Source organism: Gigantopelta aegis, chromosome 13, assembly GCF_016097555.1.
Source record: "Gigantopelta aegis isolate Gae_Host chromosome 13, Gae_host_genome, whole genome shotgun sequence".
NCBI lineage: Eukaryota > Metazoa > Mollusca > Gastropoda > Neomphalida > Peltospiridae > Gigantopelta > Gigantopelta aegis.
In genome coordinates, this window is record NC_054711.1 from 2,066,758 (window position 1) to 2,138,846 (window position 72,089).

The following is a 72,089-nucleotide window of genomic DNA, read 5'->3' on the forward strand; positions in this document are numbered from 1 at the left end:
AAGCTCTCTTAGGCTCTGTTAGACCACAAAGTATCCTCCTTGCAAGTCTTTTAGCACTGCACCGCGAGATCACAAAGTTGCGAGAGTTTAGTGAATTAGGCCCCTGTATTACAAGCACCAAGGAAATCAAAAACAGTAGATTTATCTAGAACTGATCAAATAAGAAAGATTTTAAAACAATGTGTAATTTCATTATTTAAAATAAGCTTAAATAGTTGGAACTATTTTACAGTTCCTAATAATGAGAGATGATGCCTTTAAAGGATAAATAACCCAGCAAGTCTAGGACACAAGGTCACAAAACTATTAGCACAGGTATGAACATTAACAAATAACCCAGCAAGTCTAGGACACAAGGTCACAAAACTATTAGCACAGGTATGAACATTAACAAATAACCCAGCAAGTCTAGGACACAAGGTCACAAAACTATTAGCACAGGTATGAGCATTAACAAATAACCCAGCAAGTCTAGGACACAAGGTCACAAAACTATTAGCACAGGTATGAGCATTAACAAATAACCCAGCAAGTCTAGGACACAAGGTCACAAAACTATTAGCACAGGTATGAGCATTAACAAATAACCCAGCAAGTCTAGGACACAAGGTCACAAAACTATTAGCACAGGTATGAGCATTAACAAATAACCCAGCAAGTCTAGGACACAAGGTCACAAAACTATTAGCACAGGTATGAGCATTAACAAATAACCCAGCAAGTCTAGGACACAAGGTCACAAAACTATTAGCACAGGTATGAGCATTAACAAATAACCCAGCAAGTCTAGGACACAAGGTCACAAAACTATTAGCACAGGTATGAGCATTAACAAATAACCCAGCAAGTCTAGGACACAAGGTCACAAAACTATTAGCACAGGTATGAGCATTAACAAATAACCCAGCAAGTCTAGGACACAAGGTCACAAAACTATTAGCACAGGTATGAGCATTAACAAATAACCCAGCAAGTCTAGGACACAAGGTCACAAAACTATTAGCACAGGTATGAGCATTAACAAATATACCGAACCATATTAGAGGTGTCTTCCCTTGTTTTTTGTTGCACGAGTTTATAGTGTGCAAGACTATACCACATGACCATGTAGCAATCGAGGAGTATATATCTTGCGCACTAGAAAGAGTGTAATAAATATCAAGCAAAAAACAACTAGCACACACGGTTCTGTGTTTGTTACATACCACCTTATTACATTATGATTGTAAAAGATTCATTAAATAACACGACTTTCTTCGTCTAGAACTGAAAGTTAGTTGAATTTTGTGGAACTGACTGATCGGTGATACTCCTGGCTAGTAACATGACATCATTCGGGTGAACATGTACTACACATGCAAGATTCTGTATTACACATATGTTCCATAAAATATTTGTTTATTGCACGTTCAGAATGGTATTTATTATCATAGTAAGATTAAATGGGTATGTAATAAAATCTATTTTACAGCTGACAAGATGAATGACTAGAGAGTTATTGCAACCAGCGCTATTAACGTTACAAGGAAACACATTAGTAAATCACTACTGACCCCTCCAATACTAAATACATTGTTTTTACAGGAGGGGTATTTTGTAAAATGTACGATATTCATTCATTTAAAGTGATTTTCGTGCTTATATCCAGATACGGTTCAAGCACGCTGTCCTCGGCACACCTCAGCTATCGGGGCTGTCTATCCAGAACAATGGACTAGTGGTTAATTGTTAGTTGTTAGATAGAGAGAAGTCAATGAGTTGTTAAAGGTCACTATGGGTGGGAGCCGGTATCAGGAAGCGAACCCAGTGCCTACACCACCGAAACCAGTCAAAGGTATACAATATGGAAACCCATTTAGTGAAGCTATATATAGATATTGTCATCAAGGGAAGATACAGAGATATGCACCCCACCCCCTTGTTTGGAAGGAAGGAAGGAAATGTTTTATTTAATGATGCACTCAACACATTTTATTCATGGATATATGGCATTGGACATATGGTTAAGGACCACACAGATATTGGGCTAATGGGCTACTCTTTTCGATTAGCAGCAAGGTATCTTTTATATGCACCATCTCACAGACAGAGTAGTACATACCACGGCCTTTGATATACCAGTCCTGGTGCACTGGCTGGAACCCCTTGTTTGGAGATACTGTTCATCAGACTCCTGTTCTCTTATATATGACCAAAATGTTAAATCAATGTGCGTTCTGTGCCCAGCTATTTGCATATTAAAATACTCCTGAATCAAATACCAGTGTCCGCCTTCAACCCATCTTCTCAAGCCACGGATCCTAGACCGCTGAGTGTTACTACTTAACTCTTGGCACCCCCAGTCAACGTTTCTGATATCTTATATGCATGCCCACAATTTTATTGAATGCAGTAACACTTGGTTGTACAAAATAGCTGTCGCCAAATGCTCTCATTCAAATTCCTGTACTTTCCACTAACCCATCTTTAACAGGCCAGGGAGCCTAATCCATGATGTTACTCCATAAGAACTCCTGGCAACCACAACCAGCTGCAAAATGCTCTGATTTTAATGGCTACATCTCAGTGGCGGATCTAGAAAATATTACGGGGGGGTGGCTGGATTGGGATGGAGTGAACCGGTGGAGGCTTACGGCAAAGATAACATTAAACGTCACAGATACAAATGTAATATTTTGTCTGTGACGTCATGTTTAATGTATTTTGTCTGTGATGTCATGTTTAATGTATTTTGTCTGTGATGTCATGTTTAATGTATTTTGCTAAAAAATGGCAAATGTCGATCAGTACAGCGACTGCGACTAGTTCGTAAAATTCATTAAATATGTTTGGAATGAACATAAAAAAAAAATTGCCCAGGAAGGAAAGGGGATGGCTAGCCACCCTATTCACCCCCCTGGATCCGCCACTGCATTTTCCCACTGGTGTGTTGGACCTGCCACGGGAATATGAAACCAGAAACTACCCTGGATGCAACAAGACTTGGATGGACAAAACTGCTGTTGCAAAATTCTCTAATTTTAATGGCTATATCTTCCCACTGATCTGTTGGACCTACCACTGGGATACGAACCCAGAAACTACCAGGGTTAAGGACAATGGCTTAACGACTATATCAAACATCTATACACAGAGTACAGTATATTCCATAGGTTTACATCACTGATGGCACAAAGAGGCGAGACGTAGCCCAGTGGTAAAGCGCTTGCTTGATGCGCTGTCGGTTTGGGATCGATCCCTGTCAGTGGGCCCATTGGGCTATTTTTTGCTCCAGCCAGTGCACCATGACTGGTACATTAAAGGCTGTGGTATGTGCTATCTGTCTATGGGATGGTGCATATAACAGATCCCTTGTTACTAATTGAAAAGAGTAGCCCATGAAGTGGCTACAGCGGGTTTCCTCTCTCAATATCTGAGTGGTCCTTAACAATATGTTCTACACCATATAACCCTACAATAAAATGTGTTGACTGCGTCGTTAAATAAAACATTTCCTTTCTTGCTGATGGAACGAGGTCCTAAAGGTGAAGGTGAGGGATTTGAAGGTAAATGGAGGAGACAAAAGATCGGACAGAATTAAATAAGACACAGACATTGGCAGTAACAGTTAAAGAACACGTAAATGATGTCATGCGATGATAAAAAATGCACCATTCTAATGAATATTTAACCTAGAATTACCATTGTATCTGTAATTCTCAGAGTTGCTTAATGATTAACACCAAATGTCAATGAATATTCATTATTTAACCTAGAATTACCATTGTATCTGTAATTCTCAGAGTTGCTTAATGATTAACACCAAATGTCAATGAATATTCATTATTTAACCTAGAATTACCATTGTATCTGTAATTCTCAGAGTTGCCTAATGATTAACACCAAATGTCAATGAATATTCATTATTTAACCTAGAATTACCATTGTATCTGTAATTCTCAGAGTTGCTTAATGATTAACACCAAATGTCAATGAATATTCATTATTTAACCTAGAATTACCATTGTATCTGTAATTCTCAGAGTTGCTTAATGATTAACACCAAATGTCAATGAATATTCATTATTTAACCTAGAATTACCATTGTATCTGTAATTCTCAGAGTTGCTTAATGATTAACACCAAATGTCAATGAATATTCATTATTTAACCTAGAATTACCATTGTATCTGTAATTCTCAGAGTTGCTTAATGATTAACACCAAATGTCAATGAATATTCATACAAAAGTATGACTGATAGCAGTCTAGCAAAAAGTAATAATAATAATAATAACAACAAATAATATACTAAAATCACTATCAGTGCTCTACGAAGCAAGTTCAAATTTACTCTTCCCTGGCCAGTAAAGTATATTTTAGTCGCCAGCCACTTATATTTAGTATCCAGCTAATATATAAACCACGTGCTTTTAGTGCCATTTTACGGCACATTACTAATGTTGTAATTGTTATTAGGACCGCATTCGAACGAATTCGTGAAGGGGTAATTCTTAGTTGTTAAATAGTAATTACAATTGTTTGTGTCCAGTTCCACTAAAACAGTGAACGACTATTAACTATCATTAGCAAATTCCAATCCCAATAATTTTCTTAAACGAAATTAAGTGAATTAATATTTTAATAGCACTGCTAAGATATGCATTTAAATTGCAGTACTCATTAAAAGTTAAATAAAAGCATTGTGATGATATCTACCAGGTTTCAACGTGTTACTACTAGTTATCAATCGGCTACCTTACTTTTGGTTTAAATATTTATTTTCGTCAAATACTGCCTTGTATGAGTAAATACGGTTTTGTAAATAATTTGAGTCAAGTCATGAAACATGTTTTCATCCCCCACTGGTGGACATGACTTCCAACATGATTAAAACAATCTTCACGAGTGGAGGAGTCGTTATCGTGGAGGACCCGTTATAACAATAAGCACGAGACGACTGGAGCACAGCAAAACACATATACAAGTCGAACATTTAAAATAATTAACGTTTGAGTTTCAAACAGACAAGTAAAGATGCACAGTGACTCAACAATCTCATTTTAATACATAAATAAAATTGGGCTCTAAATGGGACAGGATAGACTTGGTCCAAAACTGAACTGCGACCAAATTATTTCCAGATGCTTGAAATCAAGTTAAGGGAGATAACATCATAACGAAGTAGTACCTCCCATAATGGGACATGCCCTAGTTTTAAAACACTAAGGCATATTTTTGACTATTAGAGCTGTTTTTGGTAACTGAAATCATACTTTACTTATATTTTATTGTTTAAATTATCCATTTCTGTACATTCAAAGTGTTCTTGGTCATCCTGGTGTTTTTAATACCACAAAATGCATTTATCATATTTTTAAAAACACACGTGCGTCTGAGAGATAAGAGTTATGGAGTCGAGTTTTAGTCTATTTTAGAGGGTATTTCACCATTTCAACGTCACAGACTCATGTTTCACTCAGTTGTATCTTTATTCAAATGTGTTACAGGTTTGTAGATTAACTAAACTTAGTGTTAATTTTCATGGGCTGAAACTAGGGTTTAACGTGTTTATGCTTGAATACTGGAAAGTTGTTGGTCATAGTCCGATGTAACTTGTCTCAAACTTTTATTTTTCAAACAAATTACCGATAGAAAACATGTTTTATAAATTGCTACTGGTCCACTGTGTTTTCCGATGTCCAGTTTTGTTTACAGATGGCGAATGTGATTTTATTTTTTAGACACCAGAGAATTTGTTTAGTCGTCATGGCAAGTATTTTACTCGCTTTGTAGAGCACTGACTATGAAAATGCCCTAATGAATATTCATTATTCGACCTACAGTTCCCTTACCAGTAATTCTCAGACTTGCTTAATGCATAATACAAAACAGCAACAGGAGCAGATACAGTGTGCACTAACATGGGATGATGAAATGCCCCCACCTCCCCCCCCCCCCCCCCGTCTTTATGTACTTTTGAATACTATGGGTACCAAGTTTAAATGTTACACCCCTCCATGTACTTTTGAATACTATGGGAGTTATGTTTAAACGTTACACCCCTCCATGTACTTTTGAATACTATGGGTACCAAGTTTAAATGTTACACCCCTCCATGTACTTTTGAATACTATGGGAGTTATGTTTAAACGTTACACCCCTCCATGTACTTTTGAATACTATGGGTGCCAAGTTTAAATGTTACACCCCTCCATGTACTTTTGAATACTATGGGTGCCAAGTTTAAATGTTACACCCCTCCATGTACTTTTGAATACTATGGGTACCAAGTTTAAATGTTACACCCCTCCATGTACTTTTGAATACTATGGGAGTTATGTTTAAATGTTACACCCCTTCATGTACTTTTGAATACTATGGGTGCCAAGTTTAAATGTTACACCCCTTCATGTACTTTTGAATACTATGGGTGCCAATTTTAAATGTTACACCCCTCCATGTACTTTTGAATACTATGGGTACCAAGTTTAAATGTTACACCCCTCCATGTACTTTTGAATACTATGGGTGCCAAGTTTAAATGTTACACCCCTCCATGTACTTTTGAATACTATGGGAGTTATGTTTAAATGTTACACCCCTTCATGTACTTTTGAATACTATGGGAGTTATGTTTAAATGTTACACCCCTCCATGTACTTTTGAATACTATGGGTGCCAAGTTTAAATGTTACACCCCTCCATGTACTTTTGAATACTATGGGAGTTATGTTTAAACAATGCACATTTTCCTTAAATACTGTAGGCACCCTTTCTGAAATATTGCACACCCTCCCTAGAAAAATCGGGCATTCAACATTGAAGCACTGATGAATATTCATGATAAAAGCAACATTGATAGCAGGTCATAGTAACAAAAGAAAAAAATATTCATAGACATCGGACGATTCCAGCCAATGTGGAGAGTCCACCTGCTATATATATATATATATATATATATATATATATATATATATATATATATATATATATATATATATATATATATATATATATATAATATATATATATATATATATATATATATATATATATATATATATATCACCTTCTGATGTCTATGTTATTCCACCAATAAAAAAGCACTGTTCTTATGAATATTCATTTCACAAAATAACCATACTAACAATTGTTCCAATATTCAGCTTTTTTAAATGTATTACACCAAATTTCATTGAAAACGTCACACAAAATCAGACCTTATTACAACAATGCATCATTAAAAAAAAGGTACAACGAAAAAAAACACTTTACTGTGACGAAGAAAACAAACAGATTTTTAATCTGATAAAATAGTGGTTCGCACAATTTATCGTAAAGTCACATAAAAACTTAATTTATTACAACAGAGTGCATCAAAAAAAAAGGTAGAAAATAAGATGTAGTAAAAAAAATCTACTTTGAAGAACAAAAACAGATTTTCAATCTGATCAAGTACACTATAATGGTTCATGCAATTTCTCATAAAGTCAAATTTATACTGACTACAATAGAATACACACACCCCCACACACCAAAACAAAAAGCAGAAGAAAAACAAGAGTTGGAAATTTTTTTTTTTTTACTTTTAACGAAAAACAGAAACAGATTTTCAAATTCATCTAGCGGTTCGCACAATTTCTCATAAAGTCACGTGTATAAACTGACTTTATTTCAACAGAATGCGTAAAAAAAACAGACGAGGAAAATAAAGGAGAAAAAAAATATCTCTAATTTAATAAACGACATGACATGAGATTTTCAATTCAATCAAATAGTTGTTTACACAATTTCTCGTAAAGTCTCATACATGCTTAAGCTGACATTTAAGAGAATGAGTCAGGAAAAAAAAACAGTAGGTGAAAAACACTTTTTATTTTATTTATATAAACTGACTTTATTACAACAGATTGCATTAAAAAAAAAGCATAAGTAAAAAAGATGGTGGGGGAGGCATTACTGTGCTTTAACAAAGGAAAGAAAGAAATGTTCAACCTCATCAAATAGTTGATAGTACAATTTCTCGTAAAGTCACAGACATGTATAAGATGACTTTATAATAACAGAATGCATCAGGAATAAAAACAACTGTCTGCAGAAATTGAAAAAAAAGAAGAAGACAGGTTTTGAAAAAAATCACTCTACTTTAACAAAGGAAAGAAAGATTTTCAATCTCGTCACGTAGTGGTTTGCACAAGTTCTCGTAAAGTCACATATAAACTGACTTTATTGCAACAAAATGCTTCTTCTTTTTTTTAAAAGAGGGAAAAAAAGCAGAAGGTGAAAAAAAATCACTCTACTTTGACGAAGGACAGAAAGAGATTTTGAATCTCATCCAGTAGAGGTTCGCACAATTTCTCGTAGCCGTGGTCGGTGAAATGGAGAAAGTCGTACATGTCACGCACGGAGATTGTCTCATCTTTAGCACTAATGAATATCGCTGGGTCCACGTGGACGTACGTCACGTTAGGCAGGTCGGTAAACAATTCACGCAGGCGGTTGTTGGTTTCTTTTATCTTTTCACGTAGCTTGTTGGGATTCTGGCCTCTTGGTGGTATGCCCTGGAAAAAAAAATATAATAAAAATAAATAAATTCATATTTATTATAATGCAAATGGATTCCATAAAAGATACAACTTTATTGTAATTTTGAAATATTAGACAGTAGATTTCTCAGTCAGAGAGAATGAGGTTGATTAAAATGATATAAAAAGAAATTTTAGTACATTTTATTAACATAATTGTACGTGAAAGCTTTTTTTCCCTTAAGAAAATCACTTCTTTATTATTATAATTAAGGATTGTCGGGGGTTTTTTTTACGTTCATTAGGGTATGAAAAAAAATATATCCACAAACTGTGTGAATGAGCAAAGCCATTATAACGTAGAAACTGTGTGAATGAGCAAAGCCATTATAACGTAGAAACTGTGTGAATGAGCAAAGCCACTATAACGTAGAAACTGTGTGAATGAGCAAAGCCACTATAACGTAGCAAAGCCCACTATAACGTAGAAACTGTGTGAATGAGCAAAGCCACTATAACGTAGAAACTGTGTGAATGAGCAAAGCCACTATAACGTAGAAACTGTGTGAATGAGCAAAGCCACTATAACGTAGAAACTGTGTGAATGAGCAAAGCCACTATAACGTACAAACTGTGTGAATGAGCAAAGCCACTATAACGTAGAAACTGTGTGAATGAGCAAAGCCATATATAACTGTGTGAATGAGCAAAGCCACTATAACGTAGAAACTGTGTGAATGAGCAAAGCCATTATAACGTAGAAACTGTGTGAATGAGCAAAGCCATTATAACGTAGAAACTGCTTAAAGGGACAGACCCTAGTTTCAACCCGTGAAAATTAACACTAAGTTTAGTTAATCTACAAACCTGTAAGACATTTGGATAAAGTCACAATTGAGTGAAACATGAATCTGTGATTTTGAAATGGTGAAATACCCTCTAAAAATAGACTAAAACTTGAATCCATAACTGTTACTTCTCAGACACATGTGCATTTTTAAAAATATAAGAAATGCATTTTGTGATATTAAAGACACCAGGATGACCCAAAACACTTCAAATGTACGGAAATGTATAATCTAAACAATAAAATGTAAGTAAAGTATGATTTCAGTCATCAAAAACGGCTCTAATAATAAAAAATATGCCTTAGTGTTTAAAAACTAGGGTATGTCCCTTTAAAGTGAAAAGAGATATTTTGTTGTTATTGTTACCATGACAATAAGCTGTGTCTGTGGTTGTTTTTCAATGATGACATCAGCTATTTTCTTAATCGCCATGGAAATCTGCTCGGCTGAATGCTCATAGTTGTTGGTCCCGACTTGCAACACAATAACCTTGAAACACAGTAAGAATCACAATTTAAAAATAATAAACTGAGGGGTTGAAAATGTACCCCGTTACATTGCCTGATCTAAAGATACCGAACACATTAATTTAATATAATAACAAAAACGCATAGCTTAATCAATTTCAAAAGATCAAAACTTTTTTTTATCATTTACCAAAACTAACGTAATGCAATTATTTTCGTCCTTATATCTAATTAAGGTTCAAGCATGCTGTCCTGGGCACACACCTCAGCTATCTGGGCTGTCTGTCCAAGACAGTGGGTTAGTTGTTAGTGAGAGAGAAGAGGGTGTAGCAGTGTTTCCCCCAGGAATTTTGTTCAGAGGGTTGGCAAAATAGTCTGACGTTAACTGAGCCCCCAAAGGGTACGAAAATGCTAGGGGAGTTCGGGGGCATCCCCAGTAATGTTTTTTTAAATTTCCAGTTGATTTAGATACCTTGTGGAATACATGAGGGTGTCATGTACACTTATAGAAGGAGATATTTTAAGATATATTTTAATAATAATGTTTATTATTATTAAATGTTTGCATAATGTCAAAACAATAATTTGAAAAAGAAGTATAAAAGTATTAGACTAAGCACAAACAGATAATACATATTACTGAATTACTGATTGTAATATGTATTTTCGGTTATCTATCTATTTATCTAAAAGTAAAACCCAGGACTTCTAGAATTAAAAAAAAATACACTAACCATGGGATTGGTGATTTTAAAAATTAATTATCCATGATTGAATATTCATTAGCCCTACTTCTGTATGTAGATCAGGGGTTCTAGAATTTAAAAAAAAATGACTTCCCATACTGACCAGTGGATAACAAATTTACTGGACATGATAAAAAAATTCACCTACTAACTTGTAATCACTCAGTGACTGATAAAACAAATAAAAGAAAGTAAATATATTGTTTAATATATGCAGGTACATTTTTAAATTTGTCTTAATTCATCATATAATGCACTTAAAAATAATTTCTTTCAAACCTTGCAAATTTAATTATAATTTAATTTAAAAAACAACAACAACAACACAAAAAAAACCCAGACCAAACAAAAAAAAACATTTGGAAGTTTGTAAAACAATATGGCTATATGCAACTTTAAAAAAAAAACCCTGATCTGACGAGACTCGTCACCGTTTATTTTGTTACACCTGCACTGTGTTAGAGTAACAACTGTTTGGGTACCAGTCACTTAGTAGACTGTAGTTAAAGGAAAATTGCACCAAAATGACTGCAACATTTTGTTAACTTGGACTTTAATAAAATTACATCTGTAAGTATATTCATTTCAGGGATGGGGCATAGATTACCATTGACCATATATTTATTAGTGAACTGTTGCATGTGAAAGGAAATCAAAAGTATTGACTTGTAGATCAGTTTTCCTTTTTACCTATGATCGATGTTGGTTGATTTTTTTTTTTAATTTTCATTTGATCATCATCATGATGGTTTATTTGTTTTCCCCTCACTGGCCACCGGGCTCTAACAATGTACATATTTGTGGAATACTCGTATATTTAATAATATCGGCGAATTAATCACAGAAGTGAACTCATCCCTTTTTTTAATGGTTACAATGTTTACGGTCCCGTTAAAGAAATTCACGGTGTCTGTGCAGCCCCTAGGGGAAACACTGGCACTGTGTAGTGGCCTTACACCTACCCACTGAAAGAAAGAAAGAAATATTTTATTTAACGACGCACTCAACACATTTTATTTACGGTTATATGGCGTCAGACATATGGTTAAGGACCACACAGATTTTGAGAGGAAACCCGCTGTCGCCACTACATGGGCTACTCTTCCGATTAGCAGCAAGGGATCTTTTATTTGCGCTTCCCACAGGCAGGATAGCACAAACCATGGCCTTTGTTGAACCAGTTATGGATCACTGGTCGGTGCAAGTGGTTTACACCTACCCATTGAGCCTTGCGTAGCACTCACTCAGGGTTTGGAGTCGGTGTCTGGATTAAAAATCCCATGCCTCGACTGGGATCCGAACCCAGTACCTACCAGTCTGTAGACCGATGGCCTACCACGACGCCACAGTGGCCAGTACCTACCCACTAAGCCATTAAGAACTCGCTCTGGGTTGGGGCTGGTACCGGGCTGCGAACCCTGTACCTATCAGCCTGTAGTCCGATGGCTCAACCATTGTGCCACCAAGGCCAGTTAATGCAATTAAATTCTAATACCAATATTAGAGTTATCCCCCTTACTTCAATTCATTCATCTAGGGAGTTTTCTATGATTATGATCTACATAAAACAGATGTCCAAGTTAGCTCCCTTTACACCTTGGATATTGCTATCATTATGGTCTATATGAAACATATCAGAGTTACCTCCTGTACTTCAATTTATTCATCTTGGATATTGCTATCATTATGGTCTATATGAAACATATCAGAGTTACCTCCTGTACTTCAATTTATTCATCTTGGGTTTTTCTATCATTATGATCGACACATTTAGAACAATTGTGATTAATATTTATTTAAAACTGACCATGACAAAGTTTTACTATTATGAGTGTATGAACCACAGATTTTCTTTATAAATGGTGTAGCACAGTTCGATGCCGATCCTATCATGGTTTTTGTACCCTAAAATCTTGAAAAATAAGGGAAATATGTTTTAAATTTTAAGATAAATGAAAGTAAGAGAACTGCTGTTTAAAATCTGTCAAATCACATGAAATGCAGCGTCCAATTTTAAAACATTTGAAACTCATAACCCTTGTTTTGGCTTCGTACACGATAAATATATCATATGTTACCGTAATTTCACTGGAAATCCATATTTCGTAAAAGGTACAATTTTTTAATCACAAGATTTTCTTTAAACGCATTCAGGTGCATCAGTAATGTTCATCTGACCAAAGGGGAGTGGGGGGGGGGGGGGGCTTACATTATGTTGAACATTTTCAAGCTCTCCGTTGTTCAATTTTTATAATTTCAAGTATAACAATTTCATCAATATAAAATACTAGGAAATAACAACATGATCTTTACCTTGGGCTGAACATTTCGAGCTCTCTGTTGTTCAATTTTTATAATTTCAAGTATAACAATTTCATCAATATAAAATACTAGGAAATAACAACATGATCTTTACCTTGGGCTGAATGTTTTCGAGCTCTCCATTGAGAACTCGCCACAGAACATGTTGAGTCTGGTCGCCCCCGATACTGAGATTCAAGCAGTGGAGAGGTTCAAACATCTTACCCCAGATCTGCAAAGGAAAGGAAGGTTAGCTTAGTAGCACCCCAGCACACTGTTTAATTCTGTACGTGTGTATGGTTCAAGTTTGCCTCCAAGTTTACAGATGCAATATGGTGCATGATCATTGTGTCTGGGACCCAAGACCTCAGCTCCGTGTATTAAAAAGTTTGTTTTGTTTAACGACACCACTAGAACACATTGATTTATTAATCATCGGCTATTGGATGTCAACATTTTGTACAGTTTAAGAGAGGAAACCTGAGCAAGCACTACATTTTCTCATATGCATCATCCCACAGAGAGGATAGCACATACCACAGCCTTTGATATACCAGTCGTGGTGCACTGGCTGGAACGAGAAATAGTCCAATAGGCCCACCGACAAGGATCGATCCCAAACAGACTGCGCATTCAGCAAGTGCTGTACCACTGGGCTACATCCCACCCAGGGCTAGTCCTGGGTTGCTATTTTTGTTCGCCAAAAAATTCGCCAATCTTCAATTTCATTCACCAATCTAAATATATATTCACCAGTAACATATTGGCATTTCAGTCAAAAGATTTTATTTTTAATCTCGTTCTTTATGATAATATAGTATATGCTAAAATGTACTTATTATTCAGTTTACGTCTTGTAATCTAATAATGAAATGTTGCTGATGTCTAGGGCCCTTTTGTTTTTATTACAATTTTGTTTAAATATGATGTGACATCAAATTTTTTTTAAATGACAAAAGGAGTTTATAAATGTCAAATTATGGAGACATTCAACAATTACATAATGTAATATCAAACTCTTATTTTTTGTAACCCTACCTCCATTATGTTTTGTAATTATGAGACTCACCCCTAAATAGTATTATTTATCAATTGTCTCCTAACCACTTCCTTCTTTTCCTGTCACTGACATTAACTTTACCAACATTATAAATGTATAAAGATTAGATTTTCTGTTCTTATTTTGGTCATCATTATCTTTTGTGCTTTATATATAAAAGATAAAACTCCAGTCCCACCAGAGACTGTGCTACCACTCCAGATATTGTTCCAATCCAATAAATAGATGTATTATTGTATATATAATAGAAAAATCATATTTTTAAGAAACATTTTTAGAATGTCCAGACTGGCTGTTTTATTTTATGAAGAATTGTTTTTTTTGTTTTTTATTATTATTATGTTTTTTTTTAAGTGCGCAACTCTTGATCATACCCTACCCCAAGACCTTGTTTTGTAATTACTCTCCTAACTTACCTGTAATAATACACGAGCGTAGGAAGGTGCCAAAAAGTGTGTGTGTGGGGGGGGGGGGGGGACACACTTTTATATTTACACACTTTTACACTATTATAAAGCAAAATATCTGAAAAGTGCCCCCTGTGTTTCCTACGCCAGTGCGTATGATTTATAAGTGAATACTGTTCATAATTATTATGGTGTCCAACTCAAAATTACAGCCAGTCAACCAAAATAAAGACAAAGGAAATGTCTATGTTATTGCTATCAAAACACTGGCAGGCGACAGTCTTTCATAAGTGGAAAAAAAAGCTCTTTCCTTTTCACGCCGGTTTCAAGTTTTTTTTATTTCTGTGCAAGGGGCGGAGGGATGTATCAAGTCGGCGCTAGTATTATATCAGTAGATGTAGCACAAATGAATTATAATTTTGTCATTTAATATGTTTGAAATATAATCTGTAAACATAGAAACTTTTAACTAATAATGATTGTATATAACTGAGAAACAATATGTAATAATAATGTATTCCTCATCAATGCATCCACTTCGTAGAAATGAACTCAACCATGTGACCCAGATTTACAATATTAACCGGTGCGACAAAACATGACTAATAAAAAGTAAAACTTGTTGTCGCCAGTAATGAAACATTTAATATAAAAAAATGCAACATGTCTTAAAAAGTATTTCATTTTATTTAATCGCGTTTTCTCGCTTCACGACAAGCAGCTGACAGTACACTACTGAATAGTAGACTGGCCACGTGGACATGCAAATAGCACTTATTCACACCGTGAGGTGGATCAACTGAAGAAAACTGGTTGAAAATGTTTGGTTCTAAAAAGCGAGTCGGGGAAAAAAAAAATATCCTTTGCCAATTTTTTCGCCAAACAGAAAATTCTTTCGCAATTTTCTTTTTTCTCTCCACAATTGGCAACTTTGGCGAACGACAGCGCGAGCCCTGATACTGCCCTTAAGGTCTGTTACATGCCTACTATTAACACTCTGCATGACTTCATTCTCGGTGCCTGACGCAATGTCACATAGATCTGTACTATATTCATCAGATGTGGTCAGACATACATTACTTGGTTTGAACATCAAAGTACATGTAAACAGGGCTTCTAGAATGGTTTATAAAATCCACTAGCCATGGGATCAGTGATTTTAAAATTTTACTAGCCACAATAAAATTCACTAGCCCTACTTTACTTTGAAGTTAATACAATGTTACTAAATTTAATAGTAATACTAATAATCAGATATGTCACCTAAAGAGGGAGATAGAGCTTAAAACACTAACATTGGGGTTGGGGTAAGGTCAGAATATTTATATTTACAAAATAACACTTAGCTGCAGCATTTGACTTTTTTTCACTAGCCATTGGGCATGGCAATAGTAGTTATTTACTAGCCCAACACTGAATATCACTAATCATGGGAGTGAAGCTACCATAATCTAGAATCCCTGCATGTAAATTACTGTAAGTGTAGCCAGTGATGAATCACGTACCATTCTGTGACTGAGGTGAAGAAGAAGAGAGTCGCCAATCAAAATCACCTCCGGTTCCTTTTCTCGAACTTCGCTCAGAAAATGCTCATGCTGAAATAACAATATTTAAAAAATAAACAAGAATTCAAGAAAATTAAATGTTTTTGATGCCTCAGTACCTGTACCTGTGATGAACATCCATAGGTGCAACTATACACCAAGTTTCAGCTCACTGTGATGAACATCCATAGGTGCAACTATACACCAAGTTTCATTGACCTAGGGCATATAAGTTTGTCGGCAACTGATATAAATTTTAATGTTAAATTTTCAACGCAAAAGTTAATAGACATTGCTGCCGCAGTCGGAAAAATACATGTATCAAACAATGTTACTGAATGTACCAAAAAATATTGAATGCCTGACATCATGCCCTTCCCCCTGCCTGTTCACCCCCACATTTCTTTGTCCCATACCAGTTTGACCCCAAAAGGTATGTCACTTCACCCCCATTGTAGTACCAGTTCACCCCAACACAAAATCCACCATTAAGAAAAACCCCACCAAAAATGAAACAGACACCGTTTGATTTTTGGACAGCCATATTCAATATTGTAATATCTATATCTCGCATTTTTATTTTGTAACGGCGAGACAAAAATTGCTGAACGTCTGTCTGCCGAATATGATTCTGTAAAGCTTGCAAAATGTGGTATTTCCCTTCAAATATAATTTATAACATTTTTAATCATCATTAAATGATTAATTTAATGGTGCCCTTTTTGTAAACCTTGTCTTTTTGCATTACCACCCCATTTATTTTACTTTTTAGGCTGTGCACGGCCAGACATTCAACACTGACACCGGGAAACGACCTTCAACAATTTAACACCATGCACATTAATTTGATTAAAACATCGTCACTTTCAGTTCGAGACATCAACACTGTCGCCGCACATTTTACAAAATTAACTCCAAAGAAAAGATTTCTGCATCAAATCGACCTCGTTTTACCTGGCTCATCCACCGTCCGTCGCCATGGACATCTTCCATGGGTTTGGGATCGGCAGCGGGGTTCATGTTGTTCGGTTTCTGCACAATTATCAATTAATAATTCACAAATCTACTGCAATAGAAATCCAACTAGTGACACCATTTTCCCGGAAGTGATGCTCGCAAAGGTCAGAGGTCGAAAGGTTATAGACACAGCCACCGTGTAAAATAGTTTCTATTGACATTTGGCTATGTAAACGGCACAATATGGTGTTTATCGGCACTAGTGCTGATATAAAATTTAAAATATATTACTATCGTCCACGAATGAATCCGAACAATTTGTAATACCTATATATCAGCCTAATTTACATTATCTAATTTAGATAACAAGGGACTGTCGTTGACCTTAATGTAACATGGGCGGATCCAGGACATATTTTTAGGGGGGGACCAAAAAAGAAGGGCACATTGACTCGTCAAAAGGGCACCTTACTACAAGTTTTGATATTTACAATTAATATGAATTCCTACAGTTCTACGTCATAATATACTAGCAGTAATGAAGTAAATTGGCGTCACTCGCGTTAGAACCTCAATGGGGCCCCATTGAGACTCAATAACACAGACACATATCTGCAAGCTTGCGCATGTACACAAAAATCTTGATTTCATTTATCTACAATATAATTATTGTTTACTTAAAAAAAAAAAAATTCTACAAACAAAAAGGGCACTTGGACATTTTGAGGGCACTTGAACAATTTTTTGGGGGGACGCGTCCCCCTGGTCCCCCCCCCCCCCCCCCTTGGATCCGCCCATGTGTAAAACCAGTGATCTGAGAAGACCCAACAAAAAATCAAGTCCATATATAATAATATTATTTATTAATAATAATTTATAATTAATAATAAGTTATAATTAATAATAATTTATAGTATTATTAATTAATAATAATTTATAAACACGTTATGTTATATAATTATGCATAACAGAGACATATAGTTAAAGTTTGTTTTCTTTAACCAGTTATGGATCACTGGTCGGTGCAAGTGGTTTTCACCTACCCATTGAGCCTCATTCAGGGTTTGGAGTCGGTATCTGGATTAAAAATCCCATGCCTCGACTGGGATCCGAACCCAGTACCTACCAGCCTGTAGACCGATGGCATAACCACGACGCCACCGAGGCCGGTTTTACTTGCAGCATGTAGGAAATTGCATTTCAGGACATCTAGTTTTCAAAATATTACGGGGGAGCATACCCCGTACCCTTTAGAAACTTTGCTTAGCGTCCTCGGTCTCAGTCACCCCTCCCCCCATGTCAATTTGCTTCCGCCGTGCCTGTTAACGACATCACTAGAGCACATTAATTTGTCAGTCATCGGCTAAATTGGGTGTCAAACATTCGGTAATTCTGACATAGTCTTAGAAAGGAAACCCGCTACATTTTTCCATTAGTAGCATGGGATTTTTTATATGCACCATCCGACAGATACAACACGGCCTTTGGTATACCAGTTGTGGTGCACTGGCTGGAGCGAGAAATAGCCCAATGGGTCCACATATGGAGATCAATCCCAGACAGACTGCGCATCAAGCGAGCGCCTTACCACGTCCCACCCTGAGAGTTACGTAGCCTACCACGACAAAACCGTAACACGTGGTCAGGGCCGTGTCTCCGCACAATGAATCAACATCCAGTGCGTCGTGTATAAGAGGACAGCCACTCCCGAAGAGAATCTTTACTGGAGATTTCATCCCTCTTGCACTTCAGAAAGAGGACTGTCACTCACAGACAAGTTTGCCCATTAGTATAGATCGAGTCACCTCTAGCCCTCCCCTTCAGTGGCGTAGCGTGGGTTGCCAGCGCACGGGGCAAGGCGTCCAGGGCAAGGCAAGTATTGCGCCCCCTAACCAGTGGACCGTTAACACTCTCCCGAGTCCCTTTCACCAGTCCAGAATTTTGAACCCGGGGCAACGGCCCCAGTGGCCCCACCCACGTTACGCCACTGCTCCCCGTATTGATATGTTGTAGGGGAGAGCTAGAGGTGACTGTGTGTAATACTTCGGCAATCGTCGACGACCATATGGTAGCCAGCTACTGTGTCTGAAATGATGCCACTATGTACAACAAATCAATAAGGGAAGGCTTGAGGTAATTCCAGCTAGATACAGTTGTGTACAGCTGTGATGGCATGCACTCATGATGAATCACTGTCATAACAGTGATGAAGAGTGGGTTTCAAAAGTGTGTGGCTCTACAGATTTACTGAACACGTTTATCATTGGCAAAATAACCTTTTTGTTGTTTGTAGGTCTGCTTATTTTCGTGCGTATGTCCAATTAAGGTTCAAGCACCTCAGCAATCTGGGCTGTCTTTTCAGGACAGTGTTAGTGGTTAGTTTTTAACAGGTTACCCCTAAATTCACTCAGGGTGAGAGCCGGTACCGGGATGCGAACTCAGTACCTACCAGCCTTAAACCCGATGGTTTAACATCTACACCGCCGTGGTACAATTTTAATTAATACCGCACAAATATAGTATCTAGTGACGTCATTATGCAAATCGTTTCAGTGTGACGTCACCTGGTATTTTGTACGATGGTTAACAACTCCAAATATTTTTTTTTATGCAAACCGTGAAATTAATATTTGTACATGTGTTCATGTGCCTGATTCAGTGCTTAAAAGGTGAGAATTTGACATCAATATACGATCATACACACACACACACACACACACGCGCGCGCGTGCGCGCACACACACATACACACACACACACACACAGCGAGACACACACACACACACATACACACACACACACAGACGAAATACCCTATACCAAATAGGGAGAGCGATAGGCAGATTGACAGACAAATGATGAGACAGAGAGAGTTAGGGGGCAGAATGACAGAGAGAAAGAGTGACAGAGAAGTAGACAGACGGGGGGGGGGGGGGTAGAATGAGATACAGACGGAGACGGACGAAATAGAACTATAACAGAGGAAGTTAAAGTTGACAGAATAAAGACAGAAAGAGGGGTAGACGTACAGAGTGAGAGAGAGAGAGAGAGAGAGAGAGAGAGAGAGAGAGAGAGAGAGAGAGAGAGAGAGAGAGAGAGAGAGAGAGAGAGATAGATACACACAGACAGACAGACAGAGACAGACAGACAGAGAGACAGACAGAGAAAGAGGGGAGAGAGAATCAGCCAGAGACAGATATATAGAGAGACAGACAGAGAGAGACGGACTGATGGAAATAGCACTATAGGGTGTATACTACCAAATCAAATCCCATAGACGACAATAGTAACGTATGTGGTTAAAACTCCTACCTGCAGCGTATCAATCGACATAAACGCCACGGATATAAATACTACCACCCCTCACACGTAAAGTAAATTAGAAAAAATTGGGGGTCAAGCTGCTCGTTTCTGAGATAACGGGTAGCGTCTATGACTACCCTAGTTCCGCACAAAATTCGAGTACTTTCTTTTACAGGTACCCCATACATGTTTCAAGCACATTGGTACTAGATGAAATAAAATTGCATATCTTTTTTACCCAGATGAAACTATTATTTTTTACAACCAACACACTCACATTTATAACCAATCACAGGACTTGTGGTGTTCACTTCTCTATCAAAAGTTGGTGCACCTCGAACTTTGACCCAGCCGGAAGTTATTTGGTTTAGTACTACCTATAGCATACAGAAAGACAGACAGACAGACAGAAGGAGGGAGATTGAGGGATTAGATTGACAGAGAAAGAAAGAAAGAGAACGAGATGGACGAAATACTATTATAGCAAAATATATTTAATAATATATACATGTATAATTAGAAATATTATAATTTTTAGTTTTTTATTATGATTACTGGACTGCCATATTATCCCATATGAATACTAAAAATAAACAAGAAGTTATAAATTTATCTCGTAGTTATGTTATATGTGTTGACTGCGCCATTAAATAAAACCTTTCTTCTCTACATTTCCAGTCATCTACAATCACGCTCTGATGTCTTTTTTGCGCACATTCCACGGACGCGGACGGCGAGCCCGATTCGAGGCTGGTGACCCCCCAGCGTTTTCAACGACAACAGACGATTGCATTGGAAATCCGAAAGGATTCGACAATCGTCACGTTGGCGGTCGTCGTCACCCTCGCAAATACTGGAGGCAGGGACTCGGACTATCGTCTGCTCAGGACGAGGAACCGCGACAATACGTTGAGCCGGACCATCAAAAGTCGAGGAATCAGACGTGTGCTGAACAGATTGTTACGTCTGCTGAACACACTGTGTCGTCTGCTGAACGGAAATGTAAATCTGCTGAACAGAATGTGTCGTCTGCTGAACGAAAATTGACGTCTGTGGAATGGAAATTGACGTCTGTTGAACCGAATGTGTCGTCTGCTATCCGAAATGTGTCGTCTCCTGAACGGAAATTGACGCCTGCTGAACAGAAATTGACGTCTGCTGAATGGAATTTGACGTCTACTAAACATGTGTCGTCTGCTGAACGGAATTATGGCCTCAACGAAAATATGATGCCTGCTGAATATAACTGTGATAACTCGGCGAAACCGGTGCCTACAGGGAAGAATGGCTTTAATCAAAGGAATCAAATACATCCTAGAAGCTGTTATCATAACTTGAAGAATAGGATATATTCTAGACAAAATTATTACCACACAGATAATAATGCCTTATCTTATATACATGATGATTACAAACCTGAGATCATGATATTCACTGGCAACCAAATTAATACAATACATCCTAAACATAACTGTCATGATTCAGAGAACATTATGCTTTCCAGACCACATCTGGATCAGCCAAATTCCACAAAAGCTGTTAAACAGATTAGCCAACACATAGGGAATCTAATGTCTCTTATACAGGAGTATGATGACTCGAGAAATATTTTACCAAAAGAATGGAAATATGATCGCTCGGAGAACATGACTGTTACTGATACTGGAGGCAGTATTGTCGAGAATGAACAGCTGGGTGGGACTGCCACTGTTGGTGGACCTGCCCATCAGTTCATGGCCACAGTGGCAACAGAAGACCAGAAAGGTTGCAGACGACGAGTAATGCTGGTGCCAAGGAGGCCACGAAGTGCAATGAATTCGAGTTCGGCGTCGGCTGACAACCAGGGCAAGCGAGTCAACCAGAACAACCAGGAAGAGGAAAACCAGGACAACCAGAAAGAAACCGAACACAACCAGGGTCAGCAGCTACAGTACAACCAGGAACAAAACGAACAGTACAACCTGGAACAACAGGAACAGCAAAACCAGGAACAAAACGAAAAGAGCCAGGTGCAAATCGAACAGTACAACCAGGAACAAAACGAAGAGCACAACCAGGAAAGAAACGGAAATAACCAGGAACAAAACGAAGAACAGAACCAGGAACAAAACGTAGAGCACAACCAGGAAAAAAACGAAGAGCACAACCAGGAACAAAACGACAACAACCAGGAACAAAATGAAGAGCACAACCAGGAACAAAACGACAACAACCAGGAACAAAATGAAGAGCACAACCAGGAACAAAACGAAAACAACCAGGAACAAAATGAACAGCAAAACCAGGGGCAGCAGCAGCTGAAACAGAAGCAGCAGCAGCTTCAGAACATTGACCAGGACTATGATGACGACAACACGACACCTTTCAACAACCAGCACAATGGTAACATCGGATGCGGCGATGCGACAAGTCCATTTTATTCTCATTATCGCAAACACGTCAAGGCGAAAAGGCACTACAATTCTCCCAACAATTCTGCCTCTGGTGGCGATGTGATTATTAACAATCCATTTATGGACAAGCAGAAGACGTCCAGATCCGGCGCGTTGAACCCCAAGACATTTAACCTGAACACGAAGGGCGCGCGCTTCTTCGTTATAAAGAGCTTCTCCGAGGTGGAGATTCGGTCGTCCATACATCACGGCACCTGGAGTAGCACTAGGTGCGGCAATAGACGACTGGATCTGGCAATCCACGAGCGTCAAGGCAAAGGTCCAGTCATCCTCTTCTTTGTCGTCTGCGAAAGCGGCTGTTTCAGCGGCGTGGCCCAGATGGTATCAGCGGTGGGCTACGAGGACGGCGGCGCGACAGACGAGGGGAGGGAGGCAGCGGGCAGCTTCAAGGTCAGGTGGATCTACGTGAAGGACGTCCCCAGCAGCAAGTTCTGCCACATCAGGCTGGCGACCAGTGAGAACGTTTCTGTGGTCGACACCAGGGATGCCCAGGAGGTCCCGCCAGCCAAGGGCAAGCAGATGCTGAATATCATACACGCCTTCCAGCACAGGTCATCCGTTCTGGATGAGAACGTCCAATCTGGAAACCCACAGGCAGGAAATGTATTTGTTTTGAGGGGTTTTCTCATGGGTGATGGAAGATGACAGCACTAGAGGGGTGTGGGTTATGTATTAAGTCGCCTTTCAAAATGATTCGGTGAAGTGGCGGGGTGGGAGGAGGAGGAGTAATTCTTACAGCTAGCAATAACTGAGCACCCAGTCTTGGGCAAACAACTCGGCTATCTGAGGTGACCCGCCACCCCCACCCCATCTCTCTCTTTAACTAACTCTATTTCTCTGTCTCTGTCTCTCTCTCTCTCTCTCTCTCTCTCTCTCTCTCTCTCTCTCTCTCTCTCTCTCTCTCTCTCTCTCTCTCTCTCTCTCTCTCTCTCTCTCTCAGAATGTATCAAATGAATACATGGACTTTGTGTATTTTTGAATGTTGTACCCATCCCTGAATACTGCAGACCTGCCCTTTATAAACGCTGTACAAAAAAAAAAAATCCTGCATCCGTCCCTGTGGTAGGACAGCGTTCTGCTGGGTGTGTCCCACTAACTCCATCAGAGGACCTGAGCTATAACGCATTAATGAGCGTTGAACATGTTTGTGTTTTAACAGGGGCTACAGGAGCGGCCCTCTGTGACGAGCGGCGGTAATGGGGAGGGTGTCGACAGCTCTGTCGACGCTGTACAAGACAAAATGGCCGAACTGGAGAAGGAGATTGATACATTTTGCGAGAAAACAATCGACTTGAATACTCTGTACAGAAAGCGAGAAATGGTAGGTTTTCCTCATATCTCTGGTGCACCTTTACACTGTAATGGCGACGAGATGTAGAGAGTGGCGGGAAATCGACTTGAATACTCTGTACAGAAAGCGACAAATAGTAGGTTTTCCTCATATCACTGGTGCACCTTTACATTGCAATGGGGCCGAGATGTGGCGAGTGGCGGTAAATCGACTTGAATACTCTGTACAGAAAGCGAGAAATGGTAGGTTTTCTATATTTCACTGGTGTACCTTTACATTGTAATGGCGGTGAGATGTGGCGAGTGGCGGGACATCGACTTGAATACACTGTACAGAAAGCCAGCAATGGTAGGTTTTCCTCATATCAATGGTGCACCTTTACATTATAATGGCGGCGAGGTGTGGCGAGTGGCGGGAAATCGACTTGAATACTCTGTACAGAAAGCGAGAAATGGTAGGTTTTTCTCATATCACTGGTGCACCTTTACATTGTAATGGCGGCGACGTGTGGCGAGTGGCGGTAAATCGACTTGAATACTCTGTACAGAAAGCGAGAAATGGTAGGTTTTCTATATTTCACTGGTGCACCTTTACATTGTAATGGGGGCGAGATGTGGCGAGTGGCGGGAAATCGACTTGAATATTTTGTACAGAAACCGAGAAATGGTAGTTTTCCTCATATCACTGGTGCACCTTTACATTGTAATAGCGGCGAGGTGTGGCGAGTGGCGGTAAATCGACTTGAATACTCTGTACAGAAAGCGAGAAATGGTAGGTTTTCCTCATATCAGTGGTGCACCTTTGCATTGTAATGCCGGCGAGATGTGGCGAGTGGCGGGAAATCGACTTGAATACTCTGTACAAAAAGCGAGAAATGGTAGGGTTTTTTATATTTCACTGGTGCACCTTTACATTGTAATGGCGGCGAGGTATGGCGAGTGGCGGGAAATCGAGTTGAATATTCTGTACAGAAAGCGACAAATGGTAGGTTTTCCTCATATCACTGGTGCACCTTTACAATGTAATGGCGGCGAGGTGTGGCGAGTGGCGGTAAATCGACTTGAATACTCTGTACAGAAAGCGAGAAATGGTAGGTTTTCTATATTTCACTGGTGCACCTTTACATTGCAATGGGGCCGAGATGTAGCGAGTGGCGGTAAATCGACTTGAATACTCTGTACAGAAAGCGAGAAATGGTAGGTTTTCTATATTTCACTGGTGCACCTTTACATTGTAATGGCGGTGAGATGTGGCGAGTGGCGGGACATCGACTTGAATACTCTGTACAGAAAGCCAGAAATGGTAGGTTTTCCTCATATCAATGGTGCACCTTTACATTATAATGGCGGCGAGGTATGGCGAGTAGCGGGAAATCGACTTGAATACTCTGTACAGAAAGCCAGAAATGGTAGGTTTTCCTCATATCACTGGTGCACCTTTACAATGTAATGGCGGCGAGATGTGGCGAGTGGCGGTAAATCGACTTGAATACTCTGTACAGAAAGCGAGAAATGGTAGGTTTTCTATATTTCACTGGTGCACCTTTACATTGTAATGGCGGCGAGGTGTGGCGAGTAGCGGGAAATCGACTTGAATAATCTGTACAGAAAGCGAGAAATGGTAGGTTTTCCTCATATCACTGGTGCACCTTTACATTGTAATGCCGGCGAGATGTGGCGAGTGGCGGGAAATCGACTTGAATACTCTGTACAGAAAGCGAGAAATGGTAGGTTTTTTTATATTTCACTGGTGCACCTTTACATTGTAATGGCGGCGAGGTGTGGCGAGTGGCTGTAAATCGACTTGAATACTCTGTACAGAAAGCGAGAAATGGTAGGTTTTCTATATTTCACTGGTGCACCTTGTATGGGGCGGGACGTAGCCCAGTGGCAAAATGCTCGTATAGGATCGATCCCTGTCTGTGGGCTCATTGGGCTATTTTGCCTTCCAGCCAGAGTACCACTACTGGTATATCAAAGGCCGTGGTACGTGTTGTCCTGTATATAAAAGAACCCTTGCTGCTGATGGAAGTTACACGCAGCGGGTTTCCTCTTAGACTATATGTCAAAATTACCAAATGTTTGACATACAATAGCCGATGATAAATAAATCAATTGGCTTTAGTGGTGCCGTTAAACAAAATAAACAAACGTTTCTGGTACACCTTACATTGTATGTTAAAGTGTGTTTTAATTAATCATCGGCTATTGGATGTCAAACATTTGGTAATTCTGAAATGTAGTCATTAGAGGTAATACGGTAAAAATTTTCCATTAGCAGCAAGGACTCTTTTTATATGCAATTTCCCACAGACAGTAAAGCACACACAACATATTGCTGCCGTATATTGTAATTGGTTTGCTGTTTGAGGTATCTGTGGATTAGGACTAATTATAGTTTGACACCCCTACCCCCCCCCCCCCCACCTCTTTCCCGTCCCTCCCCCCAGTTGTGAACACTGTAGTGACTATACACGTTTCAGTGTAAGACTGTTTACGTTTTGACAGGAGGAACATGTCATGTGGATTGCTGAAGTTTACGGGAGTTTACTGGACGGAATCAGCGAGGCGGATATACCATACGACATACGATATGGATTTCACAATAATTGTAAACACTATTACAACGGGCAGACCGACTTGGATGATGAGTACGCCCAGGTCTGTCTCTCTGTCTCTGTTTCTCTCTACCTGTCTCTGTACTTGTATCTGTCTGTGTGTCTGTCTCGGGTCTCTCTCCGTCTGTCTCTCTCTCTCTCTCTCTCTCTCTCTCTCCGTCTGTCTCTCTCTCTCTCTCTCTCTCTCTCTCTCTCTCTCTCTGTCTCTCTCTCTCTCTCTGTCTGTCTGTCTGTCTGTCTCTCTCTCTCTCTCTCTCTCTCTCTCTCTCTCTTTCTGGCTCTGTCTGTCTGTCTGTCTGTCTGTCTGTCTCTCTCTCTCTCTCTGTCTGTCTGTCTGTCTGTCTGTCTGTCTCTCTCTCTCTCTCTCTCTCTCTCTCTCTCTCTCTCTCTCTCTCTCTCTCTCTCTCTCTCTACCTGTATCTGTACTTGTATCTGTCTGTGTCTGTCTCAGGTGTATCTCCGTCTCTCTCTACATCTCTCCATGTCTCTCTCCATCTCCTTTTTTCTTTCTCTCCGTCTCTCGTTCTCAATCGATCTCCGTGCCTCTCTCTTTTTCTCTCTCCCTCTACCCCCACCTACTTGTATCTGTCTATGTGTCTGTCTCAGGTCTCTCTCCGTCTGTCTCACTCTCTCTCTCTCTCTCTCTCTCTCTCTGCTTCTGTCTCTCTATCTGTCTGTCTGTCCTCTTCCCTCCCCCTCACTCCCCTCTCTCTCTCTCTCTCTCTCTCTCTCTCCCTCTATCTGTACTTGTATCTGTCTGTGTGTCTGTCTCAGGTGTATCTCCGTCTCTCCTCTACATCTACCCTGTCTCTCCTCCTTTTTTCTTTCTCTCCGTCTCTCGTTCTCATCGATCTCCTGTGCCCTCTCTTTTTTTCTTCTCTCCCTCTACCCCCACCCTAATTGTATCTGTCTATGTTCTGCTCAGGTCCTCTCTCCGTGCCTGTCTCCCTCCTCTTCTCTCTCTCTCTCTCCTCCTCTCTCTCCCTCTATCTTTACTTGTATCTGTCTGTGTGTCTGTCTCAGGTGTAATCTCCGTCTCTCTCTACATCTCTCCATGTCTCTCTCCATCTCCTTTTTTTCTTTCTCTCTGTCTCTCGTTCTCAATCGATCTCCGTGCCTCTCTCCCTCTTTTTCTCTCTCCCTCTGCCCCCCACCTACTTGTATATGTCTGTGTGTCTGTCTCAGGTCTCTCTCTTTCTCTCTCTCTCTCTCTCTCTCTCCTCTCTCTCTCTCTCTCTCTCTCTCTCTCTCCTCTCTCTCTCTCTCTCTCAATCTGGCAAGGAGCTCGCCAGATGCGCGATCGATCTACGTCGGTGGATCATTGGACTACTTCTCGTTTGAGCTATTTGAAGTGGGAGATAATATTGATAGATGGATGAATGGACGAAAGGATTCATGGATAGATGGATGGATGGATGGATAGATGAATGGATGAATGGATGGATGGATTCATCTATGGAAGGATTCATCAATGGGTGGATGAATGAATTGTTCGGTCAGTGGATTGATGGATGAAAGAATGAAACAAAAGAAAAGGATTGATTCAAGGTCTATTGACGAACGAAGGTAATCCATGCATGAAGGAAATTAAAAACGGAAGGATTTTTATTGATTTTATTTTTGTTTTGTCTTTACAGAAGCAACGAAAGCTGAAGTTGTCTCGAATATTTGGCAGTTTTCTTAAAGGACTCCATCACCTGATACCCGGCGACAGTCTGACAAAACTTCAGAACGAGGTCACCAAAGTCTTCGAAATGAATGTAGCGCTCGATATTCTTTGTAAAAAGGTAAAACCCAGCAGCGAATCCACAATTCAGGGGCGGATCCAGGAAATATTTTGTAGTGGAAGGGGAGGGAACAGGAAACAGGGACATGGACAAACTCGTCAAGAAGGCATCCCAATGGGGGAAAAACCCAAGAAAACAGGGCACTGGAATCCCCCCTCCCCTTTCCAATATGAAATCTTAATTACACTCAGGCGCGGATACAAGGGGGAGCCGAGGGTCGCTGATATCAAACACCTCTTACCATCCTTCCCTCCTTCCAAGATTTCATAACCCCCTAGATCCGCGCCTGACTCCTATGAGCACCATCAAACGAAATAGTTTAATATATAGTTTTTAATACACGGGCGTGTTTCTGATTTTTGCAGGAACGGCAGCAAGCCGATGCCAAAGCGTTTGGTTCTGGTGACGAGAACCACCTGAAGGTGCTGAAGGTCAAGGTTCTGCTACTGGAGGGGCAGGTCACCAAACTACGTAAGCAGAACTGGGTTCTTCGTCGTCGCTGCAACAAACGAAATCAGGTAACCTCGATAATATAGCACTAGGGCCTATATTCAGGCACGGCGGAAGCAAGTAGACACTGGGGAGGGTGTCTGACTGAGATTTGAAGAGAACAAAGCAAAGTTTCTAGTTGGTTCGGGAGTATGCTACTCCGTAAAAACTAGATGTCCTGAAATGCAATTTCCTGCATTCTACAATTTACCTGTATTCTACATCTTTGCCTTAAGATTTACTACCAATAATATTTTTTTATGGAACCAGTCAAAATAGCGAATTTTTTTTTTTTTTTTTTTTTAATCCTGCAGGCTGAGCTGAATATAGGCCAGGGCTGAGGTCAGCCATAGTGAACAGAGAAACGCCAGCTAAACCGCGCTTTATGCACTTCGCGGTAAATCAAACGGCCATGTCAACAATCAAACAATTGGCGAACGTTAGTGGTACGCTCGCTGGCTGAACTTGGGCCATCTATCTACTGTCATTAACAACATAATAATTATATTGCTTTTCAGCACTCGCATGACCAAGACATCCGGACACTTTCAAATGGAAAGCACGCAACACAACTGGATTCTCGGTTAAACTGAAGGTGACCCCGGGTCGTAGGTCAAGGTCATGCTGTGTCGGATAAACCACCACAAAGAGAACATGCGCAAATATAGTTTAGATGATGGACGATGCATCCTCCGCTAGAATGCCTGACATGTTGAAAATAATATTTATGACATAAAATATGTGGCTGAAATCTAGACACACACACAAAGAAAAAATAAATAACAATAATAAAAAAAATAATAATAATAAAAAACAGAAGAAAAAGAAAGGTGTTTCAAGCAACATATGGGTGTTCGTCTTTTTTTTTTCATTTTAAGCTATTTTTTTTTTTACTACATTTTATTCGTTCACGTGCATATTAATTTTCTTTTTTTTATTTCTTCTTTCAATTCGAAAAAATAATAAAAAATAATAATAAACTGAAAGAAATTAGGGTCATCCCAGTTTTACTAGGCAGGATCTGATTGCAGAAAACATATTTTCAGGCCTTGTTACGCAAACGAGTATAGGCCTACTTATAATGCATTTCTGTACATTTTCATTTGTGACATATACATATATGCATCAACAGAAAAATGTGATTTAGTGTTATTTAAGAAAATAGAGAAGAAAAGATGACGGAGAGAGAGAGAGAGAGAGAGAGAGAGAGAGAGAGAGAGAGAGAGAGAGAGAGAGAGAGAGAGAGAGAGAGGGAGGGACGGAGGGGGAGAGGGAGGGGGAGAGGGAGGGAGAGAGAGGGCTAGACAGAGAGGGAGGAAGAGACAGATATAGGGGAGGTAGTGGGGGAGGTACACAGACTGACGATGTCCAAAATAGGTTTTTATGACTTATTGTCGTCATTTAAGAAAATTGAGAAAAAAGATGGAGAGAATAAATAAATAATAATAATAAATGTATAATGGAAACACAAAGCAAATGTTTATTAATAATAGTTTGTTATAATTCCATCATGACTGGTAATATAGCTAAAGGCCTACATATTACAGATGAGGTATAAATATGGCACTATATCAGAGGCGGATCTAAGGGTGCTCCCATAAATTTTGCGAAAGTTTTATTATATATTAAATTGTTTTTAATTTTTACGATACCCCTCCAAACCTCCCACAAAGTTCCTTGGCATTCCGCTTCTGGATTCGCTACTGTATATATTATAGAATACTCAACACAGTTAACTAAGGGCCAGTTGACTTTTGGTAATTCTTTGCTAACGTCTTATTATTTTAGCTAGCTATGATCGCAGATAACTTCTAAACATGGTTTCAGTAAAAGATAATTCTTTGTTAACGTCCTATTATTTTAGCTAGCTATGATCGCAGATAACTTCTAAACATGGTTTCAGTAAAAGACAATTCTTTGCTAACGTCATATTATTTTAGCTAGCTATGATCGCAGATAACTTCTAAACATGGTTTCAGTAAAAGATAATTCTTTTCTAACGTCCTATTATTTTAGCTAGCTATGATCGCAGATAACTTCTAAACATGGTTTCAGTAAAAGATAATTCTTTGCTAACGTCTTATTATTTTAGCTAGCTATGATCGCAGATAACTTCTAAACATGGTTTCAGTAAAAGTCGACCCATGATTCACGCACTAATCTAGCACATTGTGAGTTTTTCGTGACTTTGTGAAAACTTCGGAAAAGCGAAATTCGTCTCCGATTAGTTACACGTTTGTTCATAACAACACTTGTCATAATTCCGTTCGCTCTAAATTGTTGTTTAAATCTTTTAGTTTAAAGGGACATACCAGAAAGGCATATTTTTTTTACTGTTAGAGCCGTTTTTGATAACTGAAATCATACTTTACTTAAGATTTTATTGTTTAGATTATCCATTTCCGTATATTCGAAGTGTTTCTGGTCATCCTGGTGTTTTTAATGTCACAAAATATATTTCTCATATTTTTAAAAACGCACGTGCGTCTGAGAAGTAACAGTTATGGAGTCGAGTTTTAGTCTGTTTTTACTTGTCTTTTCGTTTGCTCTAAATTGTTGTTTAAATCTTTAAGTTTAAGAACATGCCACAACATCGACACCGTACAAATGAAAAATCTGTATTTGTTTTTACCATATTTTAAAAAAAATGTAGAAATATCTAGTCGTCAATAATTAATTTTGTTGAGTATATTGTTCGTACTGTTATCTTCAACAGTTATTAGTCAGGTGGCTAAATCAACTGATCCAGTGGCGGGTCCAGAATATCCATTGGGGAGGGGGGGGGGGGCAATGACATGAGGCGGAATGCCAAGGGAACTTTCGAGGGGGATGGTAAACAAATTAAAATTAATATATAATAAAATTATAACTAGCAAAATATATGGGGGGCCCAGGCCCCTGCCCACCGCCCGATCCCCCATACCTGGCGAATGAATGTTTGTATTACTTTAAGCTACAAACTTATCAGCATAGCACATATTCACACACCACACACACACACACACACACACACACACACACACATATATATATATACAGAACTTCACATACGTTGTTTTCGCTTCCTATTTATTGCACGAGTTTATTTTGCGCAAGAATATGTTCTTTCGCAAAATAAACGAGTGCAATAAATAGGAAGCGAAAACAACGTATGTGAAGTTCTGTATTTATTACATACCTTCTTTTACGTTTTACAAAAACGGTTTTTAATTTAACGTCATAACAACACTTTGTGAAATCTATGATCAAAACTTCTTTCATGGATGTACTTAACGTTAAGAATCATACTCTGGGCAGCCTTGTGTAATGTTTCAAATACGATGTGACGTCATTTGTAAATCATATATGACGTCAGTAAATAAAAGGCGCTAACTGTAATACAAAGAAAAAGGGAATTCCCCATTTACAAGTTCCGGTCTGTATTGCACATATGTGCGAAACAAAATAAATTTATCGCACGGTTTCAAAATGTCTTTATCACTATAGTAAGATTGAATAGGTATGTAATAGATATAATATAGATATATATATATATATATATATATCTATATATATATATATATATATATATAGATATAGGTATAGGAAAATTGAATAGGTTGTAATGTAATGATTCTATATATATAATATCTATATATATATATATATATAGATACAGATTAGATATATATATATACAACACACACACACACACACACACACACACACAATATATACACACAATTTAATTCGATTATGAAAGTGTACATCGATCAAATATAACCTTATTGAAAACGCACTAATTATATGTTCCCTTTAGGTCCATCAATTAATTTTAGCCTGAAAGCCAAGATGGCCGACATTTATAACTCCTGATTATACATTCTTGACTTCTAGGACTCGTAATGAGGTCAGGTGTTTTGCAAAATATATGTTATATGGGGTCAATGGGTGCGTTACTGCACATACAATACTATCAATACTTAATTATTATTAATACCCTCTTTATTGTAATAAATTCCACTTTACACTTAATTCATCATTCACAATAGACATACAACACAAAACTGCACTAAACACGCGTTTGTGGGTATCTTTATTTCATAGTTTTCCAAGGAGCGTGTTCCCGAAACCCCTACTGATCTCGCTCACATTGGGCGCTCGCTTCATTTGCCTTCGACAACCTCAAATTGCATTTTGTTTAGAATGACGTAACCCCCCCCCCCCCCCCACCCCTTTACAAAATTCAGAATCCGCCCCTTGTCTGTGCGTACAGAGATGCAGACACATTTTGTTATTTACGCAGAATGTAAAAATAAAGACAGCACACAAGAACAAAAACAATACAATAATATATATATAAAGGTACACAACCCACTCATGTTGAGTTACAGACTAAAACTATTTAAAGCAGTAACCATAAAACTATTAAAACTATTTTCATATTTAAAACAACGTTAAATCCAAAGGAGCACGATTTGCTCACTTTTATATCATCAGTTATATAATAGTGATTCATGAGTGTTGCACTTGTAGATAATTTACGCGTCTCAGACCCATGGTTGTCAGGTTAACTATACGTCACAATGTAATCGATTTCCATCGTATAGTTTTTCATTGGATGTATGGCATTGGCGACCTGGAGCAGCCAGTCGTATGTCTTCAAATTGTTAACACACGTACATGTGTAAACAACCATGTCTTACCAAAATAACGCATGGTCTTCTCACCAACGGGTGTGTAATACATGTGTTTAATGCCACTTGTCTCGAAGACTTTGTGGCAGTAAACAGAAAGCCAATTGTTGAGGGTTACTAGCTTGTGAGACGAGGCTTTGACGTGCATATTGACATCACCCAAAAGGACATTCTTATCTGTGTACAAAACATTAGTCATTTACATATGAATTAAACACCAATGATAAAATTGCAAACAGATGTACTAATTTCAGTTGGAAAAAATATATTTGTAGCCAACTAAAGTTATAAAGTTTGTTTTCTTCAACGACACCACCGGAGCACATCGACTAATTAATCATCGGCTATTGGATGTCAAACATTTGGTAATTCTGATTTGTAGTCATCAAAGGAAACCCGCTACATTGTTTCTAATGCAGTAAGGGATCTTTTATATGCACTTTCCCACAGACAGGAAAACACATACCATACACATAGCCTTTGTCCAGTCGTGGTGCACTGGTTGTAACGACAAAACACCCAATCAGCTGAATGGATCCACAAGCTGGTTCGATCCTGCAATGCAAGCACCTCAAGCGAGCACTCAACCGACTGATCTAGCAATTTGATTTTGAGAATTAAAAAAATAAGTTCTCCATGGGTATTTATTTTGAGTGTATATATATATATCACCTAACAGCAAAATAATTAGATTTTCAGAGTATAACAAATGCATTATCTGGCACAGCTATTCGAAACTGTCCAGTAAAACAATTTTATTTTGAGACACACCCCCCCCCCCCCCCATAAATCATCTAACATAGCTATTTCAAACTGTGCAGCAAAATAATCTGATGATGAGAGTATGACAAATACATTGTAGCTATTCAAAACTGTTACGTAAAACAATTTCATTTTGAGAATGAAACATATATTATCTAACATACTATTCGAAACTGTGCAGCTAAACAATTTCATTTTGAGAATGAAACATATATTATCTAACATACTATTCCAAATTGTGCAGCAAAACAATTTCATTTTGAGAATGAAACATATATTATCTAACATACTATTCCAAATTGTGCAGCAAAACAATTTCATTTTGAGAATGAAACATATATTATCTAACATACTATTCGAAACTGTGCAGCAAAACAATTTAATTTTGAGAATATAACATATATTATCTAACATACTATTCGAAACTGTGCAGCAAAACAATTTCCTTTTGAGAATAAAACATCATCTAACAGCTATTAAAAAACTGTGCAGCAAAACATTTTCATTTTGAGAATAAGACATACATTATCTAACATAGCTATTAAAAACTTCAGTAAAACAATTTCATTTTGAGAATAAAACATACATCATTAAACAGAGATATTACAAACTGTGCTGCAAAACAATTTAATTTTTATAATATATAATGCATTATCTAACATAGCTATTCAAAACTTAAGTAAAATATTTTTATTTTGAGAATAAAACATCATCTAAAAGATGTTCAAAACTGTGCAGTAAAACTTTTTCATTTTGAGAATAAAATATATAGCATCTAAAATAGCTGTTGATAACTAAAGCAAAATAATTTAATTTTGATAATATAACATATATCATTTAACAGCTATTCCAAACTGTTCAATAAAACGATTTAATTTTGAGAATAAAACATACATCATCTAACAAAGCCAATCCAAACTGTGAATTAACAAATTTTGATTTTGAGAATAAAGTAACCACATCATCTAAAACAACTATTCCAAACAGTGCGACAACCAAATTTGAATTTGACAGTAATGTAAATACACCATCTATAACTATTCCAAACGATGCAACAAAACAATTTGAATGTTAGAATAAAACCTAATATAATATAGCTATTCAAAACTGTGCAGCAAAACAATTTGATTTTGAGAAGAAAACTCCCCAAAAATATATAATATAATATAGCTATTCAAAACTGTCCCAGTAAAACACAATTATTTGAATTTTAAAGTAAAACAAACACATCATTTAATACAGCTGTTTCAAATTGTGCAGCAACATAATTTGATTCTAATAACAAAACAAATATATTATCCAAACTTTAATGCAAAACTATTGTAATCTTTGCAACAATCATTTTTATTTGAGAATACGACAATACAAAACCTCGCATCAGAGTACAAAATGAATAAGAAATCCTACACAGGTATTGGAGTCTGGGCAGTACAACAATTTATAATCAAGTCAATCTATTTTTGCACAATTTATCCAATCTGTAGAGAACAGAAATTTAATTTCATCAAAACAATAATCTCTTTCTTTGTACCATATACCCAGTAAACAACTACAATAACAACAACATGCTAATAAAGAACGTATATTTCACTTGATAATGATCTAGACCTTGTCAAAATACCCTTTCAACTCTGGTTTGTACAGAGTTACGATTTTGATTATGGAAAACGGTTTTGTCGTGCAGATAGATTGCAAAGCTGTTGTCATCATCTATACAGACATAAGGGAGGGATTTAGCTCAGTCGGTTGAGTCGGTTCAGTGCTTGCCTGAAGTGATTGCGTCGTAGGATGGAATCACCTTGGTGGATCCATTCAACTGATTGGGGTTTTCTCGTTCCAACCAGTGCACCAGAACTCATCAAAGGCTGAGGTATGTGATTTCCTGTCTGTGAGAACGTGCATATAAAAGATAACTTACTGTATTAGGAAATATGTAGCCGAGTTCATCTGATGACTATGTGTCATAATTACCAAATGTTTGACATCCAATAGCCGATGATTAATTAATCTAGTGGTGTCGTTAAACAAAACAAACTTTAACTTCTAAATACTTTAGATCAGCAAACGTTTAAACAGCTATTGCTTTCTATATTTAATATTTGTATAAGACATATTATCATTTAGACCGTTAACTATTGCCTAACTCTTCTAATATATCAGGGCAACAAGTTACATGTGTGGACAAAGCTGACATAAATTAAAGGTCCTATGTCAAAGTTGAAAATACAATATTTTATTATTTTTGTAATAAATAACTAGAAATTAATCGATCCCACGCATAATCTTTCCATAATTAACTCCAGAATAATATATTTTAAAAGTCTTGTACTGGACGACAAGAGGGTTCCCGAATAATATGTGACTAAATATAGCATAGTCAGTCACTATCTTTGTTTGTTTGTCAGTTATCTGCAAAGAAAAAACTTAGTCTGTTGAATGTGTACGCATAAAACAGTGACGTCACTAGTTAATGCGTGTGCACTATCAAAATCCCCTTTAACATATATTTTGTTCTTCTAGTAAATGGAATTATTTGGTTATACGTTTTTATAGGCATATAGCTGAAGGTATACACTTTATGTTTCAAAGCAAAATAAAATATTAAAAAAATTGGCGGGAACCGTCATTATTGCAACTTTTTGACATAGTACTTTTAATTCAATCTTTGTACAAAACTTTGTAATTTACATTATCAAACAAGAACAGTATTTCAAGTAGTACAACACAACACAACATTGAATATGTGGATAATTTATCTACAAGTACAGGAAACATCTAACATAGCTTTTCCGGTTTGTGTTATATAATTATATTATTTAAATTAGTAAACATTTAGCATTGCCGTTCCTTTCTGTGTATTGCATGGTCGTTGCAATATTTGTATTAAACTTGAAACATTTAGTGTATTTTGCCTAATTCTTCCAAAGTATGCAACACCACAATTTATTTGTGTGAATCTGAACGACAAAACCGTATTCCGATATCAAAATCTTATCTTTACTTAAGGACCGCCCCACTCCCCTAGGACTACCACTCTCAAGACTAGGTTAGAAAACCCAAATTTCCACATGATAGAGCTCAATCAAATATATACAGCAGTGATGGCATGCACTCATGAATCACTGTAACAATAGTGATGATATCAAGAGTTCATGAAAACTGAGCATATCCTGCCTCACTGCTGACATCCGTCATAGGCACAGTCTATGGCCATCAAGTCCATAGTCATCGGTAATGGACATTTATTTTGTCCACGGCCTAAGACGAAGATAGTATCTGTGGTCTCACATGCACTGCTCATTAGTTTTATTGGGGAGAAACCCCAACGTCATCAGTAATGAAAATGTATTTAATCCAACATAAACTGCACTGCCTAAGACGTAGGTTTATCCGTCGACGACTCTGTTGCATTAGAAACAGCTCATTTAGCATTCAGATATTCTCTAATTTCTGAAAAATGTTCTCCTTCTGGAAATGTATTTAGTCCAACAGAAACTACACTGTCTACGATGAAGGTTTATTCTTCGACGGCTCTGCTGCATTAGAAATACGCTCCTTTAGCCACCAGATATTCTCTAATGTCTGAACACTGTTCTCCTTCTGCCAAATCAAGTGGTGTTTTGCCAGCAGAATTTGCCAAGTTTATGTCTGATCCTTTCATTACTAAATACTTGACAGATTCGAACCGATTCTGGCGCACTGCTTTGTGGAGTGAGATTTCTCCGGAACTATCTACGATATTCACGTTCTTATCCTTCGAAAGTATAGCGTCCACCAAATTGGAACGACTCGTGTCTGCTGCTAAAAGCAAAGGTGTCATATTCGCTTTATTTATAATATTAGTGTCAGCTCCCCGACAAAGTAGCTCAAAACCAATAAAGGGATTCCCTTCCCTTGCAGCAATATGCAGTGGGGTGTCACCGTCATTGTTTACCTTGTTTATGTGGGATCCCTTTTCTATTAAATACTTTATCCATCGTTCTGCACTAGGCTGTACCATATAGTGAAGTGGAGTATTTCCAGAACAATCAGATACATTGACATTGGCTCCCTTCTCCACTAACGCTTCCAGTACAGGCGTGACCCACTTCCTAGCTGCCAAATGTAAAGGATGTGTGCTTGATGTATCTGTCAAGTTAGGATCAGCTCCTTTGTCTAGAAGATAAAGACTAATACTGATTTTGATTGGGTGATCCATTAGTGCCAGGAGAAGTGGAGTTCTGCCTCGATCATCCTCGGCGTTTATATCAGATCCATGCTCCACCAAGTATGTCACACAAACCAGTGACCAGTCTAGCGCAGACGATGGGAGAGATGTTGCTAAATGAAGTGGGGTTCTTCCTTTATGGTCTGCTACGTTCACAAGTGAGCCGTTGCTTATTAGATACGTCATACATTCTACCAAATCCCTCCATTCCACCTTAGGGTAGTTTTGAAGTGTAGCCAGAAGTGGAGTGTTCCCAGATCGGTCTTTTTTGTTCACACTGGCTCCACCTTCAACTAATGCTTTTACTAAACGTGGTGCGTGTACTTTGGCTGCCAGATGTAGAGGTGAATTCATCTCCGTATTACCCACTGAATTTGGATCTGAAATTTTGTGAAGAAAATACCATGCCACATCTTCGGTGTTATGTTCTACTGCCAGGTTAAATAGCGACATTACATCATCATTTGCCAGAGTCTCCTCGGACTTCATATCTATTAAATAACTTACAGTTTGCAAGGAGCCTTCCTTAGTGGCAATGTGTAGTAGAATGTTTCCAAATTCATCTACATTATCCAGCTTGGCTCCATGGTGGATCAAAGTTTCAACAACATTTTCCTCTCTGTTGCAAACAGCAAAGTGCAGTGGTGATTTCCTATCTGCATCTGTTATATTGGGATCAGCCCCGTTATCAAGTATACATAGACACACGGCAGATGTGTTATGAGCTGATGCAAGATGAATGGGCATCGTGCCATAACGGTTTGGCAGATCTATTTGTAAACCCTTTTCTACTAGATACCTGACCACGTCCACTGAACTGTAGTATGCAGCAATGTGAAGTGGCGTGTTCCCAGATGCATCTACAACATTTAGCTTTGCACCCTTCTCAACTAATCGTGTAACTACTTCCATGGGTGAACCTCTATGTTTATTCATTTTCTCTGTTACCACTCCTGTTTCTGTTGCAGTATTCAGTACATCATCACGCATGGCCAGGTGCAATGGATAATTCTGTTCTGCATCAGTGACATTTGGATCAGCTCTTTTATCAAGTAGATACAGACACACATCAAAACTCTTAACAGTTATTGCCAAAAGAAGTGGTGTACTTCCATTGTTCTCAATATTAACACTGGATCCATTTTCAACAAGGCATTTTACAAATTCCAGTGCATCCATTCGTTTTTTAATTGTGGCATGAAGGGGCATCATCCCCATTGTATCAGTTGTACTCAAACTAGCTCCATTCTTAACCAATACCTCTGTTAATTCTAAAGTGCGTTTTATCAGTGCCAAGTGTAAAAGTGGTTCATTCTTTCTGCCTGTCAAATTAGGATCAGCCACTTTATGCAGCAAATATAAACATACAGCAGTAGGCATAGCAGATGATCTTTGTGCTAGATAGAGTGGTGACATGCCTTTTTCATTGAGCAGATTTATCTGTGATCCTTGTTCAACTAGATAGCTTACAACTTCTAGTAAGTTCTCTGTAGCAGCAATGTGAAGTGGAATTTCTCCATCTTTATTGGCAGTATTCACCTTAGTGCCATTTTGAACTAATATTTTTACTAGAACTAGACGATCAGCACTAGCGAATGCAATGTGTAAAGCAGTGTTCTTGTTTACGTCAGTCACAGAGACATCTGCTCCATTACGTAGTAACTGTGAAGCCACGCCAACTTCGATGTTAGAAGAAGTGGCGTCTTCCCATCTGAATCTGGCACATTTACATCGGATCCTTTTACTATTAGATAATTTGCACAGTCGTCTCTCGTATGAAGTTTTTCTATTTCAAAAAGTGACCTTCTGCCTTTGTTATATATTATGTTTATTCCACATATTAATGGAATTAAAAATGCCGATTTCTTTCCTTAGGCGATATGAAGTGGTGTCTTCCCAAGTGCATTGCGTGCCTGGAGATTGGCTCCCTTTTCTACTAATGCCTTCACTGTATCCAACGACCCTTCATAGGCTGCTAAATGCAGAGGAGTGTCTTTATTTATACCTTGTACATGAGGATCGGATCCTATTGAAAGCAAGTACAAAACCATGTCAGATGTGTTATGTTTTGCTGCTAGATGTAGTGCAGTCTGATGTTCTTCACTGACTGCAGAAATGTTACATCCTTGTTCTATCAAAATAGCCACAGAGTCCACACATCCATAATAAGCTGCTATATGTAATGGACTTTTATCTCCCTTCATGGTATTCCACCTCATTGGATTCGCACGTACAATTTCTTTCAGGACAGCACCATCATCATGGGCAGCTGCCAAAGAGACAACAACTTCAGGTTTTAATGATATTGAGTAGCTGAATAACCTTCTAAACAGAGTTCCCGCTCCAATTCTCGAACTACTTTTAGACTCCATGGCCATTTCTACATAATACACGAAACCTCTGTGGCACTGAAGTAATAGTTGTTTTGCAGCTTTTTCAAGGATGGTGGAGTTGTTGCCCATCTTTGTGAGTTCGTCAATCAGTAGACCGGATATTCTTCCATTTTCCTGCTCAAGTGCTAGAAACAACATCGATTCTAAATCAGACGATCCCAGTTCCAAGTCGTTCCTTGGTTTCAATAAATTTCTAAATATTTCCATATCATCAGTGTTTGATGCTGCTGCGGCAGAAAGTGAACTTACTGTTGGAGCAATCCCCGAATTCAGCAGCATGTCAACTACTTCTGTATTTCCAACCAAACAAGCAACATCTAAAATCTCCTTTTTTTGCAGTCCAAACTCACTCGAGTCTGATTTACAAAGACTGGATACAAAATGGCTGGACAATGCTTTAAGATTGTTTGTCACTGCTAGACTTCCTGGCGATGTAGAAATAGCAATAGCGGTAATCGAACCGCGAACGGTTATGTCATCCAAAATAATTTTGTTTCTATTTCCAACATACTTCCAGGTCTTTTCTAGTGTGTCCTCGCTAAAAGCAACTTCAACGTCAAGTTCTTGAGCATCAAGCTTCTGGTTCAAGATTTCTGCGGGAACCTCATTGTTCCAGACTATTTCTGTGAGAAAATTCACGAACTCTTCGTCTTTGAATGACGGGTGGGAAAGAATGGTTCTGATGTTTGGCACATTCGTTTCGTCCTCAACGTGCCGAGTCCCTTTCAACTCATCAGTGGGCCTTTCGGCAAGGAATCTGTCGTTTTCCGTATTTACCATCACTGTAACAATGCTTCTAGTGGGCGCACGTGGTGTTACAACGTACTCAAGAAGCATGGATACAGGACAAACTTCAATGCTCTTCTTAAGGAACTCGCCAGAAAACTGCAGAAACAATGTGTCAAAAACTGACTGGTGAATGAATGAATACGATTTGTTGATTTCGTTGTACTCGAGGTAGACGCCAGTAATAGATTGAGCAGCTGTTTTTATCTGGCCAAGAGAGACGCCAGTGTTAATAGTGCATACATTCTTCAGAGTGTTAATCAGACGAAGTGTCTCTTTGTCCTGTTGAAATGGATCCAGACAGTCTTCCTTCAACGTGCCCCGTTTGAACATTATGATCAGGAGAACGAGATACTGAAACTGACTATCCTTGTCTAATTTTATATTATCTAACTGTCGCTTGAGGTATTCGATAGGATTCTTGAAATAGTCCATCCCACGCTTCTGTGCTTCTGGGGAGTTTACGTAAAAGCTACAACACTGAGGAAATCCCAGCTCGGTAAAGGTCAGATCTACAGCCAGTTCCCTCTCATTTTCTGATAAGGTGTCGTTTATTGTTGTACATGCTTTTAGGTGTCGATTAAGGATGTCTCTTTTTTCATCTGTAGTCAGGCAATACTCAGAATCATGCAAGTTCAATAAGTGACACTTTTTAAAAACATCAAAATCCTTCAAATTATTTTCACATTCTTGAAATATTTGTGATCTACATGTTATTATAATTTTTATTAAGCCAGCTTTCGCTAATTCCCACATTCTGGGAAAATTCAGTTCCCACTTTTGTACATATTCATGTATGAGATTGCTTCTTCCAAATATGTCATCAATTAAAATAACAAGTTTCTCTTTTTCCGTGGCAGACATCAAATTATGTGGAATCTGTATTTTATCAAACTGTGAAGGATGCTGCAACAGTAATACTTGCCTCTGTTTTATCTTCCTGATGTATTTCATGAGATACAAACCAAGAGTTGTCTTTCCTGACCCTGGACGTCCCACCAAGACCACAATGCCTAGATCATCGAGGGTAGTCTCGCCTTTCTTGTGAGATCTTGTGGTAACATAGATGTTGGAGTTCAGCGTACGTAAAATGTATTCTGCTAGGTCTGCATAAAACAAAAATAGTCCATTAGTGCGTCTTAGGCGGAAAAACAACCTCACTAAACCAAAACTACATTAGACAATTTTTTGCATGTTTTAAAACGTATCTCTGCACCTATAATGATGATGATGATGATGATGATGATGATGATGATGATAATGATGATGAAGATGATAATAATTATTATTATTATAAAAATAATAATGTTAAAATTATATTATTATAATTATTATAAAAATAACAATGTTAAAACTATTATTATTATTATTATAATTATTAATATTATAAAAATTATAATGTTAAAATTATTATTATTATTATTATTATTTGTATTATTATTATTATTATTATAAAAATAACAATGTTACAATTATTATTATTATTATTAGTATTATTATTAAAATTATGTTAAAATTATTATTATTATTATTATTACTATTATAAAAATAACAATGTTAAAATTATTATTATTATTATTATTATAAAAATAATAATGTTAAAATTATTATTATTATTATTATTATTATTATAAAAATAACAATGTTAAAATTATTGTTATTATTATTATGATTATTATTATTATAAAAATTATAATGTTAAAATTATTATTATTATTATTATTAGTAGTAGTAGTAGTAGTAGTAGTAGTATAAAATAACAATGTTAAAATTATTATTATTATTATTATAAAAATAATAATGTTAAAAATTATTATTATTATTATAAAAATTATGTTAAAAATATTATTATTATTTTTATTTTTAGTATGATAATTATAATTACTATTACTATTACTATTATTATGATTATTATTATTATTATTACAAAGCCTTACGTTTCATATTCCTGAATCTTCCGCTTTCTGTGTCTAAAAAAGAACAAACATTAAATTGATTAAAAATGGAATTTGGTAGAACTAAATATTTTGTTGGGATTGTTTTGCATGAGAAAATCGATTTTCTGATTTCTTCCCATTTCTCTCTTATTTTGTACTTTAATTCATTCTCCGTGAATACTGCCGTACCGTAGACACATTTTATATTAAGGTAGATAACATTTTACTTAGCTTTTGACGTCGCAGTGTTGTTTACTTGAAATTTTGAATCTGATGCTATTTTAACAATGTTTTACCTACGACGGACGTTCAGACAAAAATCACTTATTAATGAACAGGGTTGTTTTTTTTTTTTTTGACAGATATCACATTTGAGACACGTGTATTTTATTTTAGCCGTTAATTGAAAAATGCTGAGCAGTAGTAAATACAAATCCCGTTGGGTTTTTTCACGGATACTTTGTTATAAATGTTTGTCTTTATTAACTCTAATCACCCCCACCCCTCCCACCCCCCCCCACCCCCAACCGCTACCGATCAGCTTGTTCTTAAAGTGCATGTACACCCTATGACCTGACCTGACTTGACCTGACCACCATCTCTTATCAGTACCTGAACATTTATTATAAATCACCTGATGTGTCACTTAGCGTTCTTGTGAAGCTTTTACCTGTCGGACGCTTTGTGACATTTTCTGTGGGTGGAGTTATCTCCCTTTTTTGCGTATCTCCAGATTTATCAGAATTGTCAGACGTTGCTGTAGTGTTACAAGAAAGGTCATCATCGACGGCAGCGGTAAGAGAAGCAGCTATAACAGCAGCATTCACAGCAGCAGTAGTTACAGATGCATCAGAAACATTGTCTGTTTTGTCAGACATCTGTTGACAATCTTCATGAGTAGTCGCCTGCCTGGCTCTGCCTGGCCATTTCAGCAGAATGGCCACTTTGTGATTCGATTCGTTCATCGTGACGGAGTGAGTCTACTTCAGCAGAAAGGTCATTTTCTGATTTTATTAATTCATTGTGGCGGTGTGTGTCTACTTCAATAGGGAGGTCACTTTCTAGTACAAGTGATTCATTGTGGTGTCTTGAGTCTACTTCAGCAGAAAGGTCACATTCTGATTCGAGGGATTCATTGTTGTGACCTGTGCTAACCGTCCCGATCTCTTGTACTTGAACAGCTCTCCTGTCAGCACCGGACGTTCTTTGTCCTGAAGAAAAGCACAAAATACTTCTCATGTTAATAATTTATTCAAAGACGGATTGCAATATTTTCACGTCGCAACCAGTCCTGGCCTGTCTATTGGAAAGTGCATATAAAAGATCCCTTGCTGGTATGTGCTGTCGTGTCTAAGGGAAAGTGCATATAAAATAGTCCTTGCCAGTGTTTATGCCAACAGGGTAAAAGGGTAAAATTACGTACCCAAAAATAATTCTAGGGTAAAATTACGTACCCAAAATAAAACCTTTTGTTTTTTGGTGCCATACAGTCCATATCAGTCTCACACTTTGGGGTTTTAAGTCTTCAACAAAGACTTGGAGAAAAACTATGTCCAACACATTCTCTTGAACAAAAACAGAAAGTGAAAATAAGTCCATTATGTGCAACTGGGTCACAAAATGCGCATGCGCTGATAGCATTCTGCGCATTGGAACGAAACCGTGCCAAAACGGCTCAAGGTGTAAACATTAGACAAAACGGAATCTTGCGTTGACTGAAACGGCACCAAAATCTATGACTAAAATGGAAACAAGGTTGTTTTTTTATGTCTGCCCCCTCCCATAAATAAATTAATTAAAAAGTTTCTCCATGGAGTGCTTAATATATTATCGGTAGTAATTTCATTACATGAATCCATAATTAACCACGAGTATCACTTGCTGTAGGTTACGTAAGATCAACTTTGTATATTTGTGAAAAATATTGTATTAATATATTTAATTTATATATTCATGTGCTTACACATTTTCTATCATTTGTTTCTATGTGAAATGTATTTTATCTTGATGGGCTAGTTGTTGTTTTGTTTAAGTTCATAAAAAGAAGAAATAAAATAAAACTAATGACACAAATACAATGTATTGACGCTGTAAACCTTTTTGTTGTTACTTTTATGACGTCAATAGGTTATCGGACATTCATATAAAATATGTACGTGCCATGAATGGGAGGGGTTGAATATTACACGCAAAGAGCGTATGGGAGGGAGGGGGTTCACAACATACTCTATCAAAATGTACCAGTGTAACCAGTCCGGGTTAGGGTAAAATAAAAAATAATAAAAATGAAGTTTGTTTAAAACGTTAAATAATTGTATTTCGGTGTAGACCTGCACATGAGAGGGCAGGATGGGTAGCTATGAATGGTTCCTGTTTATTATATGCAGTGATAAGAATATGTTTAAAAGTTAGGCTACCGTTTTAACCATACTTAGCCAATATTTTGAGGTAAGTTTTTACCAAATCGGTTCCGTTTTCATCAACGAAAATGTTTGTTTTTTGTAGTGGTTCCCATTGGCTACATTTCAGCCAACCGTTTGTGGCTTATGTTTGCTAGACTTTTTTTTTTTTTTTTTTCACTCAACACGTGAAACCGAATGACCTTTTAGAGAACAGTCAAAATAGTTCGGGAAAATTTCCATCATTTACTGACGCTGAACGCAGCCTACTTCATGAATAATCGGACAATTAATTCAAAAATGTAAAGGCAAGTTTACAAATTTCCTGCTGACTGTTACATTCGTCATTCATTCTCATACGAAACATGAGTTGGCCCGGATTTCAGACTCCAAATGCCGGGAAATTGCTTCTCCGGACATCTACAAATCCATTTACCTCCCAATAACTTTGCCTGCCAGCTCCGCGATCACAAACTCATCACTACGTACCCACATTTTTCTGGCGGAAACCCTGCTTGCTGGCATGTGTTGTCCTGTTTGTACAAAAGTGTATATAGAAGATACCTTACTGGTATGTGGTCTTGTCTGTGAGAGAATGTATATAAAAGATCCCTTGCCGTTGTTCTATAGGGGTAGTCTATGTGGTAGTGGCGGGTTTTCTCTGTCATTCTGGACCACGTGTAAAATTAAAAATAGCCATCTAAGTTAGGCTACAACACGCCATTGTTTAAAATATGTCGACGAGTTGTTAAACAAATGGTATTCGTTCCCCATTCGTTGTAGTATAATGAACAAAACAAACTACAAGAAAAACGGCTCAAAAGAACTGTTTTATTTTGTTGTTTGTTTGTTGTTGTTGTTTCTCTCTCTTGTTTTTGTTTTTGCCTTGTTTTTGTTTTTGTTTTGTTTGATGTTTTTATGATGTTAGTTGTTGTATTTGGAAGATTTGGTTAAGGGATTGTTTGGGGGTGGGTTTGTTGTTGATGTTTTTGGTTGGTTGTTTGTTTATATTAAATGTTGTTTTGTTTTTGTTGTTTGTTTGGGGGGGGGGGTGGGTTGGGGTTGTGTGGGGGGGGGTTGGGGGGATAACATTAAGTGTTAACATTTTGGGCCATGTTATAAAATATATACATAAACGTTTCAGTAGTGAAATTTATTAACACTGGTTTTATGTTAAAATTCTAAGCAAGATACCGTTTCTGCAGGTTATGTAGATAAGAAAGGTCACCGCACCAATCACTATCAAAACCACTACTTCTGTTATCATGATGATGTCATGTCTCTGTGTTGATATTTCTATAATCAAATGTCAAGAAAGTATTAAAAATCGAGAGTAAAATTAGTTTAAAAAAAATAAAACAGAAAACAAGTGCGCATTTGCAACCAATAATACATGTGATCCAACTATAAAACAGAGAACTACATTTTGTACCCTGTTCCGACTGATAAAATTGGGGTTTTCACTATCTATTATAAATCTGAACATAACAGTTACCATAATTAAAATAAACAAATTAAATAAATAAATAAATAAAACCACAGTCAAATGGATGTTTCGACAATGTCTTCCCGTCTTCTACCGCGAAGCACTGCGTGTATATTTGTCTATAGGAGGACTGCCACTGTCCAGGACAATAGTCTTAATTCCCCATCCCTCTGTAGTTGAGCAAATTTGATTGAAGTTCCACTATTCATGTTTATGAAACACGGAAAAAAATGGCAGGAGTTTCGCTTTCATCAGTGACTAACAATTAGACTCATAGCTATACATATCACGAATGTTAGACACACACACACAAACACACACATGATACACACACACACGATACACACATAATACACACACACACGATACACACATGATACACACACACACGATACACACATGATAAACACACACACACACACATACACACACACACACACACGATACACACACACATACACACACACATGATACACACACACACACACACACATGATACACACACACATACACACACACATGATACACACACACACACACACACACGATACACACACACACACACACACACGATATACACACACACACAGTACACATACACATACACACACACACACACGATACACACACACACACATGATACACACACACACACATGATACACACACACACACACACATACACACACACATGATACACACACACACATGATACACACACACACACACACGTGATACACACACACACATACACACACACATGATACACACACACACACACGATACACACACACACACACACACACGATACACACACACACACAGTACACATACACATACACACATACACACATGATACACACACACACACACACACACACACACACACACACATACACACACACATGATACACACACACACGACGATACACACACACACAGTACACATACACACACACACACAGTACACATACACACACACACACAGTACACACACACACACACACATTACACACACACACACAGTACACATACACACACACAGTACACATACACACACACACACAGTACACACACACAGTACACGCACACACACAGTACACAGACACACACAGTACACATACACACACAGTACACACACACACATTACACATACACACACACACACACACAGTACACATACACACACACACACAGTACACATACACACACACAGTACACACACACACACACAGTACACGCACATATACAGTACACATACACACACAGTACACATACACACACAGTACACACACACACACAGTACACGCACACACACAGTACACATACACACACAGTACACATACACACATACACAGTACACACACACACACACAGTACACATACACACACAGTACACACACACACACACAGTACACATACATACATACACACACACACACACAGTACACACACACACACAGTACACATACACACACACACACACAGTACACATACACACACACATACACAGTACACACACACACACACACAGTACACGCACACACACAGTACACAGACACACACAGTACACATACACACACAGTACACACACACACATTACACACACACACACACAGTACACATACACACACACACAGTACACATACACACACACACACACAGTACACACACACACACACACAATACACGCACATACACAGTACACATACACAGTACACATACACACACAGTACACACACAGTACACGCACACACACAGTACACATACACACACAGTACACATACACACACACACACAGTACACACACACACACACACATTACACATACACACACAGTACACACACACACACAGTACACATACACACACACAGTACACACACACACACACAGTACACATACACACACACACAGTACACACACACACAGTACACATACACACACAGTACACACACACACAGTACACATACACACACACACAGTACACATACACACACAGTACACGCACACACACAGTACACATACGCACACAGTACACGCACACACAGTACACATACACACAGTACACATACACACACACACAGTACACATACACACACAGTACACATACACACACAGTACACATACACACACACACACACAGTACACATACACACACACACAGTACACATACACACACAGTACACATACACACACAGTACACATACACACACACACAGTACACATACACACACACAATACACACACACACTGGATCAAAAATTCTTGTAGCCAAAATATTAGCCAAATAGATTTTTTATTAGCCATATTGAAAATGCTTTAGCCAAATTTGTTTTACGCAGTACTGTATAGAGTATTTATATATGAATATGAAAATGTATCTTTTTCAGCTAATTGTGTACAAACTGGAATAAATAGGAATAACAAAACCTCAATGGGTGTAGGGGCAGTTAATATATTACTTCGATTTTTCAGTGGGGTGGGGATGTGGTTATGCATTATGTTCAGAGTTTGAACCCAGTACCCCATACACCCACTTCTAAGGCCTAGAACATTAAATTAACATACAGAAATATGGGGGTAGGAGGGTGTTGTTTTTTCTTTCTTCCTGTTTTTCCCAAATACAAATTTGAGAGATTTCTTTTTTATAGTGCTCATTATTTCTTGAAATAGCAATTTTTATGTTAGTATGAATTGCTTCTTTTTTTTTTTAGTGACCCATCAATTCCCCACCCCAAACAATTTCATAATTTGTGCCATGTTGTTGCTGTTGATTTCAGCGTCGTGTTAAATTGCTTGTTGTGATTTCTGCGTTCAAAATACCTAGGCTAAGAATGTCGACTTCATAATATACTCCTTTTATTAAAAAAATAATAATAATAAAAAATAATAGTAAAAAAAAAAAAAAACCAACGTTAATAAAATTAAAATGTACGTTCTTTTTAAAATCCACTAACTTATTAAATGTCACCTCACAGTCTTACAAATTTATATCTAAAATTATCTAACAAATATGATTATTGTAAACTAATTTTATTCAGTGTACATTTAACTGCAATTTGTATAAATACTGCATGTTCGTTTCTCGCGATCGCGATCGCGATCTGCATGCGTGCTCTCGACCATGGGTACGAAATTAACAAAGACAAAGGAATAAACAAAAACTGCATTTAGGTAGGTCTCACTACACAGATCACTTCCGGGTGAGAGTTGATTGATGACGGTCCACTATAGTTCCTAATTGTGACACATGTTATGGTTCACATATTCACTTCTAGGAAATGGTGAAGAATTAAAACAATATGTATGTTTAGTGGTAAGCCTTCTGGCTGTATTTTGCCCATGCTATTTTGTAATATTGTGCATCGACGTTTTGGGACATGGGTATATAGCGCAAGAGACAGCCGGAGTGAATCGGTTAATGAACCACCTGTTCGGACCGGTACTGCAGCCAGATGCGGATATATAGCAAAAAACTGAGACGGAAATGTGTTACGGTGATCTAGTCCCACGGTATGTATAATACCTTAGGTGGCTCGTACCTCTAGGGGGCATGGACTATAGTCGATCACGTGACATCAATTAACCATCAAGCTGTATACTTTTACCTCCCAGCCGTAATGTTGGCAACTATACTATTTATGGTCCTCTAAAAATAACTCCAACACCAGTGATTTTGGGAAACAATTATCGGCATTCCATAGCCGACTTGTGACTTAATTACCCTGTTAAATTAACAGTAAACAAATCTAACAATGGATATAAGGGTTATTCTTATATTAGCCTCCCACTTGTTAATTACAACAACTAGCCGATATCTTTATCGGATTAACTTCTTATTCTTACTTTATCAGGCTTATCTATCAGTTAGATTAATCCACAGGTTAGGGTTACCGACATCACATACGAGTTCTAATAAACAAACAATAATATCACACAAATCATACATCAACGATCCAACAGATCAGAACTCATAGTTACCAGGTCCAGCGGTGAGGTTTGGTCTTTCAAGAATATATCTCTTGAGGACCGGCATCAAAGAAATACCAAGACGTAGCCCGTACCCTATCGTGGGAACAGTGGGTGTCGGGCTCCCTTTTAAAATTCCCGCCAAACCTTTTTATAACCCTGGCACGGACTCCGCTGCACAGCTGGTATCGAAACCGGCTATCAGCCTGAAACTGAGTTAATTAGTATTTGTTCGCTAATCGGATTATCATCTCTTAAGAAAACAACCCAATCTCAAACTACTGGGCAACATGTTCCCCAAAGGTATCTGATACGGCGCATCCACTGGTCATTCTTTTTCGTCACCGTTGGGAGAGGTTGTCTCCAGAGAAGCTGAAGAATAATTGTAAAGCCTTGTGCTATTTAATAACTTATTAACGTCAGAGTCAAGTACAGGTGGTAAGTCACTATTGTCGCATATTGCCGTGTTTATTTCAGGAGGAATCCAGTTGAGGCTTGAGAATTTCATTTTTTAGTGTTTACTTTTACGTCCTCAGTCCTTCTTCTCCGCTGATAACACTGACCGCTTGTAGTTTGACCTCATAAATCGTTTTATATAGTAATTTGATAGCAATAACTCTTAACTAGTGTTGTTTGGTAGTGCCAGCTACTATTTAAAGCATTATTGATAGTGTTCTATAGTTTGTCGTCTTAAATACATAAATTTAATTCTTTAAAATAGTTTAATTCTCTGTTTTTGTTAAATTTACTAAACTACAACTTGAACTTTGGCCGGCCACCATGATGGGTAATACCAGTCTTGACATGTCGGACATTCATAAAGAAAATAATCAACCTTGTATCTCTAATACTTCAGCCAATACAAGTCTACCATTAAAGAGTAAAACTCCAAATGATAAAACGCCGTTTAAGCAGTTACAATGGTGTGACGAGCTGGGCGGCACCCCTAAACTTGACAAAAAACCTTTAGACGCCTCTACTCCCTCGGGACATGACTCGGACACCCCCATACCATCACAGTTTCGCAGCCAGATCCGTAGTATTATGGCTGAGAAACTCCACAATTCCTACAATGTAGATCCCGATCTGTCAATTTTTAACGACAATTTTTCACCTACCCCCTCCCCCCCCCCGGGGGGTAGGACTAATAACGTGCGTACAACCGACGATCAATTTGCCGAGTTGCCCCCGTCGTCTGACAGCTCAGATGTTGTTTTGTTGGAGGTCCACACTGAAGAAATGCCAGAAGACTCCCCTAATAAAATAAACAAACATTCTACTCCCAATCCAACCACTGAGTTTGTCTTTCACGATGTGGTAAGCACCCAGCCAGAACCAACTTTAACACAGAAAGAGTCACCAAGGTCGCCATCACCACCACCGTCTCCAGTTAGAACCACAAGGAGGAAGAAGTATCTTCCTCCCACCCCCTATCTTGAGGGAGCCAGAAAAAGACGAGTGCGTCCCTTGGTGACCCCCAAGACAGATGAAGACCCAGGTAAGTATACAGTACCTGTTTTAACCGGTTTGAGCCGTTGGATAATGATGTTTTTGAGATGTTTAGAGGCAGTGAGACTAATAAAAAAAGTAAAGTAAAAAATCCTTCCCCCCAACCCTCACTCCCCTCCCTGGTCTGAGGCGAGTCCTCTTCTCAGGGAAAAAGCCCACCCTCTATGAGTACCAATTTTTTCAGGAGTCCATTGCCTCCATACAAACAGACACCAGGTTTAGTTTAGATGTGTCGACCTTCTACTATACTAGATTCTCTGACGGCAGAGTCTTTGTCCGCTAGGTAGCTACCTCTATCTTCGTCCCGACCCCCTAAACGACAACAAAGTGTTGGTAGGGTAGGGTAAAGTTTTAACGTGCATATATACCACGAAGATTTCACGCACGCCTATCATGGGCTTAATCTCTGCCTTCGCCAGCGACTAAGTCCAGGACGGGGGGGGGGGGGGGGGGGAGTAAGTTTAAAGTGGTACGGTACGGTACAGTTTTAACGTGCATATATACCACGAAGGTTTCACGCACGCCTATCATGGGCTTAATCTCTGACTTCGCCAGCGACTAAGTTCAGGACGGGGGGGGGGGGGGGGGTAAGTTTAAAGTGGGCAGAATTTGGAATAAAGCCATTTAGTAATGATGACAACTAGTTTAACGTGCCCATATACCACTAGGGTTTCGAACACGCCCATCCCGAGTCCGACCTCCGATAAGATCGGTGGCCTGACTCGGGATGGAGTGGGGTGGGGGGGGGGGGGGTGAAAATGGGCAGAATTTTGAAAATAGCAATTAGTAAAAAAGTTAATAGAATAAATAAAAAAAATAAAAAGGTTACAAGCCAAAAATAAAAAGAATTGACTGCTCGGCCGAATATTTATATAATTTGGAGCATTTTAGAAGGACAGTCCAAAATTAAATAAGAGAAAGAAGAGAGGATCGGACTATTTAATAATATTTAAAAATAAAGAAGTAATTTTGACGATCGATATGTCCACGCGAGTGGCCTCGTTAAGGCCGTTTGGGTGCACAGCTTAAAGAGTCGAGATGGGCTGCATCCTGTCAAGAAAACCCCTAGATTGACAGTCGATAGACGTTGAAGGTGTAGTGCTGTGCTGAAATACAGATCTTGAGAAGCCGGATCCGTCTGAACGAGAGTATCAGACTAGGGTATAGTCCAGTCGTCATGGTTTGGTATAGTGGTGCGGACGGGCCCGACTCCGGAGGATACGAGATGGTATCACTATAAAGCAAGGTAAAGTCTAGAAAAAGAGTAGTAGGGGCCGACCCCGCTTCCTATTTCTTCTTAGAGTGGGGCGGTCAATCTTCCAGTGCTGCTAGGACAGGCTCGGACATGTAGAGACTAAACGCGAACAACCGTGGCGTTCTGCAGAATGGCAGTCATACGAGTCGCGAAAAAAACCAAGTCGACAGTCAGACGGAGAAAAGACGTAGAGGCAAGGAATCTCGCTAAAAAAGAATCCAACCTGGTGGTGCAGGCTGTCGAAACGAGAAGCGTTCCAGCGGTCAATCAGTTCCAATGGCCGCATACATCCCAGTACAAAACTTCATTTCGCTGACAAAAACAACGAAATGCCATTTAGTAAAGGTCCAGCGACTGCACGGAGCGACTAGTAGACACCAAGTAAAAGCCATGCTGTAATTGGCTGAAGTTCGATTCCTTGGTTCTACCCCTCAAAACCTAAGTCTACAGAGAATAACTGCATCCCAGTCATGTCCGGACTAAGAAATTAAATCCAAAAGTAAGTTTGACTGCTCGGCCTAAAAGGTTTTAAGGTGATTTGAGCAATTGAACGGGCGCCAAAATGAAGTGCGTTGGACTATTTATAAAAAAACATAAACATAAAAATTTTGAGCCTTAAAGTCCAACTAAGCCCAAAAACGAGGTTACCTGTCCTAAGTAAGGTTGGTCTACGTTGGCGAGCTTGGAGACTCCCGGAGGTTCGGCAGAAGATGTCGGTTGATCAGAGCACGAACTACAGTTCCATAGGCGGGGCCGCAGACCACCCGGATCATCCTGTGCAGGTTCCGGTTGTCCAACTTTGGGTAAAGTATGGCCTGTCTGAAAGTCTGCTGCCTCTACGGTGTGTTGTTGTCCAAACAGCTTGTTGTGTAGCTCGTACTCGCTGCCGTCCTCCAAGGGTCTCCAATCTGCATTGAGGTGGCCACCATGAAGAGTCTGTGGATCCTCTGTGTCCCCCTGCACATACTGATGCAGCGTCTTGTGCATCTTGGCGATCGCTAGATTCCATTCGTCTTCCTCGGGGGGGGGGGGGGGGGGACCTACCGCCAATGGTGGTTTCGTCTTGGCTGGTTGGACGGTCGGTGAAGTCGCCTTCCTCTTCAATGGGGCCGGAACAGCAACAAGTCCTGGCGCCGATTCTACAGGAGCGGTCTGTATAATCGACTGCTGCACTGGAGTCGGCGCCCGTGGCGTGGAGGTCGGTCGAACCGCCCTCGCAACCTGACACAATGCTATGTCAAGGTTGGAGTACGGTTCGTCCGGGGATGCTGGCGTCAATGGCACTGGAATCTTCTTCAGTGGTGACGGTGGGTGCGGCGACGCAGAAGGACCCGCCGCTCGCGGTTGAGCCGCCAGTTTTGGATCACTCCCGGCGCACGTCTCCACTTCCCTCCTCTCCGCGTCTTCTTTACCGAGTCGCATACACCAAGGTCACGGTCGCCCGTGACCAGGTGTACGCGACTCGGTACTCTAACAAAGCTCCAAATGAAGCGATCATTCCCCCCAGGTGGGGGAGGGGGAGCTCGAGAGTACACTTAGAAACGTCTTGCTTCATCGCGATAAAAAAAAGTTTGTTTGTTTTATTTAACGACGCCGCTAGAGCACATTGATTTTTTATCTTATCATCGGCTATTGGACGTCAAACATATGGTCATTCTGACACTGTTTTTAGAGGAAACCCGCTGTCGCCACATAGGCTACTCTTTTTACGACAGGCAGCAAGGGATCTTTTATTTGCGCTTCCCACAGGCAGGATAGCACAAACCATGGCCTTTGTTGAACGTGTTATGGATCACTGGTCGGTGCAAGTGGTTTACACCTACCCATTGAGCCTTGCGGAGCACTCATTCAGGGTTTGGAGTCGGTATCCACCAGGTTGGATTCTTTTTTAACGAGATTCCTTGCCTCCACGTCATTTCTCCGTCTGACTGTCGACTCGGTTTTTTTCGTGACTCGTATGACGGTCTCTACATATCAGAGCCTGTCCTAGCAGCACTGGAAGATTGACCGCCCCACTCTAAGAAGAAATAGGAACCGGGGTCGGCCCCTACTACTCTTTTTCTAGACTTTACCTTGCTTTATAGTGATACCATCTTGTATCCTCCGGAGTCGGGCCCGTCCGCACCACTATACCAAACCATGATGACTGGACTATACCCTAGTCTCATACTCTCTCTCGTTCAGACGGATCCGGCTTCTCAAGATCTGTATTTCAGCACAGCACTACACCTTCAACGTCTATCGACTGTCAATCTAGGGGTTTTCTTGACGGGATGCAACCCATCTCGTCCCTTTAAGCTGTGCACCCAAACAGCCTTACTTTCCTTTTTAGAATTATTAAATAGTCCGATCCTCTCTTCTTTCTCTTATTTATTTTTGGGCTGTCCTTCTAAAATGCTCCAAATTATATAAATATTCGGCCGAGCAGTCAATTCTTTTTATTTTTGGATTGTAACTTTTTGTTATTATTTTTTTTAATTCTATTAACCTTTTCACTAATTGCTGTTTTCAAAATTCTGCCCATTTTCGGGGGTCGGACTCTGGATGGGCGTGTTCGAAACCCTAGTGGTATATGAGCACGTTAAAGTAGTTATCTATCTATCTATCTGTGTTATGCAGTCGCCAGAATGTAAACAAAAACAATCTCCCACCACGCGGTCTCCTGTTGTCGATCGGACCACTCGGCAGTCTCCGGTGCCCTCCGAGGTGCACTAGGAGACTGTCGGGAGGTCGGATCATAGTAACGAACATACTTCGGGGACAGCTGACACCGCCGAACTAAAAGTAACAACTAAACCTAGTGTTAGAGTGCTCACGCCGAAAGTCAGTGGTGACAAATCGAGCACTAGTGTCTCTGTCCCCCTTACCGCCGACCTTCCTTTAGTTGGTGAGGGTATTTGGGGTGGCGAGCCGTGTACCATCTCTGGTCCCATTCCAACCACTAAGCTCACAAATAAATTAGCTGATTTCACAGAGGTGAAACATAAAAAAATCAAACGAAGTCTTCAATTCATTGATCACAACAAGGACCCAGTAAGACAAGATTTTGTTTTATACCAACCAGATAAACAGTCCCCACCACACACAAAAAAAGGCCAATCTTAAAGTCTACTCGGCCCGAGGGTGATCCCCTTAAAAAAAAGAAACTTCCTCCAGTGTTTGAAGACGAATACCCCCCCCCCCCCCCATACCTAATAAACCTCATAGCTCCACTCCACCAACCACGGGCACTCAGTTTCCCGATACTTTTTATAAAGGGGTGGAACCTGCCAGGGGCGGTTCTGGGGTCGCCCCCCAACATAGTGAAGGAGCTGCCGATCCACCCCAGTTTACAGTGGTCGGCCCCAAACCACGTCTGGTCAGGATGCCACCCGGACCGATGTCTGCTACTCAACTTCAAAACATTTTAATGAATGAAAACCCAGACTTAGAGATAAAAAATGTAACAGTATGGAGAAAGGGATTCTGGGACATTCTCCTTAAAAACCCCAATAACTGTGTAGATCTAATTTCCTTTAGACATCAGGCCTACCCATTGCTGTTGTTCCGGCCCAAACCCATAAAATGTGCCCAGTGCCAGAGGTGGGGACATAATGTCAGGAAGTGTAGGTCGAGGGGGGACCCGGTATGTTTCAGGTGTGGGGACAAGCACCCCAAGCGCGGACTGGAGAATCCATGCACCAAGCCATTAAAATGTGCTAATTGTAGAGGTCAGCATTTCACACATAGCCAAGAATGCAGTCACTACAAAGAGGCCATGAGATTGCTCAACTCCAAACCAAGGGAGTCGTCCGCGCCAACTTCTGGGGTTCCACGAGTCCCAGTCATGTGTACTAGACACACATCTGGACCTGCCCCGCCCAACCCCAACCCCCATCCCAGACCGAATAACATTAATGTTAGGGGCGCCTATCCTAATCCTCCCCCTCCCTTGATTAAAAACAGAAACATAACCGGCCCGGACCAGCCAGTCACGGCAGTGCAATTAATGCGCATCCTGACTGGTTTGTTTCTGGACGGCTCCCTGGGGGCTTCTATTAAAGGGAACATCAGTGAGGAGGATGTTAAATTGGCTACCCTCGCAGCATGTCGATCTTTTAAACAATATCTAGGATTTTCCATTAGTGAACCAAGTGTTCTACCTAACAATTTATCTTGGTACACTGGTAGAATGGCCAACCACACACTCCTGTCTCCACCCCTAGCCACCATAACGTGGATTAATATTTTATTTTTTTATTAAATATAAAGTAATCCAGTATTGCTTCAATACCGATTATGGGAGACAGGAGAAATAAAATACCCCCCACTCCCTTAGTAATATTAATCATAGTAAAACTAATATTTCTATACATAAGGTAAATAATAGTAATAATAAAATTGAATTGTTCAAAGGTTTGGCTATTCTACAATGGAATACTAGGGATTTGAAATCCAACGGACATGGAGACGAATTTAAAAAATATATTATAAATAATAAACCTGTAATTGATGTTATATGTATACAAGAAACCTGGCTAGCCGATAATAATTTAAATAAAGCAAAAAATAAAAAATAGTTTACTTCCTTTAACATCCCAGGCTATTTTGGTTTCTTCCACAATACTAGTGGCACCTATAGGGAAGGAATAGCTATCTATGTCAGAAATGACCTGTCCTATACTCGCATACCCCTCAAGGTCATTCATACTAACATAGAGGTCATGGGTGTGACAGTTTATGGGCAATCGGAAAACATTAATATATATAATTATTATAACCATCCGGGTAGCCTCCTATCTAATTTAACACTTAATAATTACTTAGAAACTATTTCTAAAGATTATAATTCTAATACGATTCTTGTTGGAGATTTTAATTGTCGTAATACACTTTGGGGCTCCAACAATACTTGTAAACAAGGGACCATCATGGAGAAATTTATGGAGGAAATTAAAACTACTTGTATTAATGATGGTTCCCCTACTTTCTATTCCGACTCTCATCACTGCTGGACCTGTCTAGACCTCACTCTAGTTTCAGAGCGGTTAGCTTCTAAATGTGACTGGCAGGTCATGAATGACTTCAATAGCGACCACTTCCCTATCATTACTTATTATAATCTAGACGGGGCATGGAGGGAACCTACTAAAGCAAAGGATTATTAGAATTTTTTAAAAGCAGATTGGCCAGGTTTCTTCTCTAAGTGTTCTGAGCTGGACTTGGATAGTATTAGGGATAAAAATATTGATAGTTTTAATAAAAAAAACTTACAGATGGTATTATCAACATAGCCAATAAAACTATCCCAATCTCTAACCATAAAGCTAGGTCCAACTCTGTACCATGGTGGAATGATGAACTATCCAAATTAACTAAATATAGAAATTAAATGAGAAAACGTTACCAAAAGAATAATAACAAGGATAATTTTGTTAATTTTAAGGAAAGTAAATTTAAAGTATCCCAAGCTATACTAAAAGCTAAAAGAGATTCTTGGATTAACTTTTGTTCATCTCTAAATAATAAAAATAATAGTAAAGATGTTTGGTCAAAGATTAAACGCATCCAGGGAAAAACCCTCCCTAAATCTTCTCTTTTAAGCCATAATAAAATGTACATTAATAACCAGGATAAAGCTAAAATTTTGGTCAAACATTTCAAAAGAATTCTAGTACAAATAATTTTCCAGCTAAATTTGCTATTAATAAAGACCGTATTGAAAAAGACTTTAAAATTCCCCTGGATGCCAAATTCCCTGGCACTGACTCTAACTATAAAAAAACTTTTACCATCCAGGAAATGATTGAGGCTTTTACTCAAAGGAAAGGGACTTCCCCCGGGCTGGATAAATGTAATTACCTATTTTTCAAACATATGCCCTCATCCCTCCTCAACCTTTTCCTGGAATTATATAATTTAATTTGGAAACAGGGTAACCTTCCCTCGGCTTGGAAATGTGCTGAAGTTATCAGCCATCCAAAAAAAGGGAAGGATCTTACTAACCCTTCCAACTATCGTCCTATCTCTTTAACTTCTAGTATTTGCAAAACCATGGAATGTATGGTCAACTCCAGACTCAGCTTTTACTTAGAAAGTAAACAGCTTTTGACCAGTGTTCAGAGTGGCTTCAGAAAAAACCACTCTACTACCGACCACTCATTTAGGTTACAGTCAGAAAGTACTGATGCTTTCACTTTTGGCGAGTATGTGGTCGGGGTATTTGTTGATCTGGAAAAAGCCTACGACATGGTTTGGCGTCATGGTCTACTAATCAAGGTGTATAACATGGGAATTAGGGGCCCCATGTTTACATTTATTGAGAGATTTATTAACAATAGAACCTTTTTTGTTAACATAGCGGAATCCTTTTCTGATGTTCTTATCTTGGGGAATGGTATCCCACAGGGGTCAGTTATAGCCCCAACACTTTTCAGCATATTTGTTAATGACTTATCAACTGCTCTAATTAATACATCAAAAAAGGATACCAAACATAGTGTTGGTCTCTTTGCTGATGATACAGCTTTTTGGCGTTCTGGAAAGTGTATTTCAAAAATTAAAGAGGATATTCAAAAAGATATAGATAAACTCCAAAATTGGGCTGAAACCTGGGGCATTACCATCTCTAAGTCTAAGACTAACGCTATGTTGTTTACTGCTAACTTTAAACTTAGAACACTTAAAGTTAATCTTAATTTGGATAATACTCCTATTCCGCAAGTTTCTACTGTTAAGTTCCTGGGAATAACCTTTGACCAATCTTTATCTTTTGTAAAACATATCTCTGATGTAGTTAATAGTTGTAATAACTATATTAATTTAATTAGAGTTCTGTCTGCCACCACTTGGGGGGCAGACAGACAGACTCTATTAATGATATTTGAAGCTTTAATCGTCTCCAGACTCCAATATGGGGCTCAGGCCTTTTGCTGTGCATCCGCAACCCAGTTAAATAAGACTCGAATCAATATATAATAAAGCGTTGAGGATCATAGCTAAGGTCTCCCCTGGCACTCCAAATGACAGTCTGCGTGTGGAGCTGAATATCCTCCCACTAAATGTAAGGCGCACCAAACATGTCTTAAACATTGGTTCAAAGCAAAAAATTTAACTCATAATAACCCAGTTGCTGTTATGAAGCCAAACAATAATGATTTTTTAGGCATAAATATTAATTCTGCTATTAACTTTAACAATAGAATGGCTTCAAACGTAGAGCTCTTGGATCTGATTCCTGACGTTGTTTCTGATACCCTGAAGCCTTCTTGGCTAATTAAACCTCCCATTATCCCATTCCTACTTAGAAATGAGATACTTAAAATCAAATTTGACCCTTTCAAAAACATCATTTTTAAAGCCACTATTAATGATTTTTACCCAGATTTTATACATATTTACACTGATGGCTCCAAGGATCCTAACTCTGGCAGAACGGGAATGGCATTTTATGCTATCCCTGATCTGCCAACAAAACCTATCTCTTGCTAGGCTAGAGTTACTGACCATGTCTTCGTATTCACTACGGAACTGGTCGCTATCTCTTCAGCGTTCAAGTGGATAGTATCTAATTCTAATAAGTATAATACAACTCAACAATTTCTTATCCTGTCTGATTCCCTTAGCTCTCAAATTCAAGAGCGCTTACCTAATTAATCAAATTATTAATCTAATTGAGTACATTAATAATAAAGGTCATTGTATAGTACTGGAATGGGTTCCTGCTCATGTTGGAATATTTTTTGCTAAAATAGCCTTTCTTCATGATAAAATAGATATCAATATTAAAGTTAATTTTCAAGAAATAATGGCTATAGCCCATAGAAACTTAATTAATTTTTGCCAACAAGAGTGGGATAATAAAACTAGAGTATGTCATTATCTTATAAAACCCAAAGTTAATTCTAAAAAACCCACTTTTACCGATCTCAAAACTGAAAATATAATCACTGGACTCCGTTTAGGAGTAGTCATTGGCCTGAACGACAGTAAATGTAGAATTAGGAAGAGTCCAAACTCTTTGTGTTTGGCCTGTAATAAAACCGATAACGTTAGGCACTATTTGTTTTATTTTCAAAAAATATAATAAACATCGCATCATATTGGAGAAGTTAATCTCTGACCTAAATATTAAATTCAACCCTATGACCCTCTTTTTAATCCACCCCCTAAACATAAAATCAGTGTGAAACAAGCTCTAGTAACTTACGTTGATAACACAAAAATTATTATCTAATTAAGAGTTTCAAGTTTCCGGTCTCTCTACTGGTGAGTTACAGGTCCCAAGCGGCATTCGGAAAGTTCTGGTTTGATCCCGGGGGGCAGCAATTTTGTTGTTGTTTCTCCGCGTCGAGCCGGGACTCCCCCCTGCTAAATGCACTATTTGTTCATTAGTGTATGCCTCTGGGATGCTGGCCCCCAGTGTGACCTGTCTATGTTTAATTAATATAATTATTTAACTCTATAGGCGTCTAAACTATTGTCTAAGTATTAACTTATTCAGCACTAAGATGGACTGAGGACGCTATTATTTTCTTAATAATCATAATTCTCGCCACGAATACTGGTTGGTTTCAATCAGTATAAGCCTAACTTCCTCTTATTGGCAAGTGCGTGATGGTCACCGCTTGGAGCCTAGCCATCTCCAAGATCAAGGGCCAGTACGCTCGATACTTGGTCGGGGACACCTCGGACACCAGCTCACTGCCGGGAGGCATTCTTGAGGGCAACTTTAAGACGTTTCCTCACGGAGTTGAGTGTGCCATCCACGCCATGGAACTACGAGACGGGAAGTTTGGACTTGTGGTGACGTCAGGCCGAGATAATATCTACAGACAGGGAATACTCTTCGAAGACATGGACAACTACACCATCCACAGAGTACTGAAGATCATCGCCGGCGCCCATTACGTCGAGCTAGCTAAGACCTTGCTAGCCCACCGTTGGAGGAAACTGGTGCCACAGTTCAACGCCAAGCACTTCATCTTGTCCCTGTAGCGCCAACCGTTCCAAGGGCTTAGTTGGACCTTATTTTTATTTATTTTTAAACAGTCAAACGCACTTTATTTTGGCAGCCCGTCTAAATTGCTCAAATCACCTTAAAACCCTTTCGGTCGAGCACTCGAATTCTGATCTTTGGACTTAAATTTTGGTCCACCTTAAACTAAAATATTCGGCCGAGCAGTCAATTCTTTTTATTTTGGGCTTGTAACTTTTTATTTAATTTTAATTTTTTTTTTTTTTTTAATTCTATTAACTTTTTTACTAATAGCTATTTTAAAAATTCTGCCCATTTTCAACTCTATCCTCCCCTCATCCCGAGTCAGGCCACCGATCTTATCGGAGGTCGGACTCTGGATGGGCATGTTCGAAACCCTAGTGGTATATGGACACGTTAAATTGTTATCTATCTATCTATCTATGTAATTTTTGCTCAGGTAAGCCTGGTGGTAGAGTGTGCGCGTGAAAGAAAGTATACGTCTGACGGGTTTGGCGGCGCTGACACCTGGCAGTGTCGGTGCCGCCCTTCTATTGCTAGTGTGTGTTTGCTTTATTTTAAGGTAATATATTATTATATTTACATTAGTATATGTTAATTATGATTAGAGGAAAGTAATAAATTTCCCATACAGATGGACCCTTTTTCCTTTCCTTTTTTTCTTCTTCATATATGCCCCTTTTAATCATTTTTCTTCTTTTAGTTCTTATTAAACTTATTATTAATTCCTCTTAGCAATTTTAAATTCTGATGCTAAATATATATGCTACCTTCTTTTTAATATAAACAGGTTTCAATACGCTATTAACTTGATCGACCAACTACCAACATAATAAAAAAAGATAGCCTGGCCGATACTCAGGGACACCCGCTTTACGAATGGTGGTGACTCGGGGTGACCCTGAGGCTTATATAGCAATGACTTTTGTCATCCGTCTAGGTGGCGCATCCCTTCGGATGTAATGCTCACGAGTGCTGGAGGAACTCCTGGGGGACGCCTCGGGACCAGTCAACAACCTTCAATCCACCAACCTCGTTATGAGATACGTTTCCACCAACTTTCTGGACGGCGGCTGGCGGGCTTTACACCATCATCATCATCATTCCTTCCCTATCATTCCCTCCCTTCCTACCCTTATCATAACCATAGTAAATAAAGCCCTTACCTGCTGTATGGATAACTTGGGGGGTGGTCGGGATGGGGGGGGGGGGGCGCCGTGGTAGGGTGTTTTTGGGTGCGGTATGGCGTAGGCGGTTTCGACCGATATATTGCCTGGTAGGATGCCTCCCTTCCCCGGCACTTCCATCCCATCGAAATCCGGACCAGCTGACCTGGGCCAACCCGCTTGTTGGACCGCGGAACCGATTGGGCGCGAAGCCCCCCCCCCCCCCCCCCCCCCCCTTTGCGAGTCCTTGACCTCCAGGGCTAGTAATTAGTAACTATATATTTAAGTTGTATAATTTAATAAATTTATTGTAATATTATTTAATTACTTTTGGCCAGCCCGACTTAAATTTGCACCTATTAATTTAAATATTAACTTCTATACCCTGATTATCCATGATTAAAAATGTATTATATTTATCCTCTTTTCTCTCGGAGCTTCTAAAATTTAAAGTTTATATATTAAGTTAATTGTTTTGTTTTTTTACTTTAGAACACTGGTCTCACCATCTAAATGTTCATAATTATCCCCATCATCTTAACTGCCACCCCCCCCCCCCCCCCCCCCCCCTCCTGCCACGGAACCCTCCACTGGCGAAGTCAGAGGTCGGATCCGTGGTAGGCGTGCCTGAACCTTCGTGGATATGGGCAGGTTAAACGAGTTTCCATTCCATTCCACCCACTGGTCGTAACAGATTTTACTAATAACATTTCCCGTACTTCGTAGAGGTTAAAAACATGTAAAATGTAGGTAATTTTTTTTATCAAAAACTCACCCGTAGGTACAGTATTTGTAATCTCACTAAGTATAGCTACAATAATATGTGTAGTTACAATATAAAGAAATATAGATGGAATCTGCCCGAACATGTACATATTAAATACATATATAAACATTGTTCCTACACAACGGTAGGTAGGCAGATATAAAAACTTATACATGAACACAAACACAGAGGATTGGAATATTTGGCCTCTCTCTGGAAGTCCTTTGTCTCAAAGTCTGTAGACGAGGCCCATATAGGGTTTTCCGAACATTCGGAACTCTATACCTCAAACTGAAGGAGGGGCCTGAATCGGGTTTACGAAACAACGGGGTTTCGTCACAAAATGTTCTCAGTTTTGGAGTGAAAATAAATGCTTATATAATGTATGTTCGCAATGGTGTATGTTGTTAGTGCCAACGAGAACCCGTTCTATTGGCAATCTTCGTTTGAAGTTGGGTAATTTAACATGGGTTTCAATGGCAGATGACATCTGTGTAGTGAGACCGTATTCAATGATGCGAACAACTATTGTTTTTCTACAAATTTACATCAAGATTTACTTTTGCGTAATCGTATTGTTTAATGTCCGCAACGATGTCTCTTGACACGCGGGTGTCAGCTGACTCTGAAGCGTGACGTATATTCGCGCCAAAAGTTATACTCAGTTCAGCCAACGAACGTTCTTCCTAACGTTCGCGAACTATTTGATTGGTGTTCGTTTTGTCCATTTTAGTTTAACGTGAAGCGCACAAACCAGTTCAGCGAACGTTTTTTTTTTCGCTCGGTCTGGCTGAACTCGGCCCTTGAGCTTACATGTCTTTCGGCCCTGAACTGGCGTGTATTCAAATTGACACGCATTGTCGGTCTGTTTTTATTACTTTGGTTCAAAGATTTTACAAAGTAAAAATAATAAGTTACAGATCTTCCAGACATTGCTGTCATACATGTTGAATGCATACCGTTAAAATTAATAACCGTGATTATTAAAATAAGCAAACATTATAAGGCCTACGCTGTATTCTGCATGACTCCGTTTCTCGTTACCGGTCACGAGATCGTTATTACACTAATTGAATATTTGGTAATATTATTATGTTTGAGGTGAGGTATTAGCAATTTTTGTGTAAACATTGGCTACCGACAGCGCGAGCCCTTACACATGATACATATATGCATGCTTGCAAACAAACACACACACACAGACACACACACACACACACTCAAACACGTATACGTCGTTATACACACACATAGACGTACACACGCACACGCACGGACACACGCACACACACACATGTAGAACGTGAAGAGTAGACCTACCAGCTATTGATGATAACACCTTTGAAAGACCTCACGACAGCTCATGTGCTTTTTCCACTAAGAGACGTCGCTTGGTAGCTCGCACTGATATCTGTCAAGTTTAAAGTTTACCGTATAATAACAACAGCTGCAGTTGTGGTGCAGGGCCGTCTCGAAGCTAAAAGGGGGAGGTGGGCATACGCGTACAATGACAGAGCAAAACGTCAAATTCAGGCAAAAATTATACAGATATTCGGGGAAAATATGCTAACCTGAAATCTTTTAACCAGTGGCATGACGGGGTGGGGGCGGGGGGGGGGGGGGGGGGGCGCACGTGGGCAATGGCCCCACAATCAGACCTTTTTTCTTTCTTTTTCTTTTTTTACTCTATTAAATTTTTATAAAATCATACATACGTACATATGCCCCCAATATAAAATCCTGGCTATGCCAGTGCTTTTTACCATGTATTTCCATCTTGTTTTGGGTACAATGCCTGGCCTAAGTCGGACATTGTGTCCACAACAAGCGTGCTTGAATATTCATTTGATATAAGCACGTTAATTTCCGACATTTGACGTGACAGTATTTTGTGGGCATGTATTTCCATCACTGTACCCGCAAAATTAGTTGTAATCTACGTTAAAATGCGTAGTGATTCGTTCACAACCCTATACAGCTGTTTGGTAGTAATGCTAATAGGAAACGGGGGGGGGGGGGGGGGGGGGGGGGGGCAATAATAGTGTAAAAGTGTGTAAATATAAAAGTGTGCCACCCCACCCCCACCCCCACCGCCACCCCCCCACCCCGCCACTTTTTGGCACTTCTTACGCCACTGATATAAATGTTGTTATCCAAATTCGGGCATTTTCAATTAATTCGGGCAAAAACCAGTCTGCCCACCCCTACCCCAACCCACAAATATTGGAGCCCGTACGCCTATTGGAGGGGGGAGGGAGCAGTCAGAAATGAATCGGGGCCCTCTAGAGTACAAGCTTAAGAAGTCTTAGCCCGAGTATTCTGACTAAGAGAGGGCGAGACGTAGCCCAGTGGTAAAGCGCTTGCTTGATGCGCGGTCGGTTTGGGGTCGACCCCCGTCAGTGGACGCATTGAGCTATTTCTCGCTACAGTGCACCACGACTGGTACATCAAAAACCGTAGTATGTGTTATCCTGTCTATGAAATCGTGCATATAAAAGATCCCCTGCTAATCGAAAAGAGTAGCCCATAAAGTGGTGACAGCGGGTTTTCTCCCTCAATATCTGTGTAGTCTTTGACGCCACCTAACCGAAAATAAAATGTGTTGAGTGTATCGTTAAATAAACCATTTCCTTCCTTCCTTCCTGACTGTAAGAGAGCTAGACGGACATTTGGAAGGTTATACGTTTGGAAGTTTATACGCTGTAATGAGAACGTATTTAACCTTCCAAATATGCGTCTACCTCTCTTACAGTCAAAGTAAAGTAGTCTAATCATAACCATTATTAAATCATTTAAAATATGTATAAACTGTTTCTGTATCTCTAAGTAGAAAATACGTATTTATATCCCATGTATGACCACCGGCGTATCCAGAGACGGTGCCCATGGGGGCCATTGCCTTCCCCAGTCACATCTCTTGTTTTTCCACACCACTTTTTATATTTGCATGCCGCCCCATAACACTACTATTAGGTATCCAGTGTGAGTCTCTCCCCCCCCCCCCCCATTTGTGTATCCCATCCCCCACCCCCTCCCCGTCCAATATAACATTCTGCCTCCGGTTGTATTTATGGAATTGATCTTTGAACACAATATTTTAGCACGATGTTTAAACAGGACGTGAGCACAAGCGTCCGGGCTCTCATTTTAATCCAAACGGCTGTATAGGGTTGCAAACGAATCACTACGCATTTATATATGGATTATGTACAAGTAATATTGTGGGTAGAATTATATATGCAAGCTCATTTTGCTCGAACATCTCTTTCTTTTCTGCCCGAATTTGAGGATTTGCTCCAGCCCAGATGAACACCCCCCCCCCCCCTCCCTCCAATCGCTTATGGATGCGAGTATCTGAATATCGGCACAAAAAGATCCTTATGTACTGCAGCATCAGGAAATTACAAAGAAGGCTGTCGGCTGTACACATTAAAAGAGAAGGCGCGGTCAGAACGATCGGAAACTGGTCAGAGAGAGAGAGAGCGAGAGAGATAGAGAGATTGTGTGTGTGGGGGGGGGGGGGGGGGAGAAGACGATGTTGATAGACTGACGATGTCCAAAATATGTTTTTATGACTTATTGTTGTCTTTTAAGAAAATGGAGAGAATAAGAAAACAAACAATAAATATATAATGCAAACAAAAAGCAATTGTTTATTAATAATAGTTTGTTATAATGTCAACATGACTGGTAATATAGCTATAGACTTACATATTACCGATGAGGTCTAAATATGCACTATATCAGACGCGGATCTAGGGTGCCTCCCTAAATTTTGCGACAGTTATAATTTTATTTATTTTTCTTACGATCACCCTCCAAACCTCCCCCAAAGTTCCTTGGAATTCCGCCTCATGTCATTGCCCCATCCCCTCTAAATGGATTTTCTGGATCCGCCACTGTATATATTATAGAATACTCAACACAATTAAGTAAGGGCCAGTAGACTTTTGATAATTCTTTGCTAACGTCTTATTATTTTAGCTAGCTATGATCGCAGATAACTTTTAAACATTGTTTCAGTAAAAGTCGACCCATGATTCACGCAGTCATCTACCACGTGGTGAGTTTATCGTGAGTTTAATAAAACTTCCGAAATGCGAAATTCGGCTCGGATTAGTTACACGTTTGTTCATAACAATACTTGTCATTTCGTTCGCTCTAAATTGTGGTTTAAATCTTTAAGTTCGAGAACATGTCGCAACATCGACACCTTACAAAGGAAAAATCTGTACTTGTTTATACCATATTTAAAGAAATATGTCGATATAATCTAGTCGTCCTTAATTCATTTTGTTGAGTATATTGTTCAACACGTTTTGTGTCATCTCCAACAGTTATTAGCCAGGTGGCTCAGTCAAATGATCCAGTGGCGGATCCAGAAAACCAATTGTGTGTGTGTGTGGGGGGGGGGGGGGGGCAATGACATGAGGCTGAATGCCAAGGGAACTTTGGTGGAGGTTTCGAGGGGGATCGTAATTTTTTTTTTAATTAATATATAATCAATTATAACTGTCGCAAAATGTATGAGTTCCCCCTAGATTCGCCTCTGTATACGGTACAAGCTTATCACCACAGCAGATATTCAAACACACAATATATATATATATATATATATATATATATATATATATATATATATATATATATATATATATATACAATATATAACTCGATTATCGAAGTGTACGTCGATCAAATACAAAGAACCTTATTGGAAATATACCCATCATATGATCCCTTTAGGTCCATCAATTAATTTTAGCCTAAAAGCCCTCTCCAGATTTTGTTTTTACAGAAAACAGTAAAATCCAAGATGGTCAATGGGTGTGTTATTGCACATATAATACTATCAGTGCTTAATTAGTATTAATACCGTCTATATTATAATAAATTCCACTTTACACTTAATTCATCATTCACAATGTACAACACAGCATTGCCTGAAAACGCGTGTCTGGGTATCTTTATTTCATAGTTTTCCAAAGAGCATGTTCCCGAATCCCCTACTGATCTCGCTCACTTTGGAAGCTCGTTTCGTTTGCCTTCGACAAACTCAAATTGCCCTTTTAAGAATGTTGTGACCTCCCACCCCTTTACAAAGTTCAGAATCCGCCCCTTGTCTGTTTAGTGATTAGACGTTCTGTATCAAAGCACGGCCGTCAGTGCGCACAGAGAGACAGAAATATTTTTTTATGTTTACGCAGCATGTACAAATAAAGACAATACATACCAATACAAATAATACAACACTATATACAAAGGTACACAAGCCACTCATGTTGAGTTGAGACTAAAACTATTTAAAACAGTAACCATAAAACTATTAAAACTATTTTCATATTTACAACAACGTAAAATCCAAAGGAGCACGATTTGCTCATATTTATATCATCAGTTATATAATAGTGATTCATGAGTATGACATCACAGTTGTCGATTTAATAAATATACCCAGTGGCGGATCTAGAAGGGAGCAGTGGCCCGCCCCGCCCTTAACTTTTGCCAAAGATATATTTTAATTTAACTTTTTAATTGTTTACGTTGGAGAATGCGAGGAATCCTTTTGGAAACGTTTGTGGTCTTCGGCCATAGGTCATTGGAACACTCATCCCATCCACACCCCGCTTCTAAACTCATTTTCTGAAACCGCCACTGATGTTCACGGAGATGTGTTAAATATTTTCTAGGAATAAATAGAGAATAATACATGAGTGTCCGTTAGATACCATTTATCTCACAACGAGTTGTTTTAAAATGTATGTAACAAGCGAAATACGTTTTTAAACAACCATTTGTGAGATAAATGGTATCTAACGGACACGAATGTATTATTCTATTTTTACATATCCTCAAAAAACAGGTTTAAAGCAAATTTTAGCATCTGTTTCGACCAAAAGTTATTTACAGCCGTCGCACTAGTAGACAATGTACGCGTCACAGACCCATGATTGTCAGGTTAACTATACGTCAAAATGTAATCGATTTCCATCCTGTAGTTTTTCATTAAGATTTATGACAGTGGTGACCTAGCCATCACCTAGGAGCAGCCAGTCGTATGTCCTGAAATTGTTACCACACGTACATGTGTAAACAACCATATGTTATCAAAAAATAACGCATGGTGTTCTCACCAACGGGTGTGTAATACACGTGCTTAATGTCAATCGTCTCGAAGACTTTGTGGCAGTACACAGCACTGTTGAGGGTTACTAGCTTGTGAGACGAGGCTTTGTCGTGCATACTGACGTCACCCAAAAGGGCATTCATAACTGTGTTCAAAACATCAGTCATTTACATACGAATTAAAGAACAATCATAAAATTGCAAACAGATGTACTAATTTCAGTTGGAACAATTATATTTGTAGCCAACTCAAGTTATAAAGTTTCTTTTATTTTACGACACCACCGGAGCACATTGATTAATTAATCATCAGCTACTGGTAATTCTGATTCGTAGTCATCCGAGGAAACCCGCTATATTTTTTTCTAATGCAGTAAGGGATCTTTTATATGCACTTTTCCACAGACAGGAAACACCACGGTCTCTGTCCAGTTGTGGTGCACTGGTTGGAACGAGAAAAAACAATCAGCTGAATGGGTCTACCAACGTGGTTCGATTCTGCGACGCAAGCACCTCAAGCGAGCACTCAATCGACTGAGCTATCAATTTGATTTTGAGAACTAAAAAAAGTGGACTCCATAGGTATTTATTTTGAGAATATAATTATTTTTTTTTAAATCACCTGACAGCTATTCTAAACTGCAGCTAAATAATTTGATTTTCAGAGTACAACAAATGCATTATCTGGCACAGCTATTCAAAACTGTCCAGTAAAACAATTTTATTTTGAGAAGAAAAAACCCAAACATCATCTGACATAGTTATTCAAAACTGTGCAGCAAAATAATTTGATTTTGAGAGTACAACAAATACATTATAGCAATTCGAAACTGTGCAGCAAAACAATTTCATTTTGAGAATAAAACATATATTAGCTAACATAGTTATTCGAAACTGTG

General features: G+C 38.9%; 3 protein-coding genes across 4 annotated transcripts; 1 reads left to right on the forward strand and 2 right to left on the reverse strand.

Moving 5' to 3' along the window:
* Positions 1-7,037: 7,037 nt before the first annotated feature.
* Positions 7,038-19,329, reverse strand: LOC121387484 (platelet-activating factor acetylhydrolase IB subunit alpha1-like). 2 transcript variants are annotated; one of them, XM_041518619.1, is made up of 5 exons: positions 19,286-19,329; positions 15,841-15,930; positions 12,984-13,100; positions 9,721-9,843; positions 7,038-8,542 (listed from the first exon to the last, which is right to left on the reverse strand). In XM_041518619.1, exons 2-5 carry the CDS (start codon positions 15,841-15,843, stop codon positions 8,273-8,275), a joined length of 513 nt encoding a protein of 170 aa, XP_041374553.1. In that variant the 5' UTR covers positions 15,844-15,930; positions 19,286-19,329; the 3' UTR covers positions 7,038-8,272. The 2 variants fall into 2 exon arrangements, with proteins under 2 accessions (XP_041374553.1, XP_041374552.1); XM_041518618.1 differs by lacking the exon at positions 19,286-19,329 and adding an exon at positions 16,834-16,971.
* Positions 19,330-19,373: 44 nt separating this feature from the next.
* LOC121387483 lies at positions 19,374-29,867 on the forward strand. The gene is made up of 7 exons (XM_041518617.1): positions 19,374-19,505; positions 20,818-23,186; positions 23,752-23,913; positions 26,391-26,543; positions 28,138-28,287; positions 28,653-28,805; positions 29,295-29,867. Exons 1-7 carry the CDS (start codon positions 19,445-19,447, stop codon positions 29,367-29,369), a joined length of 3,123 nt encoding a protein of 1,040 aa, XP_041374551.1. The 5' UTR covers positions 19,374-19,444; the 3' UTR covers positions 29,370-29,867.
* A 7,888-nt stretch (positions 29,868-37,755) lies between these two features.
* Positions 37,756-43,933, reverse strand: LOC121387594 (serine/threonine-protein phosphatase 6 regulatory ankyrin repeat subunit A-like). Its single transcript, XM_041518754.1, has 3 exons — positions 43,538-43,933; positions 40,465-42,706; positions 37,756-40,165 (listed from the first exon to the last, which is right to left on the reverse strand). The coding sequence occupies exons 1-3, from the start codon at positions 43,542-43,544 to the stop codon at positions 37,756-37,758; spliced, it is 4,659 nt and encodes a 1,552-aa protein (XP_041374688.1). The 5' UTR covers positions 43,545-43,933.
* Positions 43,934-72,089: the final 28,156 nt, after the last annotated feature.

Coding starts and splice junctions, on each gene's coding strand:
- LOC121387594 (XM_041518754.1), bottom strand. Junction 40,166..40,464: donor AACACATCTGACATGGTTTT/GTACTTGCTTTC, acceptor ATTATCTAATAG/TAAAAGGATCCGATGTAAAT.
- LOC121387484 (XM_041518618.1), bottom strand. CDS start 16,899: ATGAACCCCGCTGCCGATCCCAAACCCATGGAAGATGTCCATGGCGAC. Junction 13,101..15,840: donor TTCACCTCAGTCACAGAATG/GTACGTGATTCA, acceptor TTTCCTTTGCAG/ATCTGGGGTAAGATGTTTGA. Junction 8,543..9,720: donor AGACACAGCTTATTGTCATG/GTAACAATAACA, acceptor TTTTTTTTCCAG/GGCATACCACCAAGAGGCCA.
- LOC121387483 (XM_041518617.1), top strand. CDS start 19,445: ATGCAAACCGTGAAATTAATATTTGTACATGTGTTCATGTGCCTGATT. Junction 23,187..23,751: donor TCCAATCTGGAAACCCACAG/GCAGGAAATGTA, acceptor GTGTTTTAACAG/GGGCTACAGGAGCGGCCCTC. Junction 28,806..29,294: donor GCTGCAACAAACGAAATCAG/GTAACCTCGATA, acceptor ATTGCTTTTCAG/CACTCGCATGACCAAGACAT.